The following is a 72089-nucleotide window of genomic DNA, read 5'->3' on the forward strand; positions in this document are numbered from 1 at the left end:
TTGTTTTCACTGTTTTATGAATTATTGAAGTGGATGCATGTGTTGATGCCTTGAATTGGCTTGTATAAATTTGTCTGGGCTTCTTGATTTTCATTGACCTACTTCCTTTTGTCCAATTGAGTTGAAAATTGACATGCTATACATTGAATGTGTCCTGTTTAAGTGTGATTTATTTGAGGATTTTTGGAATTGTTTTGGTATGCTTTTGATTGAAGTCATTCTGTTTGGACTTTTGGTGTTGCACTTGACCTAATTTGACTTGTTTTGGTCATAAAATGATGATGGTGAATGATATGAGCATGGGACCAATTGCATTTGCTTTTTATTTGTTTGAGGATGATTTTGGTTGAGAATCACTTGCTGTTTAGAATTTTTTATCACCTTTGGACCCTAGGCTTGGCCTAGTGGTCTTGTTTCTCACATTTGGTTTGACTTTTCAGGATGAAATGCACAATGCTTAAGGAGATTGCTTCAAGTCAATTAAATTGAGATTGTTTGATGTTGAGAACTAATTTGACTTTGTTTTGTAGGTTGTGAAGCTTGAGCTTGAGCTTATAGCTTGCACTTGTGTGCATTAACTTGTGTTGACTGTACAGTTTGACTAATTAACATTTGCTGTTTACTGTTTGTCTGTCTGAGTACTGATGATGCTTGATTGATTTCAGGTACATTTAGTTGCTTACAGTTCCTTGAGAACTTGCTTGTTGTTGCTTGGTTTTTAAACCAATTGAGGTAGGACTTCTATTCTCCATGTAGTCTGGAAGACCTGGTCTGTTACTTGGCCAGGCACCTGTCTGAAGTCCTCCTTAAGAGGCAATGCTTGTGCTTGTTTATTTTTGTGCCAAGCAGGTAAAGACCTTGATTAAGGCAATTGGCAGAACCCAAGGGATATGCAATCTATCCCCTGCTAATCAGTTGAGTCATCCCTTTGCTCACACAACTGGTGTTGATGCATCGGGATACAAACCCAAGATCTTGTACTTTGTACAGTTGTGTCAGGGTCTTTGAGTGTAGAAGGGTTCCCACTTTCTGGACCCACACTCCTTTGTCTGAAGCTCTCCCTGGCCAGGGATAAGAGCTGTGAGGTCTCATCCTCACTTCACCTTTCATCTGCTTCACCTTAGCCCCTCAATGACAAGGTTAAGAGCAAACACTACCCATGTACAGATGACTTGCTGAGGCAGTCAAACCCATTGTTTGAGCCCACTTGATTGGATATAGTGTGTGCTATGTGAATATTTGTTTGAAATGCTTGTTCTAATTTGTTGATGCTTGTATGCTTGCTTCTTTCCTGGATAGGATTAGCTTGTTGTTGTGCAAGTAGGTAGAAACCTAAACATAGGGCAATGATGCATGATAACACTAGGCTCGAGTACAGCTCCCTGGTAGTGTGTCTTCCCTTTGTCTCTGGCTAGAATTGCAGTCCCTTGAGGGGGAACTACATCGCCCTGATCCTTGTTCCAGACGAGGTATGTAGGCAGGTGGTCGTGCGAGACCACTCCGGGCACCTTTTTCTTTTTTGCGTGTGTTGTTTGACAGTTGCTAGGCTCGAGTTCCTGACTCCTTAGCAACTTGTTGTTTGTTTGTGCTTGTTGTGTGCTTGGAAGCGGATGTAAGTCCATCGAGTGGCATTCGGGTTCCAGTGTGGGTTTGTTTCGGGTTCGGATGCTGACGTAAGTCCAGTAATTGGCGGTCGGGATCCACGTTTGCCCTTTTGTGTGTGTTTTGGTTCGGATGCTGACGTAATTCCATCGAGTGGTAGTCGGGCTCCATGTTTGCCACTTTTTGTGTGTAGGCGTTTTGTGTTGTTTGGCGTGCGTGAGCCGAACTACGGTAGCTCTGATTCTCGTTCCAGACGAGATACGTAGGCATAGGATGTGATGTCCTATCGAGCCCTCTTCCTCTTAACCCCACCTGTGTTGTCTTCGGTGAGTGTGTGTGTGGTGTTTTAGCAACCTTTTCTTTTCTAGAGCGTGGATCCCGTCGAGTACGACGGACGTGAGGGGTGCTAATACCTTCCCCTTGCGTAACCGACTCCCATACCCATTCTCTTTGGTCGCGAGACCATGTTCTTTCCAGGTTTACTTCGAGCGTTTCCTTTCCCTCTTTGGGATAAATAACGCACGGTGGCGGCTCTGCGTTGTTTTTGTTTCAGCGCTCGCCGGTTGTTTTTCGCGGATTCGACAGCTGGCGACTCTGCTGGGGACCCAGATGTTGACCTATGCTGGTCCATCTTCCCTAAGCGAGTCTCTCCTAGCGTTCTAGGATAGTTTAGGTTGCTTGTGTTTTTAGTTATTGCATTTATTATTCTAATCAGTGTATATATTTGCATTAAATATTTGCATGCATCATACTATCATGTTGCCGTCCTCTGTGCAGGTGGTTCCTCTGTTTGGGGTGGGTGTTCTGAGTGGGGCTAAAACCCAGGCCCGAGTGTACACCTAGGATTAGCGTGGTCTCACGTCGCTCACGTGCCGGTTGGGCATATTGTTGCGACATGACATACCACAAGTCGGACGAGGTTCATCTGAGAAGTGCACTTCCTCAGTGGGGTTTTCCACTTTGGTTGGGTTATCTCTTTTGAGCTATTGACTCTGGTGACCGATCATTTCCCGGATCTTTGGGATTAGACGATCTTAAGAGAACTACAATGGCACACCCGAAAGGGCAAACCCATTGAGTATCTCCGCCCGATTGTCGAGACTATTATCCGCCTTAGGATGACCTGATTAGAATTTACCTGTGAGGGGAGGGTGATTCATTCAGATGCATGTTCAGATGGTGACTCAGATGGTGACTATTTGTTCCGTGAATCAAAGTCCTATTTATAAGTCGGATTTATGGTCATTTATTGCTGAGACGCCGGAGTGCTGTCCGTGGATTTTATCAGTGGGGATCCGTTTATTTCAGGATTCCCCCGGCCGAGTTATTTATCAGTGGGGATCCGTTTATTTCAGGATTCCCCAGGCCGATTCAGAGATGGTTATGGGTATCTGCTCAGGGACTGATGATGATGAGGATAATGATGTATCTTCCGTTTATTTCGGAACCCGTGGGTTGGATTGGTGGTTACATTTTCCTCAGATGGTTGTGATCAGTTCAGAGACCAGGTTTCAGTGCAGATGATCAGATGGCTTGGAGGATGGCAACGCATTGCATTCATTCATCAGCATCATTACATCTTGCATTAATTGCATCTAACACATGTTTACCCATAGACAGGGACCCTTTCGATTGAGATCTTGGTTGAGAGACTTTCTGCCCAGATATGAGAAGACCCGGTTTGAAGGATGATGTTGCCTACAGTTTCTTCGACCCTGAGATCAGTGTGCTGAAGGATATGATAGCATTGATTGCACCCGACCATGTGGGGTTGTTTCGTGAGATGTATGGGGGTATTCTGAAGATGGTTTTCAGACTCATTGACAGAGACAGGAGTGTCGTTCATACTCTTCTCCAGTTCTATGATCCCGAGCTGAGGTGTTTTGTTTTCCCAGATTACTTACTCGGGCCTATGATGGAGGACTATGCTGATATTCTGGGTATTCCGATTCGGGATCAGGTTCCTTTCTATGCTATTAAGGAAGAGCCTGATATTGGAAGGATTTCCCGTGCTCTTTATTTGAGTCCGGAGATGGTGAAGGGTAATCTGAAAGAGAAGGGGAAGTTGCCTGGTTTTCATCTGAGTTTCCTGGAGGCTAAGGCTAAGGAGCAGTCGGAGTTGGGTAATTGGGAAGCTGTTTGTGCTTTGATTGTTGCGGGCATTTATGGGATCATTCTGTTTCCTAACCAGAAGAACTTTGTGGATATTAATGCCATCCGCTTGTTTATTCGAAGGAATCCTATCCCTACCTTGATCGGAGATGTCTATTATTCGGTTCACAACCGGAATGAGAAGAGGCGTGGGGGATTAATTCGATGCTGCGCTCAGTTATTATTCAAGTGGTTTATGGGTTACTTGCCTTCCAAGGGTGTTTTTGTTCTTCTGGGCCAGAATGTTACCTGGGCGACCAAACTGATGGGTTTGAGGGCCAAGGACATAGATTGGACTCACAGTAGTGGGGTTGGACAGGATTTCATCTGCAGTTGCAGGGGTTTTTCCAATGTGCCGCTTATAGGGGTTCAGGGTTGCATTAATTATAACTCGACACTTCTTAAGAGGCAGATGGGATTTGCTATGGAGCGTCCGCCGTTCAAAAGTGAGGTTCAGGAATCTGTGTACTTCCCAGTTGAGGGCAATCAGGCCAAGGTGAAGCAGGTATCTGAGGCATGGCGCAACATTCAGAGGAAAGGCAAGGTTTCTTGGGGTAGAGCTAATAACAGATCTTTTCCTCCGTTCGATGACTGGCTCAGTAAGAGAGTGGAGCTTACTTGTCTACCGTTTCCTATGGTTGATCCTTGGTATCCGTTGATTGAGGAGACTCCTTCTACTGTTAGTATGGATGAGTTCTTAGAGATGAAGCGGGAGAGAGATCAGTTGCTTGCAGAGAAGATGGAATTGGAGATGAGTGTTGCTCGGGTTCAGAGAGTTAACCAGGAGATCAGAGTAAAGATGGAAGATCAAGACAAGCGGCATGCCCAGGAAGCGAAGCGCTTTGAGATGGATACTGCTTACTATGGGAAGATCAGCCAAGCCTTAGCATCGTCCAACAGAGAGCACGACATCACCAAAGAGAGATTGTCTAGAGCTTCAAAAGTCATTTAAGATGAGAAGAGGAGGCAAATCCTTGTCAAAGATCAGAGGGACGACAGAGTCCGAGTTCTTATTGCTGAATGGGAGACCAAGCTGAAGGTTAAGGAGTCAGAGAAAGCAAAGATCATCGCCGAGAGAGATCACTACATTGCTGAGAGAGACCACTACTTCCGACAGATGAAGATTCATCAGAAAGAAGTGGGGAGATTGCAGCAGGAGAACACTGAGCTCAGGTTCGCCGCAGAGTTCGTGAGGATGGAAGACGAGATAGGGCCATCTGTGGGACCCTCATCCAGCTAGATCTTTCATTTGTTGTGGATTACCGTCAGGCTTGTTGACGGAATTCATTTGCTTGTATTTCTTTCCCAATTCTGGAGGATTGTATTTGAATTTTGTCTGATTTGATGTATGACTATGGCACTGTTTGTGCACTTTTGGCTATGTGATGGTTGTTTTCATTCAATGATTGATCTTCAAGCTTTATTTGCTTTACCGTATGCACTCACACAAGCACACACGTGGTTGGGGTATCATGCTAAATCACATATCTCTGATCTACACGATGAAATCAAACACTGCATATCAGAATATTGATGCCGGATTATTATTTGTCTCGATGATGCCAGGGTCAAGAGACAAAGTGTCCTTCATATGGATAGACACTGCATCTTTGCATAATCATAATAACTGTGTTTTATTTTGCAGGTCTCTGTTGCTAACGTGCTTGATTGTTTCAGGAATCATTGCTCGTTCTCGCAGAGTCATACCTTTGCACTCAACACGCCCTCACAGATACTTTACCAGGCAGAATACTCCCAGACTCATGGATCTTCCCAACGCAGATATACTCGAGCTGAAGGATAAGATGAGCGAACTGATCAACATTATGCAAGGCTTTGCAGTTGGTCAGAAAGCTCTGGCTGATAAAGTTGAGAAGCTCGAGCGGGCTTCAGCAGCAAACAGTGGCGTGAACCTGGATGGTGTCTCCAACCAGGGTATTGGGGGTTCTCGGGATGGCGGTAAGAGGACGACTATTGGTGTGGTAAATAATGCTGGTGCTGGTGGTGGGCCCGGTCAGGGGCAGAATTTGAAGGATAATTTGTTGCCTCCATTCTATGGGTTTGATGAGGACCGAGAGGAAGACAGGGAAGCCGATCAGTTCTCAATGCATAATGAACCGTTCGTTCCCTACAGTGCTCCGCCTCAGAGCAAGGAGATTCAGCTGCTGGCTGAGAAGATTAAGGTACTGGAGAGTTATGCCACTCCCGGGGTGGTAAACATGTCAAATATGGGGCTTGTTGAGGGGATTGTGATCCCACAGAAGTTTAAAGCGCCCACATTTGACAGATATAATGGGAGTTCCTGCCCTGAGACTCACCTACAAGCCTTCGTCCGCAAAATTTCTGCTTACACAATGGATCAGAAGCTGTGGATGTACTTCTTTCAGGACAGCCTGTCCGGAGGCTCCTTGGAATGGTATACCAAGCTAAAGTCCTCGGACATTAAGAACTGGCAGGATCTTGGGGATGCTTTCTTCAAGCAATATCAGTTCAATGCTGATATGGCTCCGAGTCGTACCCAGCTGCAGGGTATGTCTCAGAAGAATAGCGAAGGATTTAAGGAGTATGCTCAGCGGTGGAGAGAATTGGCTGCAAGAGTGCAACCTCCTCTGGTTGACCGGGAGATGTCAGATCTGTTCATGGGAACCCTGCAGGGGCCATTCGCTGAAAGGATGGTTGGTTGTCCGGTGACCAACTTTTCTGATATCGTAGTGGCCGGAGAGAGGATTGAGAGCTGGTTGAAGCTCGGCAAAATTCAGGGTACTACTTCTTCTTCTTCTTCGGGGTCGAAAAAGCCGTTTGGGAATGGTGGCCAAAGGAAGAAAGAGGGTGACACTAGTGCTGTGTACACTCAACGAGGACTCAGTAGGGACCGTTACTTCCAGCACACTGCTGCAGTAACCATTCCTGCTGAGTCTCAGCCTGCACCGCAACAACAGCAACAGCAACAGCAGAGACAACCCTTCCAGCAGAGGCCTCAGAGGGCCGGATATCAGGTCAGGGGCAGAGCAGTGGACAGACAATTTGATAGACCTCCGGTGACCTATGGTTTTCTGTTCAAGAAGTTGCAAGATTTGGGGCTGATCCAAACCAGAACTCTGGCACCTTTGAGACCTGATCAAAGGCCAGCCAGTTATGATGAAAATGCAAAATGCGAATTCCACTCAGGTGCGCCTGGGTATAACATTGAGAAATGTAAAGCTTTTAAGCACATAGTTCAGGACTTAGTGGATTCGAAGGCAATCAACTTCGCACCATCTCCCAACGTTAACGCTAATCCCATGCCCGCGCATGGACAAAGGGGGGTGAATGCAATCTCTGAGGAAGGCCGAATTGGGTTGTTGTCTGTGGATCGATTGAAGACGCCTCTGGCTGAGGTCAAGAGGTTGTTGTTAAAGAATGGGGTTCATCCGGGCTGTAATGTTGGTTGTGCCGAGTGCACTGTTGCTCCCGAGGGATGCATACTTCTGAGGAAGACTGTCCAGGGTTTGATGGACAATGGGGATATTATTATTGAGAAAAAGGCTGATTCGGGGAAAGAGGAGGTCTCCACCATAACAATATATTTTGATCCGGTGGATTTGTCTGATCTTGCTGAAGCGGCTCCAGTTACCATCACGGTACCTGGGCCAATTCCATACGACAAAGATGATGTCGTGCCGTGGCACTATGGTGGGGAGGTATACTGTAATGGTGAGAAGGTAGTGGAAGAGCAGTCTGCAAGTGAAACCACCGTGTTAAAGGTGGATAATGCCGGTCCTAGTGGTTTCACTCGCAGTGGAAGATTATTTGCTCCAGATGCCCTGAGGGGAGGAGAGGGAGAAAAAGAGATAAGAGAAAAGGCTGAGGCTTTAGCCAGGGCAAAAGGGAAGGCTGTGGTTGATAATGGCACTCCTGTGGTGACACCGGCGCCTGCGGGGTCGGAAGAGAAGCTTGATGATGATGCAGAAGAATTTTTAAGAATCATCAAGAAATCCGAGTACAAGCTGGTTGACCATCTGCAGCAGACTCCGTCCAAAATCTCGATCCTATCATTGCTGTTGAGCTTTGAGGGGCATAGGGAGGCTTTGTTGAAAATCTTGAAGAAAGCCTATGTTCCTCAAGAGATAACGATTAATCAGCTGGAGACGGTCGTGTCCAATGTGCATGCTAGCCACGGGCTGGGCTTTACGAACATGGACCTAACTGTGGATGGAAGGAATCACAACAGGGCATTACACATAGCTATGGAGTGTAAAGGGGCCGTGCTGTCGCATGTGCTGGTTGATACTGGCTCCTCTTTGAATGTGTTTCCAAAGAAGGCTCTGGCGAAGCTTAATTGTGATGGGCTGATTTTGACTCCCACTGACTTGATAGTGCGGGCCTTCGATGGGTCGAAGCGGGCCGTGTTTGGGGAGGTAGAGCTGCCAGTAAAGATTGGGTCGGAGGTGTTCAAGTCAACATTCTATGTCATGGATATCCAGCCAGCATACAGTTGCTTATTGGAAAGGCCATGGATTCATGCTGCTGGGGCAGTTACCTCGACTTTGCACCAAAAGCTGAAATATATCTGGGAGGGTCAAGTCGTCACGGTGTGCGGAGAAGAGGACATATTCGTCAGCCACCTGTCCTCATTCAAATATGTTGAGATGGACGGCGAAATATGGGAGACGCCGAGTCAAGCATTTGAAACCGTTAAGGTGGAGAATGCTTTGTTTGCGAAGGAGGAAGAGAAACCGTCCATAACTTCGTATAAGCAGGCCGCTGAGGTGGTGAAGAGTGGAGAGGCTCCAGGTTGGGGAAGAATGATGGATGTCCCTGCAAAGAAAGACCGATTTGGAGTTGGGTATCAGCCGGGCCGCGGCTCAGGACAAGGCAGAGGACGCCGTACGTCAGTCACCTTCACAAGCGCCGGAATGCTGGATCCGGATCACATCTGCATGATGAGTGAAGATGCTGACAGTGACTGTGACATGGACCGGTGGATAAAGCCGTGCGCACCAGGGATGGAAATCTAGAACTGGAAGGCTGAAGAGATCATCCGGGTCACTCTCCTTGAAGAGTAATATTTTTCTTGTTTTGATTTTATATGCATGACAACCATACGTGTTGCCCGACACGTAATGGTTCATTGTAAGGGCCACCTCATGTTTAATTTGCAAGGTTTTGCATCATTAATAAAGGATGTTTTTCAATTAAAAATGGTGTTCCCTGTTTTTCATTTATTTTTGCAGTTTAAAAATAAAAACAAAATAAAAATGGCAATGTTTTCATTTTTCTTTTTGTTTTGTCACACCGGTTCTAAAGCAATGCATGAATCAAAATTCATGCAGATGCGATTCTTCTCTGGATCTCATTGATAACAATCCTGTTACACCCTTGTATGACTTCGACAATCCAATCTATCTTGCTGAAGAAGAAGACGAAGAAGATTGTGAACTGCCAGGGGAATTGGCCAGGTTGTTGAAACAAGAGGAGAAGGTGATTCAACCGCACGAGGAGCCGATTGAGGTCGTGAATTTGGGTACCGACGAGGTCAAGAGAGAAGTGAAAATCGGGGATGCTTTGGAGGAAAGTGTCAAGAGCAGATTGGTAGCATTGTTGAAAGAGTATGTCGACATCTTTGCCTGGTCTTATCAAGATATGCCAGGGTTGGATACCGATATCGTTGTGCACAAGCTACCGTTGAGAGCAGATTGTCCTCCAGTGAAGCAGAAGTTGCGTAGAACTCGACCTGATATGGCGATGAAAATTAAGGAAGAAGTGCAGAAGCAGTGGGATGCTGGTTTCCTTGCTGTCACTAATTATCCGCCATGGGTTGCAAATATTGTGCCAGTCCCGAAGAAAGATGGGAAAGTGAGAATGTGTGTGGACTATCGAGATCTGAATAGAGCTAGTCCGAAAGATGATTTTCCGTTACCTCACATCGATGTGTTGGTAGATAATACTGCTCAATTCTCGGTGTTTTCCTTCATGGATGGCTTTTCTGGCTATAATCAAATCAAAATGTCGCCAGAGGATATGGAGAAAACAACGTTCATTACACCGTGGGGCACTTTTTGTTACAAGGTGATGCCATTCGGTCTCAAGAATGCCGGTGCTACTTATCAGAGGGCCATGGTGACTTTGTTTCATGATATGATTCATCATGAAATTGAATGCTATGTGGATGACATGATAGCAAAGTCCCAAACAGAAGAGGGGCATCTGGTAGATCTGGCCAAGTTGTTCGACCGGTTGAGACAGTTCATACTGAGGTTGAATCCGAATAAGTGCACGTTCGGAGTGCGGTCCGGTAAATTGCTGGGGTTTATTGTAAGTGAGAAAGGAATCGAGGTTGATCCTGCAAAGGTAAAAGCGATAAGAGAAATGCCTGAACCGAGAACGGAGAAAGAGGTTCGTGGTTTCTTAGGTAGATTGAACTATATTTCACGGTTCATATCTCATCTAACAGCCACGTGTGAACCGATATTCAAGTTGTTAAGAAAAGATCAAACGGTCAGGTGGAATGATGATTGCCAAGCGGCATTTGAAAGAATAAAAGAATATTTGCAGGAGCCTCCGATTCTGATGCCTCCTGTGGAGGGAAGACCGTTAATTCTGTACATGACAGTCCTCGAGGGGTCTATGGGGTGTGTATTGGGGCAGCATGACGAGTCTGGTCGAAAAGAGCATGCCATATACTACCTTAGCAAAAAGTTTACCGACTGTGAAACAAGATATTCACTGCTCGAGAAAACTTGCTGTGCTTTGGCCTGGGCTGCTCGCCGACTGAGACAGTATATGCTGGTTCATACCACTTTATTGATTTCCAAGATGGATCCAATCAAGTACATTTTTGAAAAACCAGCATTGACCGGACGGGTTGCGAGGTGGCAAATGATTTTGACTGAATATGATATACAGTATACATCTCAGAAAGCAATTAAGGGGAGTGTGTTGTCTGATTACCTCGCCCAGCAACCTATTGATGATTATCAACCGATGAAGTTTGAATTCCCTGATGAGGACATCATGTTTCTCAAATCGAAAGATTGCGAGTAACCGATCCCGGAGGAGGGGCCTGACCCTGAATCCGAATGGATTCTGATGTTTGATGGGGTCGTTAACGTGAATGGAAGCGGTGTTGGTGTTATTTTGGTTACGCCGAAAGGATCCCATATTCCTTTTGTTGCCCGGCTAACATTTGAGTGCACCAACAACGTGGCTGAATATGAAGCTTGCATATTGGGGATTGAAGAGGCGATTGATTTGAGGATCAAGAACCTTGTCATATATGGAGATTCAGCTCTGGTTGTAAATCAAGTTAACGGGAAATGGTATACGCATCAGTCTCATTTGGTTCCGTATCGAGATTATACGAGGAGATTATTGACGTTTTTCACCAAGGTGAAGATGCATCATGTGCCTAGAGAGGAGAATCCTTTGGCAGATGCTTTGGCTACTCTGGCTGCCTTGATTAAGGTGCAGAGGTGGAATCAGTTCCCCAGTGTGGAGATTGGACGTCTGGATAGACCGGCTTATGTGTTTGCTGTTGATACAGCGCCTGATGATGAGAAGCCATGGTATTACGATATCAAACGCTATCTTGAGATGCAAGAATATCCTGAGGGAGCGTCTAAAAAGGATAGAAAGACTCTACGGAGGTTGGCTATGGTGTTCTACCTGAATAAGGATGGGGTTTTGTATAAGAGAAATTTTGATTGGGTCTTGCTCAGATGTGTTAATGACCGAGAAGCAAGCCAATTGATGAAAGAGGTTCACGAGGGATCGTTCGGTACCCATGCCAGTGGGAATGCAATGGTAAAGAAGTTGTTAAGGGCAGGATATTATTGGATGACAATGGAGGCCCAGTCTTTTAATTTCATGCGGAAGTGTCATAAATGCCAGATTTATGCTGATAAGGTGCACGTGCCTCCAAATCCGTTGAGCTTAATGTCGTCTCCGTGGCCGTTTGCTATGTGGGGCATTAATATGATTGGAAAGATAGAGCCTACGGCTTCGAATGGGAATCGGTTCATATTAGTGGCTATTGATTACTTCACCAAATGGGTCGAAGCAACCTCTTATACGAATGTGACGAAGCAGGTTGTTGCTCGATTTCTGAAAAGAGACATCATTTGCCGATATGGGATTCCCGAGAGAATCATTACTGATAATGGTTCTAATTTGAACAATAAGAGGATGGCAGAATTGTGCCGGGAATTCAAGATCGAGCATCATAATTCTTCTCCCTATCGTCCGAAGATGAATAGGGCGGTTGAGGCAACCAACAAGAATATAAAGAAGATTGTGCAGAAAATGGTGGTAACCTATAAGGACTGGCATGAGATGTTGCCGTTTGCATTGCATGGTTATCGAACGTCGGTACGTACGTCTACTGGGGCAACTCCTTTCTCATTGGTGTATGGGATGGAAACCGTGTTACCGGTTGAGGTTCAGATTCCCTCTTTGAGAGTCCTGATGGATGTAAAGTTGCAAGAGGCTTAATGGGTAAGGACCCGGTATGAAGAGTTGAGCCTAATAGAGGAAAAGAGGCTGGCAGCCATCTGTCATGGGCAGTTATACCAGCAGAGGATGAAGCGTGCTTTTGACAAGAAGGTACGACCTCGGGTGTATCACGTAGGTGATATGGTGCTGAAGAGGATCCTTCCTCCTCAAAACGATCGAATGGGCAAATGGACACCGAATTATGAAGGTCCGTTCGTGGTCAAGAAGGTTTTCTCTGGCGGAGCCTTGTTGCTAACGACCATGGATGGCGAGGATTTTCCATCCCCTGTGAATGCGGACGCAGTTAAAAAATACTTCGTATAAAAAGACCCGTTGGACGAAAAGAATAAAATAGTCCAGGCAAAAATGGGCATCCCGGCGAACCAAAAACAGAAAGAAAGGTTCGGGCAAAAATTAGGGATAAAAAGAAAAGTGTACATCTGGCAAGTCGAAGACCTGAAAAGGCGACTTGGGCAAAAAGGGGGTATCCCGGTGGGCTGAAAACCCGAAAGGGCGGTCCAGGCAAAAGAGGGATTGAAACGAACAACTGCGTCTAGCATGATCGTTTGCGCTTTGGTTAAAGCATCGTGGAGCATACCCGGTAGGGATCAATCAGAAGCGTCTTGTTCAGAAGGCAGAAAGCATGGAGAGTCTGAGGGCATATGGGGTGTAACCGAGTTGGAACTCGATGAGATCACGGGTTTCACATTGCCATTAGGATAGATTTTTCCTTTTGTGCGCAATTACCTCTTTTCAGGAATTGCTTCCTTTTGTATTGCTCAATTTGAGCCACGCACTTTTCAATCAATAAAATGCATATTCAGTCAAATAATTTTGTTTTTGTTCTTCATTACCGCTTTGATTACAAAAACATCCGATTATTTTGATAAAGAATCTTTGCATTTTAAGGCATACAGGTCCCTTCCAATACATGTTTATAAGATTGAAAGCTTGAAATCTTATTTGGAAGGTTGAGTGACCCAAGTGTTGAAATCTTGACACGCCTGGGGCACGGTTTTATCTAACGATCTGTTTTGCAGGAACTGTTAGATATATTTCACTCACTTGCAGGTTGTGATGTGGAAGCTTTGGAAAACAAATCCCCGGGGAGTCCGATCAGGGACGAATATATGAAGGGGTGACGGAGAGACGTTGAGACGTACGACGATCCTTGATGATAATCAAGAAGACTCTTCAAAGTCGGAAGACTGGGAAGTATGTAATTCCCCGCAGGGTCCGATCAGGGACAGGTGAGTTGGAGAACGGTAGAGAGACGACGGAGGACGTCCGACGACCCTTGGAATTAATCAAGAAGACTCTTCAAAATCGAAAGATTGAAATTTATGTATAAATCCCAGGAGTACGTCTCGTCGAGCGCGGAGCGATTGGGAATACAAGATGATGGAGCAGAAAAGGTCCAGACGAGTCTGGGAATTCTCAAAAGTGGAACGCTGATACGAGATTGGGAGGTGGATACCATGGTTCGACGAGTCGACGGGTGTTACGTACCAAATTTTCTCATTTCCCAGCTATGTCCCCAAGCAAAGTCAAGAGGACCAACTACCCAGCAGATCCAGGGTCTATGGGTTTCCCTAGCCGAGTCAAGATGGTTATCCCCGGCAGGTAAGAAGGCGTTTCCACAGCAGCCAGGTCTGAAGGTTGCTAATCCCCGAGTGGAGCGGGTTTCAATGAAATATATCTCCAGCAGTGCATCCTACCAATGGATTGGACGGGTTTCCGTAGCAGAATGATATCTGCATCCCCAGCGGAGTAGCATTCGTTTCCCTAGCAGGGTCTGAATGGTTATCCCCAGCAGGTGTCAGATCAATGCTTCCCCAGTTGTTAGTCCTGGAGGTTGTTGTTTCCCAGTGGAACTCTCTGTGAGCATTTCCCCAGTGAAGTCAACAGGTATCTGTGAGGGTTCTCCAAGCAGAGGTGGATGTATATTCCCAGCAAGTCAAGGACTGTTGTATCCCCACAGAGTGCATTGGTGGTTCTTATCCCCAGCATTTCCTCGTGCGGATTGGGTGCAAAGGAGGTTTTCCCCAACAAGGGTTGCCTTTTCCCAACAGCAGTATTACTTCCCCAGCAGGGTGGAGTTGGAGCAATGACGAGTTCCTCGGCAGAGTGTCTCGTATTCCCCAGAAGAGTCCCTTGAGGGGGATACTTTTTATGCATTCATCATGTAGAATAAAGCATAGCATATTGCATAGAAAAAATACATAATCGCGTAGCATTTCCATAATTATGGAGCATTACGCAGAAAAATCAATCATGCATCATTGCAAGCATCAGCTAGTCTCAGACCGTGGTTACTGTTTGAGAGGAGGTTTTGCCAGACAGTGAAGGTGTTACTCCGAGGAGTTTAGCCTCATGATTTGATCGAAGATATTTCCACAGTAGTGCGATACTGGAAGAGGTTTCTGTCGTGCGAGACAGAAGTTGAAGATGTTACTCTGAGGAGTTTAGCATCAGGACGTCAGGTCAGCAATGTTTCCCAGTAGTGCGCTATTGGAGAAAATTTTTCCGTTGGACAGAGATGGAAATAAAGTCAAAGGACGTTACGCGATCAGCGCGATTCCGGGGTTCAAATGGAGAAAAGGAAATGTGGATACACTTTCTGGAGATCGGGGTTCAATCGGAGAAAAGAAGTGCTGAGGCATTTTCTGGGGTTCAAATGAAGATTGGAGTTGAAGATTATATCCAGGATGAGGTCCTCAGGATTATCTTCTGTTCATGTGTCACCTTAGACTCGGGCTGAGGCCAATGGAGGTCGTTGTAGGTGTCTTCTGAGGAAGAGATACACATGCTACCTTCCTTTTGTGAAGGTGCACCCTCTGACATGTCGCCCTCAGAGTGGTTTGGTGTTATTTCCGACGTTGCCGGCAGGATTATCACGAGAGATTGGAGAACGGGGTTCAAACGGAGAAACGGAAGTGTTGAGGCGTTTTCTGGAGACGGGGTTCAAATGGAGAAAGGGAGATGTTGCGGCATTTTCTGGAGAACGGGGTTCACAATGGCGATCGTGAGTTATCGTCAGGCGACTGGGGTTCAAAATGGAGAATGGGGTTCATTATTTGGCAAACAGGAGAGCGGGGTTCCAATGCAGTGATTCGAGGATCATTTGCGCAGAAAAACTTCGGGGTTCAAGAAAAGCAAAAAAAAAGAGAGGTAACAATCCCGAGTGGATGTGTGGTGTTCAAACCATGGTTATCCCTGCGTTACCATTTATTTTGGTATCCAGGTCGACGTTTTGTTTTCGGTATTCAGGCTGATTTTTCTTCGTACCAGACGGATTTCTTGGTTTCGAAAGTTTGTTTCTCGCCGATTCTGACAGGCGTTGTTAATTATTTTCTCATCAGGGTGCAAATTGTTCGTCTGTTCTTGGTATTCAATCACTCTTCATCCTGATCATCTGAAAGCCGAGGCTGTTCATATCGACAGGTTCACAGTGGATTGAATAGGGGCAGCTGTAACACCTCAAAATTTGCCCTCCTCTCTTGGGACTAGCTTAACATATTGCATTACATTTTTAGGTCATTAGGCATTGCATATTGCATATCATGTGGTTACATTGTGCAAGTCATCCTCTCAAGTCTTGATCAGAAGATGAAAAGATCATGTGCAAGCTAGGGTTTCATTGGACTGGTCATCAATCATCTGAGGATGTGGAGGTCCAAATTAGGGTTTCATGGTTCTCAAAAGATATTGATCTTCATCTTAATTTGAAATGATTCATCATCATCATCATCATGGTTTGTCATCATCAAGTGTTGAAGCAGATTCCTTGAGATTAGGGTTTTGACCACTGGTCAACCCTAATCAGTTGCATTGGGCCAATCAGGGCATGGTTAGGAGATGGGGTCTATAATGGATATGGGGATCATCATATGATTTTATGAAGATTATTGGGGCTAGGGTTTCATCCTTGAGCCATTTCATCAGAGGATTGGGGCTCAATTGGATCAGTGCATTGCCAAATTCATCTATCAGTTGAAAAAGTCAACTGTGGTCAACTGTGCTTGATTTAATGGATTTGGAGGTGGGAGAGAGTTGGATACACTTCATTCATGTTGAAACAAGTGTTATTTGACATTTCAAAGCTCAAGAATGGAGAAAATCAAGTCAGGACAAAAATTGCCAAAAATAGAAAGTGACTTGTAATGGAAGTTTCCAAAAATGGAAAGTTTTTTACCACAAAATTACATGTCCAAAAAAGCTTCAAATGAAAATTTGTTCAACATGAAAGTTGTAGGTCTTGGTCTCACCTTTCCAAAAAGTCCAAGAACATGAATTTCCCATGTATGGTTGGCAAGTTATGGTCCATTCAATTTCAAAAAAGACCCATAATCAAAGGGGCATAACTTTCACATGGAGTGTCCAAATTGAGTGATATTTTTATGAGCAAACTCCATTTAACATGTACTTTCATGGTGCATAATCAAAATTCATCAAAAATGGTCAATGCAAAAGGTCAATTTTCAAGTGTACAATTAAAATCCAAGGGCAAAATGGTCCAACTTGAGAAATAATGGGAATTTTGGAATGAGAGTTTTTGCAACACATCACACATGCCAAATGTGACTTGTTTCAACTGTCATAAGTTTTCAAGGTGCAATATTTGGCAAGGCTACTTTTGAACTCTCACTTTAAGTACAATTTTGGCATAGCATAGTGAAAATGTGAAATACAAGGCCAATTGATGTGGGACCAAAGCCAACACATTCCAAATGGCAATTAGAAGATGTCTGAGCTGTCATATTGCTGTCATGAGGCCTAATGTGAAAAGTCACTTTTGCCCTTGCATTAAGAAATTGGCATTACACTAATCAAATTCATTTTGTTAATTGGTGATTAAGGAGGTGATTAAAGTGAAGTATAAAGTGTTAATTGTAACTGAATTGCACACATAATCACAATTCACAAGAATTCATAACTAACTTTCCCTCCAAATTGCAAATTCTCTCAAGAACATCATCCACACATTTCAAGATTTCTTCACCAATTCTCAATCATTTTGAGAAATTCCTTTTGCTTCATCTTCCATAGACCATTAGCTTCAACTGTTTTGGTGATTTGGAGCAAGAAAGCATCAGATTCGTGACTGTCCAAAGCATGCTCAATAATGGTGATTTGAGATTTCTTGCAATTGAAGTGGTCCTGAGCTAAAGTGTGAGTTCCAATCATCTTCCTCAACCTTCTTCTTCACCTGTTTTGGGGAATTACATCAAGAAGCATCACGAATCGTCACTGCCATTGCCAAGGTGCATGAATTCGAATTTCACCATTACTTAAATTATCACATGCTTATTGTAGTTCATTCAACGTAGAACAACATGATGCTCTTAGTTTTTGGAATGATTGACTGTAGAGAGAGATATTGTGATTTTTAGTTTTGATGTCATAGTTTTAAATGCTCGATCTGTGAGATACAGTAGGAGTTAGGGCAAATCGTTTACATATTCGTTATCCTTGTGGAAAGACGGTCACGATGATATATGATTTATTAATTTTGGTTGAGATTTGCGTGTTTTCATTTTTCTGGAATTTGGCTCGAAGAACACGGCCAAGAACTTTCGAAATTCTGGAAAACCAGCTGCTGGATCCTGTTTGCTCGCTGCCAATTTTCAAAGCGTGTTTCCCTCCACATTCGTCCAACCGGAAGCTGACAACACATTAAAACGCCATGCTGTCGTTTTGGACCGGAGGCGTTAATTACCATAATGCCACTGCTGTGATTTAAAATCCATTTAATTCATTAAAAACCTAAATAATTATTCAATAAAATTAACAAAACTTAAAAAATCATAAAAAATTCAATTTAAGTCCAAAATTAGTGAGAGTTTTTTTGTTGGATCCCAAATTTTCTCTAGTTTTTTATAGGTATGATACCACAAGTTGTGCTTGGAGAAATTTTGACTTTACCTATTAATCTTTGACTTGTGTACATTTTTTGCATGTTTCACCATTTTTAACATGAAATGCTCATACTTTTAAATAAATGAATGAAAAAATTTGTGCTTATTCTGGACTCATTGATGGTGATTTTCATGTAGAGTTTGTAATTTTTGGATACTTGGTGATGGAGATATGATTTTTTGAATCAAGGTGTGACAATTTGTGTCACACCTAGCTAGGTCAACTTTCTGATTTTATTTGCCATGCCTAGAGATGTTGGATTGAGTTGAAATTTTGCATGAATGATCACTGATATATTGAGATAACATGTGATTTTTGTTGGAATTTTTGATGGAGTTTTCTATTTGATTGATAATTTTCTTCTATGTGTGCTCATTTTGCAACCTTGTGTGACACATGTTTGTATTTCCTTTGTGAAATTCTCATATGGTATTGGATGGATGTGAAATTTGGTATGTTGATTATAGACACATTGTAGGACATCATGGTTTTGGTCCCATTCATTTCTTAATTGTTTTCACTGTTTTATGAATTATTGAAGTGGATGCATGTGTTGATGCCTTGAATTGGCTTGTATAAATTTGTCTGGGCTTCTTGATTTTCATTGACCTACTTCCTTTTGTCCAATTGAGTTGAAAATTGACATGCTATACATTGAATGTGTTCTGTTTAGGTGTGATTTATTTGAGGATTTTTGGAATTGTTTTGGTATGCTTTTGATTGAAGTCATTCTGTTTGGACTTTTGGTGTTGCACTTGACCTAATTTGACTTGTTTTGGTCATAAAATGATGATGGTGAATGATATGAGCATGGGACCAATTGCATTTGCTTTTGATTTGTTTGAGGATGATTTTGGTTGTGAATCACTTGCTGTTTAGAATTTTTTATCACCTTTGGACCCTAGGCTTGGCCTAGTGGTCTTGTTTCTCACATTTGGTTTGACTTTTCAGGATGAAATGCACAATGCTTAAGGAGATTGCTTCAAGTCAATTAAATTGAGATCGTTTGATGTTGAGAACTAATTTGACTTTGTTTTGTAGGTTGTGAAGCTTGAGCTTGAGCTTATAGCTTGCACTTGTGTGCATTAACTTGTGTTGACTGTACAGTTTGACTGATTAACATTTGCTGTTTACTGTTTGTCTGTCTGAGTACTGATGATGCTTGATTGATTTCAGGTACATTTAGTTGCTTACAGTTCCTTGAGAACTTGCTTGCTGTTGCTTGGTTTTTAAACCAATTGAGGTAGGACTTCTATTCTCCATGTAGTCTGGAAGACCTGGTCTGTTACTTGGCCAGGCACCTGTCTGAAGTCCTCCTTAAGAGGCAATGCTTGTGCTTGTTTATTTTTGTGCCAAGCAGGTAAAGACCTTGATTAAGGCAATTGGCAGAACCCAAGGGATATGCAATCTATCCCCTGCTAATCAGTTGAGTCATCCCTTTGCTCACACAACTGGTGTTGATGCATCGGGATACAAACCCAAGATCTTGTACTTTGTACAGTTGTGTCAGGGTCTTTGAGTGTAGAAGGGTTCCCACTTTCTGGACCCACACTCCTTTGTCTGAAGCTCTCCCTGGCCAGGGATAAGAGCTGTGAGGTCTCATCCTCACTTCACCTTTCAGCTGCTTCACCTTAGCCCCTCAATGGCAAGGTTAAGAGCAAACACTACCCATGTACAGATGACTTGCTGAGGCAGTCAAACCCATTGTTTGAGCCCACTTGATTGGATATAGTGTGTGCTATGTGAATATTTGTTTGAAATGCTTGTTCTAATTTGTTGATGCTTGTATGCTTGCTTCTTTCCTGGATAGGATTAGCTTGCTGTTGTGCAAGTAGGTAGAAACCTAAACATAGGGCAATGATGCATGATAACACTAGGCTCGAGTACAGCTCCCTGGTAGTGTGTCTTCCCTTTGTCTCTGGCTAGAATTTCAGTCCCTTGAGGGGGAACTACATCGCCCTGATCCTTGTTCCAGACGAGGTATGTAGGCAGGTGGTCGTGCGAGACCACTCCGGGCACCTTTTTCTTTTTTGCGTGTGTTGTTTGACAGTTGCTAGGCTCGAGTTCCTGACTCCTTAGCAACTTGTTGTTTGTTTGTGCTTGTTGTGTGCTTGGAAGCGGATGTAAGTCCATTGAGTGGCATTCGGGTTCCAGTGTGGGTTTGTTTCGGGTTCGGATGCTGACGTAAGTCCAGTAATTGGCGGTCGGGCTCCACGTTTGCCCTTTTGTGTGTGTTTTGGTTCAGATGCTGACGTAATTCCATCGAGTGGTAGTCGGGCTCCATGTTTGCCACTTTTTGTGTGTAGGCGTTTTGTGTTGTTTGGCGTGCGTGAGCCGAACTACGGTAGCTCTGATTCTTGTTCCAGACGAGATACGTAGGCATAGGATGCGATGTCCTATCGAGCCCTCTTCCTCTTAACCCCACCTGTGTTGTCTTCGGTGAGTGTGTGTGTGGTGTTTTAGCAACCTTTTCTTTTCTAGAGCGTGGATCCCGTCGAGTACGACGGACGTGAGGGGTGCTAATACCTTCCCCTTGCGTAACCGACTCCCGTACCCATTCTCTATGGTCGCGAGACCATGTTCTTTCCAGGTTTACTTCGAGCGTTTCCTTTCCCTCTTTGGGATAAATAACGCACGGTGGCGGCTCTGCGTTGTTTTTGTTTCAGCGCTCGCCGGTTGTTTTTCGCGGATGCGACAATTACAAAATAATTTTTTTTGAGTTTTTCAAACAGTGTTAACCGGTTAATGCTTTTGGTTAATCGGTTAACGCTTTTGGTTAACCGGTTAACGCAAGACGAAAAACAGTTTTCCAAGACATTTTCAAACAGTGTTAACCGGTTAACGCATTTGGTTAACCGATTAACTCGAGGCAGAAAACAAATTTTTGAACAGATTTCAAACAGTGTTAACCGGTTAACTCATATGGTTAACCGATTAACGCAAGGCAAAATTCACCCGTTCGGCTAACTCAGTGCTTTAAAAGTATCAAGTGTTGATGCGAAAAGCGACATTGATTTTAAATGAATTGTTCATTAAAATGTGGTGATCGGTCGTCGAGATTTAATTTGATTTTAATTAATTAAAGGAATTAATAATAATAATAATAAAGTGTTCATTATTGTCTTGTGGTGATCGGTTATGGCCTTAGTCTTCCTTTATTTTGTTTTGGGTTTTAAAATACGACCTGCGTGTCGTGCCTCTCTCTTAATCTCCCAAATGTAACTTCTTTTCTCATCTCACTCCCTCGTATGTAAAACGAGTTTCTTTTATGTAATGTAATGATATGAAGAAAGCAAAGAAGTCAGTGCCAAAGGAGGACAACCTTGAAGATCTTGCTTGGAGAAGCTTAGATCGTTGTTAGGTTAGCTTAGGTTCACTCATTGGCTTGGGAGAACAATTGCGCTAGGGGTCATAATTGTTTCATTATGTATGTATGTATGTTGATGCATGTGAATGTATGTTGATGCATGTGAGAAGCGATTTATATGATAAATAAGTCGGTGAGATCAGAACAATTGCAATTCCCTCAAATTAAAATATTAAGTTTATGCTTTCCAAGGTTTAACACTCATCAAGACTAGTATCGAATAATGTAGGTTTCGCTTACGCGAGGTGCATGTTCTATATTAGTAAGGTGCGATGGGATAATTGTAATATCCAACTGTTAAAACAATGGGTCAAACTTAACTAAATAAATTATAATAAGATTATATACGTTTAGAAGCAAGAGTTGGGAATGATCCATATGATGGATTGAAATAAGGAGTTATTCACCCAACTGAAATTTTCGAGAGTTGTATGAGATACAATTGGAAGGAGCTCCTACCTAAATAACCTAGTTTTGTGTAATCCGCCTACGCGTACTTAGAACAAAGTGAAATATGGATCTCGACCCACTAGAAAATCTTCCAACGGGATTTTCTGAATCAAATGATGAAGGTCATTTGTTTTGAATAAAATAGTGGGAGCATGTTTAATTAAAGGCCTAATTAAATATGTCAATGATACTTATATTTTCATTAATCCTTATGTAGATAACCATGACAACAAACACCTCTAACAACATATTGCGATCAAACCTTGAGAAGGAAAAATTGTCTGGGACAAATTTTCTGGATTGGTACCGAAACATGAGGATTGTCCTTAAACATGATAAAGGGAAAGGCAAGGAAGTTGCCAAACCCAAACCCATTATTGCTGCTATGAAGCCTAGTGGAAGCATAGAAAAAGAAGGCACCTGCTTCCATTGCGGTAAGACCGCACACTAGAAGAGGAACTGCCCAAAGTACCTGGAAGATAGGAAGAATGGAGTAGAGACTCCAACTTCAGGTATTTTTGTTATTGAAATTAATTTATCTACTTCTGCATCATGGGTATTAGATACTGGATGCGGTTCTCACATTTGTACAAATGTGCATGGACTAAAAAAGAGTAGAGATTTGGCAAAAGGTGAAGTCGACCTACGAGTTGGCAATGGAGCAAAGGTTGCTGCCTTAGCTGTAGGAACTTATGAATTGACTTTACCTAGTGGTTTAATAATTCAGTTAGAGAACTGTTATTATGTACCAGCAATTAGCAGGAATATTATTTCCGTTTCTTGTTTGGACAAGTTCGGTTTTTTATTCATAATAAAGAACAATTGTTGTTCAATTTATTTGAATGATATACTTTATGCTACTGCTCAAATGAACAATGGATTATATGTCCTTGATCTTGAAATGCCAGTTTATAACATTAATACTAAAAGGATGAAACCTAATGAGTTAAATCCAACTTACCTTTGGCATTGTCGATTAAGCCACATAAATAAGAAACGCATTTCCAAACTCCATAAAGATGGACTGTTGGACTCTTTTGATTATGAATCATATGAGACATGCAGATCTTGTTTAATTGGAAAAATGACAAAGTCTCCATTCACAGGAAAAGGTGAAAGAGCTAATGATCTTTTGGCCCTCATACATACTGATGTATGTGGACCACTAAACATACCAGCCAAAGGAGGTTTTCAGTACTTCATCACATTCACTGATGATTTCAGTAGATATGGTTTATGTGTATTTAATGAAACACAAATCAGAGTCCTTTGAAAAGTTCAAGGAATTCAAGAATGAAGTACAAAACCAACTAGGTAAGAATATTAAAACTCTTCGATCAGATCGAGGTGGTGAGTATTTAAGCCTAGAGTTTGATGACCATCTGAAAGAGTGTGGGATCCTATCCCAACTTACTCCTCCTGGAACACCCCAATGGAATGGTGTACCTGAGAGAAGAAATCGAACCCTGTTAGACATGGTCCGATCCATGATGAGTCACGCCGATCTTCCAAACTCCTTTTGGGGACATGCGCCGTTGACAGCAGCTTACACACTTAACCGTGTTCCATCCAAAAAGGTTGAGAAGACACCATATGAGATATAGAGTGGTGAGAAACCACATATGTCTTACATGAAGATTTGGGGTTGCGAAGTTTATGTGAAACGACAAATTTCAACTAAGCTTGAGCCCAAATCTGACAGATGCTTATTTGTGGGGTATCCTAAAGAAACAAGAGGGCATTACTTCTACAATCCTTCAGAGGGCAAAGTGTTTGTCGCTCGAACTGGAGTTTTCCTAGAAAAGGATTTTATTTCCAAAGGAACCAGTGGGAGGAAAGTAGAGCTTGAAGAAATTCAAGAATCACAAAGCATCGATACACCTATGGAGGAATTAGAGCAGGAAACACAAGTGGTTGTGGAAGAACAACCTGCTCAAGTAGAACAAGACCAACGTAGGTCAAGCAGGATACGTCACCTACCTGAGAGATATGGATATCTCATAACAGATCAAGGTGATGTATTACTCATGGATCAAGATAAGCCTGTGACCTACCAAGAGGCCATAACTGGTCCCGAGTCTGAGAAGTGGCTAGAAGCCATGAAATCTGAAATGGATTCCATGTACACAAACCAAGTTTGGACCTTGGTAGAGCCTCCTGTAGGAGTTAATCCTATAGGATGCAAGTGGGTCTTCAAAAAGAAGACTGACATGGATGGTAAAGTACATACCTATAAGGCAAGACTGGTTGCAAAAGGATATAAGCAAATTCATGGGGTTGACTATGATGAAACCTTTTCACCAGTTGCAATGCTTAAATCTGTTCGGATTTTACTTGCTATCGCTACATATCATGATTATGAAATATGGCAGATGGATGTCAAAATTGCTTTCCTTAATGGGAATCTTCTTGAGGATGTGTACATGACACAGCCTAAAGGATTTGACATACCAGAAGAAGCCCAAAAGATATATAAGCTACAAAGATCAATCTATGGATTGAAGCAAGCTTCCAGAAGCTGGAATCTTTGTTTTGATGAAACAGTAAAACAATATGGATTCATCAAGAACGAAGATGAGCCTTGTGTCTACAAGAAGGTTAGTGGGAGCATGATCGTTTTCCTGGTATTATATGTAGATGACATATTACTCATTGGAAACGATGTCCCTACCCTGCAACAAGTAAAGACTTGGTTGGGGAAATGCTTTTCTATGAAGGACCTAGGTGAAGCAACCTATATATTAGGAATCAGAATCTATAGAGATAGATCACGAAAACTGCTTGGCCTAAGTCAGAGTACATACATAGACAAAGTGCTGAGACGCTTTAATATGCATGATTCCAAGAAAGGATTCATACATATGCAACATGGCTTGTGTCTATCAAAAACACAATCCCCTTCAACTAAGGTAGAAAGGGAACGCATGAATAAGATTCCATATGCATCTGCCCGTGTTGGCCATTTACTCCTTACAGACCTAAGATATTTTTCTCGCAAAGGATTGTGAAAGCCAACGTGGAGGCTCAATTCACAAAATTTGTAGAAATGATTAAAAGTTCCATGTGAACATGCCTTTCACCGAGGTTTTGTCCTAGATGCCGACTTATGTAAAATTCCTAAAGAATTCCTCTCTAAAAAAAGGAAGTTTGAGGAGTATGAGATAGCAACCATGACGGCCACCACTAGCGCGGTTATCCAAAGTATATCGCCAAAATTGTTTTTTTTTGGAAGTTTTTCCATTCCATGCTAATTGGGAACCATTAGTATTGATAAGGTCCTTTATGATTTAGGGGCTAACGTCAACTTGATGCCTCAGTCCATATGTAAAAAGTTAGGTATATGAGAGATAAAGCCAACTAACGTGTTTCTATAGATGACAGATAAATCGGTTAAGTATCTGATAGGGGTATTAAAGGATGTTCATGTCAAGGTGGGAATATCTATATACCCACTGACTTTACCATCATGGATATTAAGTAGGACCCCCATGTGCCTACCATTGTTGGTAGGCCCTTCTTGTGCACTGTTGGCATTATCATTAATGTTAAAATATGCATATTAAGCATGCAAGTGGGAGATGAGAGGTTGGACTTTATAATGAACATTATGTTTGAAGACATATACACAAAGGTATCATGTTATTTAATTGAGGTAATGAAACCTAGTGATGAACAAAAACCACCTGAGCCAAAAAAGAAAGATAACATGGGTGAGAAAGATAACCCGAGAGAGAAGGATAAACAAGATGGAAAAGACAAGAGGATTGAAAAGGAGCGTGAGGATGAAATGAATAATAAAATGATTGAGAAATACTTACTGTTACACACAATAAAGAAAAAAGGGAGTGGAAGGTATAAAAAATGGCTAGGAAAGTTGGCTTGGAGCCCAAAGAATGAACCACCAAGAGTGTTTGACACTCAGGGACCGTTGAGGTTAAACGATGTTAAACAAATCACTTTGTGGAAGGAAACCCACATTCTTGTTGTCCAATTTATGTTTTATTTTGTTTAATTTTGCAAGAATAAATATATTTAAGGAGAGAAACTCATGAAAAAGAAGCCTAAATTGAGGGAATTTGCAAGAAAAATCAAAGTGAAAACCCGACAAAACAAAAAGGGGGCAAAAAATCAAGAAAAACTGGCCTCTATACAAAAAACCCGGGACCATAGTGGGTTGGTTGTGTCAGCTGACACGGCCCGTGTTGGCCCACATGCCTTTTCCATTAAACAACATGCTCTATAGTAAAAACCGAGACTGAGTGTCAACCCTAAGTCCCCCCCCTCCCCCCCCCCCCCCCAAATTTGCTTCTCTTCCCTATGGGCCCCGCAAACCAATTTTTTAACCATAATCATTATCTTTCTTCTATAAATCTATGTGCTTGTAGGTATGAAGTTAATGATCTTATTGATAACCTTCCTAACGTTTTGATGATGACAACACCAATGACTGTTGAAGTCGGTAAAGTTGGTGGTAATGGTGTTCAAACTCTTTAATGACGGTGACCAAACTTAAGGACATCTCAAGCCTCGTTTAGTAGGAGAACCAAAACTTCATTAAAGTGCTTATATGATCAATATATCTGAAAAAGAATCTTGAAGGCCTCAAAGTTGTGAAATAAAAGAAGTGTGAGAGCTCGCCTAGTTGTGTCTGTTTGAGTGACCAAAGTTTTATAAAAAGAAAGGAAGTAACTCCTAAGATACTTTGGAAACTCTCTCTCTCTCACACACACACACACACACACACACACACACACACACACACTTGAAACCTCTTTTTTATCTATCAAATATATTTAAAATGTTTTCAAACCTGATCCAAGTGATTAAGATACTGACAACTTTCTTTTTCAAGCCTTTTTGAACTAACTAATTGATTGGGACCTTAAAAAAATCGATTGGAACCTTAAAACAGATTGAAAGATAATTTGAAATACCCAGTTGATTAGGACCATCTATTGCAATTTTTTTGAAGTAACCAATTGATTTAAACCTTAAGCCAATTGATTGGAATAAGCCTAAATGAGTGTATAATCGATTATGATAATATCTTAATGACTGACATATGCTATGTATCAAATATTTCCATTTTGGGCCAAGAAAATTGATTTTTTAGGTTAACCAATGGATTGGAACTTTTGTCCAATCGATTATGACATTAAGAATGCCCATGGATCATTTCTTTTTTTAGCTTTTTCCTTCTCCTATATAAAAGAGGGTTGCCTCCTATTCATTTCATACCATTTCCAGAAGTTTTACATTTTCTTTGGAATTTATCTCTCTATTTTCCTCACTCTCTCTAGAAATATTATTATTCACTTAAAGTTGTCTTGGTGCTTTTAAGTGAACATTACTTGTGAGGAGGAAATTGTTTGAGTGAAATGCCATTGTTATTACTTTTAAGAGTGTGATACTCTTGAAAAATAGAGTTTGGTTCTTGAGATTAACTAGTCATAAAATCTCTATTTGCTTCTTGAGATTAGCCTAGAAAATATTTTTTTCACTGTTATTTCACCCATCAGAAGCTTTTAAGGAGACATAATGTTGCTGAATGTTCTCTTAGTTCTTGCTTCTAGACGTGACTCTGATACCAAACTTATGAAGAATGACAAGCTTCTGAAGTTGTGTTATGAAATTGAAGATTATGAAGATCTCAAGACAGACAATTGAAGTTATCAAGGTTTTGACTGAGGATTCTGAAGACTCTGAAGATTCTAAAGATACTGAAGACCTTAAGCCAGACTACTGACGTTGTCAAGGCTATACAGTTTTTGAATTCAACTCTCTACTTATTCACTTCATGCTTTAATCATCTTTCATCAAAATCCAATGAATTTGAAGATAAGATCAAAATGGTAACGTGATCAAATAATACATGGTACAAAACAAACAATCTTTCCACTACCTGATTTCGTGGGCAAGGACAATACTATACATCACACCTATCACTGCTTTTATGAGCGAAAGGAAAATACGCAATATCATTCATTTCCCATCCAACAATGGACAACCGCTTAAGAAGCTTTCCCTATTTTGCCCTCCAACGATCACATGCTTGTGCTATATAAGCATGCATTGGAGACTTGAAGAAAAGGCTGACAATACACACACTTTTGACAAGCTATATTTCTTTGTGAAAACTATCATTCTTTGTATACAGTTTTCTTTAAGTGTTTGATTTTCATTTGTGTAAATCTGCTTGTATAGAAGCATCTTGTAACACATAGAAAATATTCTTCAAACTATTTGTTTGATTCCTTAAGGAGGTTATCATTGAGAAGACAAAGAAAGTTATTCTTTGTGAATCCTTAAGGAGACTAAGGTTTAGTTGGATCTTTGAGAAGACAAATAAGGTTATTATTTGTGTTTATTATAATCTATTGAGTATAGTGGATTAAGTCCTTATGTATAAGACAAATCACCTTGGCGGGTGAACTGGATTAACTTTGAGTTCAAGCAAATCAAGATAAAAATAGTTATATTTTTATCTCTTTGTTATTAACTTGTTAGTGGTGTTTTTGTTTTGGAAAAAGCTTTTGCTTGTAAAACCTAATTCAATCCCCCTATTTTTTATGTTTTTCACACCTTCAGAGAGTTCCAATGCTCAAGCACACAAACAAGAGACTTCTATGCTCAAGCGCACAAGTAAGAGACTTCAAATGCTCAAACACTAAGCAATAAACTTATAACAATCTACCTAGCATATAAAAGATTGTTTGAGGTAACACACTTGATATACAATCAGAGGTGTAGACAAATACAATACAAGAAAACTTTCAAGACTTAGAGATCTCTAGAATATACAAAGATAAGAAATCATAAGTTAAACTTGTGCCTATGTTTTGACAGAGTAACTGCTATTTGAATGTCAATGGTTCAATTTTGTTCTTTAAGTCCCAAACTCCTTCATAGAGAAGGAAAAAAGCAGTTGGAGAGATTGCACAAGAGAGTCTTTGAGAAGCTTGAATAAAGATGTTGGGATGCTTCTTCAAATGGTTAATATTGTTGAAAAGACATTTAACATTCCTTTGCTTCAAAATGAATTATCAGATACATCACATCTATCTATATGAAAAATAGCCCAGGTCTTCACGTGATAAAAAGAAGATAAAATAGCCTCAGTGTCTGATAGTGACCTATTAGAGTCACCCATGTCTTTGCACTTTGACTAACTTCAGATTCAGATCTTCAGAAGTAAACTTCTTCAAAGTCTGGTCTTTAGAGGCTGACTTCTTCGATTTTCAGGCGTTGACATCTTCAGAGTCTAATATTCAGAAATAGACTTCCGATCCTTCTGATTCTGATCCTAAAGCTTCTATTTAGATGTTCACTATTAGAATCAATACTTAGATAATTATTGAAATTTTGGTGTATGGTTCTGCACACGTGAACAAATACTAGTATACCCAATTGTTCTTTAAATATTTTATTATCATCAAAATCTAAGGGATATGATACAAACCAATTTTATTTCAATATATTATATTCTCCCTCATCTTTTTTCTCTTTGTAATTTGCATTAGTTGTACTCTTCCTTTTAGAACTTATTTCGATCAATTCAAGTACTACTTCCCTCTTATAATACTTTGCCCATTATACACATGTTGTTGTTATGCTTGTTCAAAAAAACTGAGAACCGAATTGCCAAATCAAACCGAATTGAAGTTAAAATAATCGAACCGTTATTGGTTAGTAAACCAAATCATATTGCACAAATAGATTTAGAACCAAACCATATATCAAATAAACTGAATTGAAACTGAAACCAACGAACCAAAACTGAAAATGAAATATACTAAAAATAAGTTTTAATCATTTTTTTTTTTTTGGAAAATAATATAACGGTTCGGTTCTTTAACAAATGATTCCATTTGATTCAAGTAATTTTATTTACTACGATTTGATTAAATTCAATTTTCTGATAGACTTATACCATTAACATCATAATTATTTTATCTATGTTTCTGTTTTCCTCTTAGAGATAGATAACAAAATTATTTACTTTTATTAATACCAATGTAAAATTAATTTGATCACTTAAAATTAATTTAAATTTATCACCACTAAGTAATTAAATTAACTCTATTATTTTTTATTATTCATTTATGTTCGAGAAAAAAATATGCATTAATAATGTAAAATATTTTTACATTGAGACGCGGATTTTGATAAGTCACTTTTAATTTTAAAATATTAACATACATAGTTGAAATTACTCCATCAATTTTAAAATAATTATTGTTTTAATAAATAAAATTTATTTTAAAATGATTCTCATTTTTACTTTTCAATGTAAGAATAATTATTCTATTTTTAATTATGTTATCTAATTATTAATTTTTATACTACTTTTAATATTATATTAATAAGATTAATTTAATAAAATTGTAATATTTTATGACATTATCATTATATTTTCTAATCCATATATATATATATATAATTCTATTGAATTTACAAATCATTGTGCTCTACCTTTAGTTTTTTTTTGTGTTAAATTTCTTTTTCATTTTTCTATAGATGACACAATATATTTTATTATTTTTTAGTCTGTAATATGTATTATTCATTTTTCCATTTCATTTCCTCTTCTTCTCTCTCTAGACGATTAAAACCCTAATTTGCCCTACGCTCGGTTTTCCTCGAAGTTCCGTACTCATTTCGATGGCGACGGAAGGAAATGAAAATCCCTACGAAGGCGGAACCGGAGGCAAGTTCCGTAAGCGTCCCCTCCGCAGGACTCAAACGCCGTACGATCGTCCCCCGACAGCCCTCAGAAACCCTAACAGAAACAACAACGGCTGGCTTTCGAAGCTGGTTGATCCCGCCCACAGACTCATCACTCATGGCGCTCACTCTCTCTTTTCGTCTCTTCTCCGAAAGCGTCTTCCCCCTCCCCCTCCCACTCCCACTTCTTCAGGTATCCTCTTTTCCCTTCATTTGTTTGAATTGTTATGCTGTTTTGTTACTTTTTCAAAAGATAAATAATGCTTGGTTGCTTCTAATTGGTTAATTTGTTTTTGAATTATTCCTCCTAGATTTAAATTTTGTATTTGGCTCAGGTAGATTGTCTTTTAATTGTAATTGACATTGTTGTTTTAGGGTTTATGAAAAGGTAATGGTTTTGTTCATCCTACCGTTATTAGCAACTTAGTATTTTATTTATTTATTTATTAATTTATTAATTATTAATTATCAATTATAATTATTCATTAATAAATATTTTGAGAATGGGTAACATGGTAGTTTGATTGTCATCACCGTCATCATCATCACTATGCCTTCTAATGTAATTCAAATTTTGTGTGGGAATTGTTATTTCCGGTGTTAAACTCTCCAATAATAATTGTTCAATTGTCTGACTTTAGGAACATCGTATTATATATAGTAGATGCTGTTATATATCTCGAACAGCCGAGGGACATAGGCCAGCCTAACAAATGCTATGGTGGGATAACCAAGGGTATCGTCAAAAACTCATTAGCCGCATGATCACTATTCTTAAATAGTTTATGCAGTTTATAAGATGCATATTATACATATAAACACAGAGATAAAACTACTCAAAGTTCACGGTGAATACATTTTTATTCATTAAGTCATAGTGTCTCAAATAAGACTTAAATCCCTATAATATCTTAAAAAATCATGAATATTCATAAGGTAGATGTTCTGGTGTGTTTTAAGGCTGAAATCCATGAAGTACCTCGAAATGAAAGCACTAGCGTTTAGTTTGATGGATTCTTTCCGCGTTTCAGAAGCATGGGGCAATGTGATAGCAATGCCTTCTATTTCTGCTGCAAAAACAGTTACTATACCTGCTGATGCGGGGGTGGGTGCTGTATCGGTCACCCTTCGCTCTGCTTTGCTGCTATAGCACGGTATTGATATTAGCTCTCAATTATGTTACATAAGCTGTTACACTGGAAGTGATACAGTACACCGTCAACCGTAATAATAGATTTCCTCAAAGTTTTTGTCAGCAACAAGACTGTTGGTGTGCAAATTTTTGTTTTCTAAGCTGTTTTCTAAGCAACCGTAATAATAGGACAAAGTCTAAATAAAATACAGGGAACAGGGGTTAAAGTTTATTTTTTTCTTCCCTAAACTGTTTCTTCGTTGAACTTTTTCACGGGGGTTTATGGTGGAAGCAGAGACTGAGCTGTCAGATTGCAGTCTTTTGTGTGTCGGTCATAATGAGCATTCCGGTGTACAGGGGCAAGGGCACAAGTGCAACTTGACTACTCTTCTAATCTATATTGATGTAGTGAATGCTCTCTGTGTCTTACCTGTGGATGTAGGCCTATAGTTTACTGTAGGTTTAAGCATGCTAAATACCATGTTTATCTATTATTCTAACCATTATATATTTCCTTGTTTACCTCAAGTTGTTGGTTGTAACTTTTCTATGGTTTACCCATTTCCCCCGCTTTTCATGTCATTTATTGTTGTTCTTCTCTTCTATGACAGTAATCACACGGCTCCACGATTTCTTTGTTATCATACACTTCATTGATATGTTTTTTATTTTTATGATACAGAGATGGAACAAGAAATGAGGCAGGACAGTCTTCAAGAAGAAGCTGTATGTATGCATGCTCTCTATTGTTGTAACACCATTTTCATATCTCGAGGATTGTTTTTTGGGGTGTGCTGTGTGTGCATTTGATTTAATAAGAAATTGTGCTATTTTGTTTTTATATTTCATCATGTATGGTAATTCTCAGATTCATTTACAGCTTCATAATATTGTGTAAAATCATGTCACTATGTTTAAATGAAAAAAAAAGCTTAATTAATGCTTTTACTTATTTTTTACATTTTCTATTCCTATCTGTGTATATGTTTAGTTGTGGTAGGAGTTGATAAGTTTGAGGATCACAATATCATGTTGAGAGTCCTGTATTAACTGTATATATGGTTATGGCTTAAGTAGTGCTCATAAGGCTTCGACAATCCTCACATTCAAAGCCGGTTTTGTGTAGTTGGTATAAGATAAGAGTTACGACCAAAATTTAAGATGGTATTAAAGTCTATTCTAAATCTCAGAATTTGGGTTGGGCCTAACTCAACCCTACAAAACCGGCTTGTAAGGTGAGGATTGCCCCCAACACATCACAAGCCATATCTCTAAGCAATGTGGGATTAAATCCACCCCTTCAAACCCCACACAATGAAGGTGTTGGGGGCTGCAATGAAGGCAAGCCAAAGTGCCACAATTAAGGCGACAAGGGGCAGACTGCAATTAAGGCGGAAATTCAAACACTAAATCCGTTGGGCCAATTGGGTAAAGCTCTAGATGTCAAGTTCTGAGCGTGCAGGGTGTATGTTGAGAGTTCCAAATTGGATGGTGATATGACCCAAATACTGCTTTTAAGTGGTGGGAACCCTATACTCTACAAGTCAGTTTTGTGTGGATTAGGTGGTCAGGTTCGACCTGTGGGTTATGGGCTCACCGTCTATTAGCATATTCATGTTGCATTGCGGGGTAATGGAGTTGGCTTAATTTGGATTCTTGATGGATTAGAGCTCTCTGTAAGGGTTAATTTAGAATTCTTGTTAATATTGGTTAGAGCTTTTATTGCTATTTTTAGCTGAAGCCTTCTATACTTTTTATCCATAGGTGTTGTGTTGGTGTGGTTTTGATTATACTATTAAGTAACCTACATTGCAGATGTAAAAGTTCCCTCAAAATTTTGTTAGTTTCAATTCGTCTATTTGCGTGTTTCATTTACCTGCTTGCAGTGCTTGTGAAATCAATATTTCTATTGGTTACTATATTGGGTATGAAACATTTGGGCTGCAATATTCCCTATTGGTTGGTGTAACAATGTTATTATTGATACCTCACAGTTTATTCTTTTCTTATATCAGAGACAGGTTGCAAATGAATCTCCTGGCAATCAGCAAGGAGCAGTTGGTGAAAGTAATGTTCAAATTAATTGTTCTGACTCAGATCAAGGTGGATTAACTGAACTTGAGAAACTGTTAAAGCAGAAGACTTTCACCAGGCATGTTTTGTATCTTGTGGATAAGGAATCATTGTTGTTGGTTTTTTGTTAACATAATTCTCTTAAGCATTTGCTAATTTTATATACAGAGAAGGCTCAACATAACTTCTTATTCAAAGAATTAATATGCATATAAACTATGAAACATTGTGATTGTGTTTTATAGTAAGGTGTTGGTTATGTCGGTTGTTTTTATAGCATTCTTTGGCATGTTTATGAGCTTTTTCTCATACATTGCTATGTTTTGAGCATCTTTTTATTTTGCATCCTGACATTTACTATTGCTGTTGAGTTTGTTATTGAGATGGAGTTTGATTTGCTTACCATTTGAGTCTCCGATTTTTTCCTTCAAATCTTTTTTATATTTTTAGTTGCTTTCCGTAATTTGTGTTTTCATGTGTAAATTCTTGAAGTTCATTCTGCAATGAGTATGATATTGCCTCTTCCTGATATCTATATCAATTGCATTTCATTCTGAGCTCTTTGATTATGGTATACCTTTTGCAATGTCTTTTTGGTTGATTCTTTATGTGTTTTCGGTCTATCCAACAGGTCTGAGATTGATCATTTGACAGCCCTTATGCAGTCAAGGACTGTAGATGCACCTATTAGGGGAGAAGAGAAGACTCCAGAAGTGATTCCCTCAGAACCTATGTTATCTTCTCGACAAAAGGAAGAACATCCCAAAACACCTACTATAGAAAATGGGATTGGAAACAATCTTGTATTATCTCAACATGTTAGTCAACATGTTACTCTGAGTGTACGTGAACTTGCCTTATTATTTTATGCTTGAATGTATATTTTGCTCGAATATACATTTTGTTTGAATATATATTCTGCTTAGAGTTATAAAAACGTCTCTTCATACATTATCTTGATATTATGTTGGAGGATCTGAGGTTATCTCATATGAATAGTTTTCTTTTTAGGAATAGTTTCTTAGTGTATTTTATATTATCTCTTAAGATTAGTTTCCACATTTCTGTTACTATCATGGTTTTTTTTCTTTATAGTTGGGATTTGGAGCATTGTAAAGGGCTAAGTGCGTATTATTTTTTGTAACAAATCATAACTATCAGACAATATTCATAATTAAAAATCTTTATTCTTTTTCTCTTCTCATTATTTGAAACCCTAATCTATTTGTTTTATAGTAGTTTGTGCATTTGAAAATTACTGATTTCACCACTCTGAGCCATCTCACATGGATTGCTTGTAATGTCCATAGGTTCCTATTGAGGATGTTGCTTCACCTGCAGAGCTTGCAAAAGCTTACATGGGGAGCCGGCATTCCAATGTATCCTCAACAATGCTTGGTATGCGATATCATGCTCGTGGGGAAGAATCAACTCTTCAAAAAAGTGAAAATTTTCCATATAAATCCCCTATTATGTCGATTGTGCCAAGGGCTACTAGACATACTGCAGCTCATGAAAATGGTTTTGTGACCCCAAGACCTCGCGGCAGATCTGCAATATATAGTATGGCACGTACACCGTATGCCAGAATTTATCCAACCTCTACTCTCAAGGTTTGCCTTTTCCTGACTGATTTTGTATCATAATGTTTATTGGGTCAAATTCATGATCTGGTTTATTTAATTCTACAGGGTGGTGGGCATGCTGTTCAAGATGAGCCTTCATCTTCAACTCAGTCTGCAATAGATCATGGCATGCTTTCTGGATCTACAGAAGGGGTATAAGTACTTTTAGTTTTAAGTCATGTCTTCCATTTCCAGTGTATATTACATGTATTTAATTTGATTATGTGGTGTCTTCTGCTTATTTTTGCAGGGGATAAAGCGTAGAAATTTAGCAGTGGATAATAAGATAGGATCTGTTGGTCCTATACGCCGAGTCCGTCATAAGTCTAATCTTCTATATTCTAAAGGCTCCAGCTCACCTCTTTCTGGTAGTGCTCTATCCGTCTATAGGAACGGATTGGGTATTGATGCTGCTCAGCAACCCCCATCTTCCTCACGTAAGCCTGTTATGCTAGATGAAGTTAAGCACAAGTCTGAAGAAAATGTTAACGGAACTAAACCCAGTACAAGCTTTCCCCCTTTTTCCTCAAAATCCAGTGAGATGGCTACAAAAATATTGCAGCAACTTGATAAGTTAGTTTCACCCAAAGAAAAATCATCTGAATCAAGGCTACTAGTTCTACAAGGTAATAAATTGGATGGCACAACTGGAAATTTGTCTCCCAGTTTCCAGAATCAGAAGTCAATTTCACCTAGAGACAAGGGTGAGAATGGTCCATTGAAGCTTGTTGCTCCTTCCAATGAAGTAGTTCATGTTGTAACCACTACAGATACCACAAAGCCAAGGAATCAAGTCTTGTCTAGTGAAAATTCTTTTGTGATGAAATCAATTTCTTCCCCTACTCAAAAGAAAAAGGCATTCCATATGAGTGCACATGAGGTATGAGGTTTTGTATGATATCAATTGAAGTATTTTTTTTTAAATCTTCAGTTTGCAGTTTCATAAGCTGTTCTAAATTATTGTAGTAAGCATAAATGGTAATAAATATTACTAACCATCTACACTTGTTGCTCATGGACATTTGTTTCTTCCTTCCATTTTACTCCTAAATAGTTACGTGTAAAGCAGTTGACTTTTTCTTTCTTAGATCTTTATTTGCTAGTGTATGTGTTTTATCTTATTTGATAGTACGGCTCAACCTCAGATCATAATTGTTCTCTTTTCATTTTGTCTCCTCTATTAAAGAATTCTCTGGACCTGGACGATAATGCTTATGGAGCCATCTCTTTTTCTCCCATGGAGAAAGAAACAAGAAGCTCCACTATGGTAGATAAAATTTCTCCTGGTTCTGATGTCATTGCACATGAAAGTCCCTCAACATTATCTATGGTATTGCCATCCACAAGTTTTACGAAAGTTGGTGAAGGGCCTAAGGCTGATGAGAAGTTTGAGGTGTCACCTATCTCTGGTCCAAACAACAATGCAGCTACAATTGCAACTACAACAGTAACAGCTTTCGGTTCTGACAAGCCTGCTTTACCAAATGGGTCAATTTCTAATCCTTCTTTGTTTAATTTGGAGAATAAGATTATTTCGTCAGCAGAGATATCAACTTCTGTTACTTCATCAAAGGAGACAGCCAAATCAGCTCCGGTATTTGGTTTGGAGAAAGCTGTTCCCTCAAAGGAGGGTGGTCCTGATGCTCCACCCGTGAATTTTGACACCAATCAAAATGTTTTCAAGGTTCCTCCAATCCCATTTACTACTTCATCCATAGTTGGTGGTGAATCTTCTCTGAAGTTTGGTGCTTCTTTTGACTCTCAGTCGGGAGGCTCCATCAGGTTAGTTTATGTTACTTTATTGTGCTTTTGAAAACCTCACTGAACACAATTCTCTTCGCATCTTCATCACTGTTTTTGTGGGGGTTTGTGTCTGTCCTGCCATTTGTTTTTTCCTTTAACGGAGTTTGCTTGGTATTTAGTGAAGATAATTACACCCATTTTACCGAAATGATAGTGGGAATTTTTTGTTACTCCTGGACCTTGTCTATTTAGAAAATGTAATGTACGGGTGATTTTGGGTGGTTTGTATATCTTTCCTTTCATTTAAAACCTTTTACATTTCCATTTAATATGTTTAGCTACCCCTACTTTTTACCTGGTTTGAATTTAGATGACGTTTTTTTACTGGGGGCATATATTCATCAACTTTGGATAGTGTAGACGATTGATATTTAAAAACATATGCAATTTGGCCATATGATTCTTCTGTGCGGTACAATCAAATTTGAACAGAGATATTTAGATTTACTACTGATAAGTGTTGCAATTATTCATGTACTAAATGCTTGCTTCGTCTGCAGCTTCACTACTGTTGCTGGTTCGACTGGTTCTATGCAAAAAGTTCGTGAATCTGATGGTGGTGATGCTGAGACTAACACAAATACTGGCTTTTCTGTTAGGACATCAGAACTAGCGGTTTCATCTGCAGCACCTGCATCATTGTCGACACCACCAAACAGTATATTCAAATTTGGACTTGGTTCAAATCAAAATAATGGGTCCCTTGCTTCAGGCCCTTCATTTTCTTCCTTTCCATCTCTCATATCAAATAACTTTAACAACAGTTCAAATCAAAATAGTGGATCCCTTGCTTCAGGCCCTTCATTCTCTTCTTCCTTTCCATCTCCCGTATCAAATAACTTTAGCAACAGTAGCTCGTCTCTTTCAGCAATCGGTGGCATTAGTGCTACTACTGCTTCCACTGGAGTTAGCATGGCAACTTCCTCCACCCCCGTGATGGCAACTTCCTCCACCCCCGTGATGGCAACTTCTTCAACAACTTCCCTTTTCAAATTTGGTGCCTCTCCTGTCACATCATCAGGTTTATCTGTATCATCTGTCTCAAAACCACTGGAAACTAGGAGCCAGCAAGATGCAGGAATGGGTAATTTTAGCAGCCCTGCATTTGGTAGTTCATCTGCTGCAGGTGGAAGCACAGGGAGTGCCATTTTTGGGTTCAGCTCTTCAGCAATGACAACTGGAACGAGCCAGTCTCAGTCTTCTTTTGGTGCTGGTAGTGGTTCTATGTTTGGTGCCCATGCGTCTCCTGCTGGTGGATTTGCAACTTCTAATCAGACCCAGTCAGTTCAATCACCTGCATCATCCCCATTGTTTGGTTTGACTGGTAAAACAGATTTTTCTTCGGGGAGTTCAATTTTTCCTTCTTCAAGTTCTGCCACAAATATATCTTTTTCTTCTGGGAGTTCGATGTTTCCTTCAAGTTCTACCACAAATATTTTCAATTCGAGTGCAACTCTTGGACTCGGCACATCTGCTTCCTCTTCGGCAGTCAGCACTATTAGCTCTAATAGTGGTACAAACTCTACTTTATTTGGGGCTTCTAGTTGGCAGCCCAGCAAGTCTCCGTTTGGTTCAACATTTAGTTCGTCACCTTCGTCTGGGTTTTCCTTTGGAACGCCCAGTGCTTCTGCTGCTTCCACCACCAGTTCACCCACAATGTTTGCATCAACCACCGCAGCATCAGCTCCTCAGTTCTCATTCACGTCAGCTGCAGCCTCGACCTCCACACAACCTGCTTTTGGAAACCCTAACCCTACCTTCGCTTTTGGTTCAGCTCCAGTTAATAATGATCAGATGAGTATGGTGGACAGTATGGCCGAGGACAGTGTTCAAGCGACTCCACCATCCAGTCCTATGTTTGGTCAACAACCTGCCCCAGTTCAATCAAATTTTGTATTTGGAGCATCCACTCATTCAGGAACCAGTCCTTTCCAGTTTGCTAGTCAACAGAACGTTGCTCCACAGAACCCCTCTCCATTTCAGGCTACCGGCAGTCTGGAATTTAATGCAGGAGGGGGAAGTTTTTCGTTGGGCTCGGGTGGTGGTGATAAGTCTGGTCGAAAAATTATTAAAGTTAAACATAGAAACCGTAAGAAGTAAAAGACCTATGTTTATGACAATGGTGGCTTTCTATCACCTGCTTCAGGCTGCACTACAGTAGCCCAACAAATAAATAAGCTCTGAAATGCGAATGCAGGATAATGCCTGCTCATTCGGGGATATAGACAAGGGGTGCTATTGCTAGTCAGCATATTGAAATTTGTTGGTCATTTTTCACCTTTGATAAGCAAGGCATAAAATTTCCCAATTTTGGTATTGTATGATATGATAGAACATAAGTGCTGTACGTGTAGTGATTTTAGGCCATACAGTTATCGATTTATGATGATACTGAAAGATCTTTGTATTCTCCTCACTTGTAACATTAGCAGAATTAGGGATGAATTTATAGCTTATCTGGCTGTTACTTTCAATTCCAGTGAGTGACCTGTTGAATATTTTCTGCATTCTATCTTGTGTTATGAATTTTTGTTTACAGACCGACAAATTGTTCTTTTTCTTTTAAAGCTAAGGAAGCAAATAACCCACAATCATTGCTTCCGCACAATTTTTTGATAAGGATTTGTATTTGAGATCAGAAGACACACTCTGTATAAAGTACGCTCTCAGTAAAATTATTTTGCTTTGAATTAATTACAATTTGGTAACTCATTTGATAATTGGCTAACTATTTTTTTTAATTAAGAGTTTAGTTTTTAAATTATTTGATTTATCTACTTTTGGTAAAAAAATCAGTTGTACCATGTCCGACCGAAGTCTTTGAACTTTATTATAAATATACTCTTATTTTTTTTAAATATATTTTCTGCGAATAATAATTATATTACAAAGTGAAATAAAACTAACCACTCTCTCTTGAAGGATTAATTTATGTAAATAATATCAATTCTTAATAAATTTTATACTATGATTAATTTTTTGAGAGAGGGATAAGTCAGATATTCATATTTAAGGGTATGTAGACCAAAGGAAAAATCTCCTAAATAACTTCAACATGTTCATAATTTTGTTGAAGTGATGTTTTGAACATCCCAACCGATCTTGAGGAATCTTAGTGAGCCTACTTTGATGTAACATGATTTTATGTGATCACTTTCTAAGTTGGATAACATTAAGAATAAAAAACTTTTAAGTTTAAACCATTAAATTTGTCATCATTGAAATTAATAAGGGATTTTGCCTCTATATTACTAGTGTTTTTTGTTGTAACATTTTTAATCATTTATTATCCTATTTCATTTTACTTATTTCCCTCTGAGCAATAAATATGTAACAGTATTATGATCATAATAATCAATATTATAATTGTAATTTAAAAATAATAAATAGTCACTCTGTCAAAAAAAATTAATATTATTATATATATAAAATTAATTGATTTAAATGTACGTTTGTATTTCTGCTTACGTTTTTTTTTAATCTTTTAGTCTCCATTTAATTTTTTCAATCTTTTAGTCCTCAATTCAACTCTGCTTTTTTTTCCCTCCAAAAGTTGGTGGACGTGACAAGTGAAAAGACTTAGTTGACATACAATAGTTGGCGCCATGTATGAAAATTAAAAAAAAATCTTTGATTTTTTTGAAATAGTATTTTATTAATATATAGTTCAATATAATTTATAAAATCAAAATAAAATATTAAAACCAAATCAGAATCCTTGATTCTTGTTCATCCCCTTTCATTCTTCACCATCGTCCACCCACATTGTCTTTCAGACCAACTTGTTTTGTTCTTCAGCACAATCAAAGGTGTTCATCGCGTTTTGTTGACACTGAGTGTTCAGAAGATAAACAACAAAGTAGAAGTGAAATATTGTTTGAGGTGTGCGAAACGCTCTTTGTTTTCTGGGTTTAGGGTTTCTTGTTCTATATCTGTCTTTTCTGGGTTCAAGTTATGATTGTGCATTGTTTTTCAGGCCATCTCAGAATCGTTCAATTAGGTTAATAATTCATCATAAGGGAAAATTAGTAGAAACACCTGTCAAATGGTACGTTAATGGAATAGTCTCAGAATTGAATTGAAAGTGGGATGTGGATTATATGTTCTATATGCATCTGGAAGGAATGATAAGAATTGAGGGATTAACGAATCTCAAGTGTTTGTGGTACTGGAACCCTCGGTTTTGCTTTAGTCGTGGTCTTAGACCCCTTAATTGTGATGTTGATGTTCTTAAGTTTATTGAGGATGATAATGGGTTTGAATTGGTAGATGTGTACGTAGAGCGTGTCATTGGTAATCTTGAAGTGATAGATGATGCAAAATTAATTAATGATTACGTTGTGGAAGTACACTTTAATTATGAATTTGCTCCAAATTATTATGATGATGAAGAAGTAGAAGCTGGCATGGTTGATGATGATGTTCAAGTTGGGAGAGCAAATGTTGAGGATGAAGTGCAAGTAGGGAGTAAAAATGTTGAGGATGAAGTACAAGTAGGGAATGAAAGTGTTAACTCATATTATGTTGGAAGTGAAGATGATTTGGACAGTGCCACTTACACTGAGTATGAGCATAGTTATGAGATTGATGATATGGATTAGATCACAATGTTACCTTTTGATAAGTTAGTTGATAATGTGAACAATTTTGATGTGGATGATGACTCTGATGTGTTGCATACACCTCCTGCTAGTGATGATGATGAGGATCATTAAAGGTTTCCAACTTATAAAAGTGGATAGATATTCAAGTTTCAACTAGGTATGATGTTCAACAACAAAGAGATGGTTAGGGATGATTTGAAGGAGTATGCAATGGAGATGAAGAAAAATGTTGTTTTGAAGAAAAAGGATGGAAAAAGGATGGTAGTAAAATGCATGGATGGTTGCAAATTCTACATGAGAATTTATAAAAGGGTAGGGAACGAATTTTGGCAAGTTAGAAGTCTAGTTGATGAACACACATGCCATAAAACTGCACATAATAGGCAAGCAAAGACAACATGGCTGGCCAAGAAATTTGCACATATTCTAAGATACAACCCTAACATGAAACCAATGGAATTGATTCCTGAAGCTGTTGATAGTTGGGGAGTGAGGTTGTCCCATGATCAGGCATATAAAGCCAAAAGAAGGGCTATGGATTTGATATGGAACAATTCACCCATTTAAGACTTTATTCACAAGTCAAACCCTAATAGTGATGTAGTAGTGCAATATGCTGATTCTAATAGATGTTTTGTCTTTGAGAGGATTGCTTTGGATGATTGTAAGTCTGAATTTGCAAAATATTGTAGGCTATTGGTTTGGAAGCTTGTTTTTTTGAAAGGAGACCATGGTGGGCAATTGATGACAACTCTGGGGAGGGATATATATAACAAGATATATCCTATTGCTTATGCTGTTGTGGAGGCTGAGACAAAAGACTCTTGGGAGTGGTTCATCAACATTCTAATAGAGGATCTAGAAAGCATAAACCATATGTTAGATGCTTTCATTTCATACCAATAAAAGGTAACCTTTTGATGTAACATCCTTTTGCTTTCATTGTATAAGTTTTCCTGAATATAGTGTAGCATGATATTGCTTATCACTTTATATTGTTGTCAGGGCCTAGTACCAGTAGTGTAGAGTGTGTGTGTGCACACGTGGAGCAACGCCTTTACGTGAAACATCTATATGGGAATTGGAAGAAGAAATATCCTGGGATGGAATTGAAAGAGGTTATATGGCTGCAACAAGGGCTACAACAATTGCAACATGGGGGAGGGCAACGCTAAGGATGAAAGCATTATTTGATTAAGAGGATAACTAGTCAGAAGGATGCATTGAGTAAGTACAATGGTGATATTTGTCATAGAATACAACTATTGCTTGAAAAGAACAAGAAGGTTGCTAAAAATTGGACACGTACATGGCATGTTGATAATGATTTGGCCACATACGGTTTGAGAAATGAAACGAAACATATGTTGTTAATCTAAAACAAGAGACACATGCTTGTAGAAATTGAGATTTAATTAGAATCCCATGTTGTCATGCTATAACTTGCATATGGAAAAACAAGAAACAACCAGAAGAATATGTCTCATAATATTATAGGTTTGTGTATTGATTATTGGTTATTGGTTATTGTCATTATGTGCATAAAATGTGTATTGATTATTGGTTAGTCATTCTTTCTGCAGAAAGAATACTTTTAAGAAGACACACTCACATATCATCTTCCCTACTAATGGCCCACAAATGAGTCCTATTGATGATCCAGTAGCAATCAACCCACCAGTCATGAGATGGGCAATTGGTCACCCCAAAAAGATGTGCGACAAAGTTAATGATGAGCCTGGAAATCCACATGTTCTTCCTAGGAAGCTATCAACTATTACTTGCCATAAGTGTGGAGGAATGGGTCACAATAAGAGAAGTTGTAAAGGAAAATGGGATGTTGACAGTCCCAAAAGGTGGAAATACAAAGAAAGTAAATGGTGGAAATGCATCAGAAGTTGGAAATAACAAGAAGGCAAAGGGTGGAAATAACAAGAAGGCAAATGGTGGAAATAACAAGAAGACAAAGACAAATGGATCCGAAGTTGGAAGCTAGTCACAAGCACCTCAGCCTACACAACCATCTCAACAATAGTTATTTTGCACCTCAACTTGTTATAACAATAATTTGTTTCATGTTATGACATTAGTTATCTTGATGTAATGGTCTGTTATGACAGTAGTTATTTTGATATAATGATAGTAGTTATTTTGATGTAATGACAATATTTATTTTAGGTGTATATTGGCCTGTCAAATTTATATGTGCATATTGTCACGTCAACTATACATACTGCATATTCTTGAGATATTGCACAAGTTGCATATTGTAGAAAATTTGCTTGCATATTGCACAAATTTTATTTGCATGTTGCATATTGCCATTACACAAGTTTACTGTCACAAAATTGAAACAAAATTTTCCCATTCATAATTTCTGGTTACATGGTTTACATCAGGGTTATTTCAAATGAATAAATCAACTCTTTTGATCTTGGAGTCACCTTCTCATCATACCAGACATAAATGATTGCACCTTTTGTATCCATGGAGCTACAAAGAATGCATAAGAAATAAAGTTTCAATGAATTTCAAATGTAACAGATATAAATTTGAATGAGATAAGTTAAATACTTTGTACATTCTACATCCATAGAAACGACGTTCTGAATTAGCATCAGTCCATGATGTCATCAATGGTGCATCGCGACCACATCTACATTCGTCACAGATGAAATACGATTTGCTACAATTGCTTCAATGGGAATATCTGGACATGATTGAAGATTGAGAACAATATGATGTAAACGATGAGGTTCTGTTAGTTTTTAAGAACAATTTAGGAAATGGATGAACTGCTGAAGGAAAGAGGATGAACGGTTGAAGACTGAAGAAGGAAAGGGGATGAATTGGAGATTTAGGGTTTCATCTTTAATTTACTCATTTTAATTTATTTTTATAAATATATTTTTATATTTAATTTATTAAAAAACATTTTTAGAATTACAATAATTAACTTAATTAGTTTTTAATTTTCATTAACGACGTGACCCCAACTATTGTATGTCAATCCAACCTTTTCACTTGCCATATAGACCAAAGACGGGAGGGACGAAAAGAACTCCGTCAAAGTTGAATTGGGGAATCAAAAGACTGAAAAATTAAATGGAGGACTAAAAAATTTATAAAATAAAATAAATAGAAGGACCAAAAATACATTTAAGTCAAACTAATTTAAATTCTAAGCATATGATTAAAATAGAAGGGATATATTATAAATGTCATTCAATAAACTTAATATGACGTTCAAGTTGTCATTTTTTTAATACATGTATCTTTAAACAAACTTGTCTTACTTGTCTATTGTATATATATTAAAATTCTTATATATATATATATATATATATTATATATATAATATATATATATATATATATTATATATATATATATATATATATATATATATATATATATATATATATATATATATATATATATATATATATATATATATATATATATATATATAAAATTTGTATTTTATCTTCTTGCGGTTATATAATAATATTCTTTTATTGTACTATGCTTTGGTTGATATACTACAAATGAGAACATTACTTTTTGCGTAATAGATAAAATAATTAGTGTCATGAATTTGATTTATGTTTCTTGACAAGAAGACATAATTTTGAATTTTGATCATATAAGTTTTCACGTGTAGATAGGGTATAGGCGGGTTGGGATTGATCCCCGTTATCAAACCCGTTCAAGTTTCAATGAGTTAAGTCCGTCGTCCAATCCGCAATTTTATTGTCAAAACCGACATGAATCGACCCGTTCATTAATGGGTTGTGTTGAGTTCGCGAGTTGTGTTTCAATTTTTTTTTATGATTCTTTTTGTCGATTTTAATTTTTTTTAACATAACTCAATACAATCATACTCATTTATAACATTCAAATTCAATGAAATACATCATATAATATCTAATAAAATTCATCGACACGACATAACACTTTATAATAGTATATAATTCAACAAGACACGTTATTTCTATAAAATACATAAGTTGAAAATGATACAAAAGAAAATAATAAACAACATTTAATTTTAGAGTTACGTAAACTCATTGGTCCAATGGAATTATTGCTGAAGAATAATTTTTTTTTTAAAAATTATGATTATTAGCGAGATATAAATTTTATATTTTTATTTAAAATAATAAAAATAATAAGAAATTACTAAAGATACGTCAATGAGTTGGATCAACGGTTGCAAAATTCAAACTTGATATCCGAACCAAAATTATATGGATTGTTACGAGTATACCCGTAAATAAATGAGTTCAGGTAATATATGAATTGAGTTGATATACTACAAATGAGAACATTACTTTTTGCGTAATAGATAAAATAATTAGTGTCATGAATTTGATTTATGTTTCTTGACAAGAAGACATAATTTTGAATTTTGATCATATAAGTTTTCACGTGTAGATAGGGTGTAGGCGGGTTGGGATTGATCCCCGTTATCAAACCCGTTCAAGTTTCAATGAGTTAAGTCCGTCGTCCAATCCGCAATTTTATTGTCAAAACCGACATGAATCGACCCGTTCATTAATGGGTTGTGTTGAGTTCGCGAGTTGTGTTTCAATTTTTTTTTTATGATTCTTTTTGTCGATTTTAATTTTTTTAAACATAACTCAATACAATCATACTCATTTATAACATTCAAATTCAATGAAATACATCATATAATATATAATAAAATTCATCGACACGGCATAACACTTTATAATAGTATATAATTCAACAAGACACGTTATTTCTATAAAATACATAAGTTGAAAATGATACAAAAGAAAATAATAAACAACATTTAATTTTAGAGTTACGTAAACTCATTCGTCCAGTGGAATTATTGGTGAAGAATAATTTTTTTAAAAAAAATTATGATTATTAGCGAGATATAAATTTTATATTTTTATTTAAAATAATAAAAATAATAAGAAATTACTAAAGATACGTCAATGAGTTGGATCAACGGTTGCAAAATTCAAACCTGATATCCGAACCAAAACTATATGGATTGTTATGAGTATATCCGTAAATAAATGAATTCAGGTAATATATGAATTGAGTTGATTTGAATCAACGGATTCGCGGGTCGATCCGCATTCATGAACACCACTACCTAGATAATTTTATGGTCATTGACCTTAAGAAATATTTTAAAACATAAATGAAATGTAGGGATTGATGATTTAAGAATATATAGAAAATTGCAGAGAATGCATAGCTCGCCAATGAGGAAATACAAATTTTATGGTTTGAAAAGGATTATACAACTTGTCTAGTGGTTAGGATGCAAATTTACTGATATGATATATTCACATTTGGAAATATATGGTTTTAAATATTTAAAGATTTTGAGTAAAAATAATGTCAACTCATTTTTGTTTTCTTTTTCTGACTCCTCTCTACTGTGTATTGTTAATAAGTTTTCGGACTCATCCACATTGCTTATTTCTATTAAGTGGTAGTATCATTAAGAGTGAATTCAGTATACTAATTATATTGATATCTGGGTGCTCTCTTCCTTTTTGCTCCCCCTTGTTATCTTCTTAAAACTTTAGATTTAACTGCTTATTCAAAGTGTTGTGAATTGATGTTGTCAAAAACAAATTAAAATATGAGATACATATTGAGTTTTTTTTTAATAAACACAAGAAGTCCTATTAAGTTTTGCAAAAGAGAGAGAAGAGGGAAGAAGAAGAAAATCAGGATTAGTTAAAACTGCTTTATTATTCAATTACTCAATAAGGGTCTAAAGATTACAAGTAAGTAACAACAATTAACCTCTCTCAACAATATGAGAGAACTAGTCTATTTATAGACTACTAAGCTAACTTAAGTAACAAGTTAATTTAAACAATTGGGCTTAAACAAATGCCCAATTCGACATACTAACCTAGAATACAAGTTAACATATTTGATAATATGTTTGAACAGACTTCGACTACAGTATACACAACTTCCGTCGAAATATCAAGTTATCTCCGTCGAGATTTGAGTTTGATCCAAATTCTCACACAAAGAAAATGACAAATTGATGAAGTGCCAGTGAGCTAGAATGTAAAGAAAGATGAACAAATACAAGAAGCCAATGAAGGAAAATATATATAAGTACCTCATGTGCATCAATGTCATTATTCAGTTTTGCTTTGTGATCATTTTCCTATGAAAGAAAAGGTGTAAGAGTCAAAAACTAAAGTAGGGTTATCTGAACCTCTCATTTACAATTCATCAGATTAAAGATGAGTTAAATTGACCATCAATTTTAATCTCAAAGTATTGAGTATAACACTTTTGCCTACTAATTAAAGTTTTTCACCTGGACGACAATTAATTGAATGTCACTAAACAAATCAAACGAATAAGAAATGAAAGGTACATATGTCTACTTGTATTAATCTCTTGCATTGCATATAAATAGATAAAAACAATACAAATAAAAAGTTATAAATTTGAATATCAACAATAAATGAACAATATGAAGGTGAGAAAAATACACAAGAAATTGGGGAGGGGGGTGAATTGTGTATGCCAAAAAACTCGATTTGCTTATGATACTACAAATTCAGATTTTGAACAAAGTTCAGAGTCTGATATCAGAAATAGATATAACAACGGAAATAAAGATGCTCATAAGTAAGTGCTAGCAACACATAAAAATTATCCTGGTTTTTCTCCTCAACCGAGAGTAGTCCAATCCCATTGTCTCAACAAGAATTTTTCACTATAATCAAACAAGTTACAAATTACTCAAACACACTTGCAAGAGACTTCAATGCTCAATCAACCTAGAAAGAGACTTCCTTTCTCAAGCAACCTTGCAAGAGACTTCTGCTCAATCAACCTAGAAAGAGACTTCCTTGATCAACTACACAGACAAGAGATTTCCTTGCTCAAGCACGCATGCAAGATACTTCCTCTATTTTAAACAAATAGTTTAGTAGAAATGGTAACCACCATACTTAGATACACAATCAGAAGTATATTAGTTATGCAACAACCACATAGGCTTTTAACCTCTTAAGATTTCTAAGATATACAAAAATAAGAAAACTTAAGATCTTATGCAATATCAATTCCAAATGAAAGCTCAGAGTTATGCTCAAGATATTGTATTGCATTGATGTACACATTCCTTCAAATCTTCAGCTTCCTTTTATAGAGGTAGAGAAAGATTCGTTTGAGGGTTTGAACATAAGAGAGTAAACGTAGTGAAGAAGCATGTCAGGAGAGACATTGGAGAATGTATCTGGTTTGAAGCATTGTCCACTGAATAATGGCATTGTTCATAACATCTTTTGAAGTACTAGGTATCTACCAAAAGGTAGAACAAATTCAAGAGATCACATCACCATTCCTTGAGCCTCGCAAAATGAAACACTAATTGAATTTATTCAGAAATCGGGGGCTTTGACAAGACTAGTCTGCTTTGGTACAATGTACAAATTAGAGGCTCTTCAAACAATAAGAGTCTGAGCTGTCATAAAATCCAGGAACATATGACCAGACTCTGATCCTTCAAAGGTTGACGAACATGTTCAGAGTCATCAGATTCTGATCAACCAGAATCAGACTTATATTGCTTCTCCACATATGCTTTCAATCAAGATTAATTCTATGCTTGTGATCCTGCACAGTTGATCATATGTTAGTATACCCATTTGTTCTTTAAGTAATTTGTTATCATAAAAACCAAAGGGATATGAACAATCTTGTTTCAACAATCTCCCCCCTTTTTTATGATGACAAACAAATGTATTTGAGAATAATGGTTGGTCAGTTTAACTAACTTGACAATATCAAAGTCTAAGGTTTGTAAGCTCCCCCTGAGTCTAATAGTTTATAGGTTATATTTTGTAAGCTTCTCCTAAGTTCTATCTAAGTTAATTTAAACTTATTTTGATAGATAGATGTTCAGATGAAAGTATTACCAAAATAATTGAATAATTAGGGTTCAGGATAAATTAAAATAAAAAAAACTTTTAATATTCTTAAATATTCCCATAAATTTCTCCCCTTTTATCATCAATAAAAAGTGATAAAGGACATGTCAGTAAAGAAGAAGATAAAAAAATATTTTAGGAATGAAAAATATATGGGAAAATTGAAATCTGATAACACAAGGTAAGGACAACCTTTGCTCTTCTCAATAAAGAGAAACGACTATAATGGTTATAATATTTATGTATTTCTCAAGACGGTCACACATCCTTCAACAATATCAACCATCAAAAGTAATCATTGCAAATATTAAATTATCTGAAGTTTCAATTTCCAAAATGTACAAGTCACTCAACTTCCTTTCTAAAAGCATTTCTTTAGAAACTTACTTCTTATCTTTTCAACAAATATTCTTCTTTTCATAGCAACATGAGTTCTCCATTATAGAAAGCTAAGATCATTCACCCAATAAACTCTCTTCTCACTTCACTCGTCTGAGTCGTAGAAAAACATTCTTCTTGACAGTCTCTTCTTCTTCTTTAGCTTCTTCTTTTTCTTCTTCTTCTTAGGCTTCCTTACTCTTAGGGCATCCATTACTACAATCGACCCAGATGGGGGGGGGGGGGTGACTTGTGTATGCAAAAAAACTCGATTTGCTTATGATACTACAGGTTCAGATTTTGAACAAAATTCAGAGTCTGATATCAGAAATAGATATAACAGCGGAAATAAAGATGCTCATAAGTAAGTGCTAGCAACACATAAAAATTATCCTGGTTTTTCTCCTCAACCGAGAGTAGTCCAATACCATTGTCTCAACAAGAATTTTTCACTATAATCAAACAAGTTACAAATTACTCAAACACACTTGCAATAGACTTCAATGCTCAATCAACCTAGAAAGAGACTTCCTTTCTCAAGCAACCTTGCAAGAGACTTCTGCTCAATCAACCTAGAAAGAGACTTCCTTGATCAACTACACAGACAAGAGATTTCCTTGGTCAAGCACGCATGCAAGATACTTCCTCTATTTTAAACAAATAGTTTAGTAGAAATGGTAACCACCATACTTAGATACACAATCAGATGTATAATAGTTATGCAACAACCACATAGGCTTTGAACCTCTTAAGATTTCTAAGATATACAAAAATAAGAAATCTTAAGATCTTATGCAATATCAATTCCAAATGAAAGCCCAGAGTTATGCTCAAGATATTGTATTGCATTGATGTACACATTCCTTCAAATCTTCAGCTTCCTTTTATAGAGGTAGAGAAAGATTCGTTGGAGGGTTTGAACATAAGAGAATAAACTTAGTGAAGAAGCATGTCAGGAGAGACATTGGAGAATATATCTGGTTTGAAGCATTGTCCACTGAATAATGGCATTGTTCATAACATCTTTTGAAGTACTAGGTATCTACCAAAAGGTAGAACAAATTGAAGAGATTACATCACCATTCCTTGAGCCTCGCAAAATGAAACCCTAATTGAATTTATTCAGAAATCGGGGGCTTTGACAAGACTAGTCTACTTTGGTATAATGTACAGATTAGAGGCTCTTCAAACAATCAGAGTCTGAGCTGTCATCAAATGCAGGAACATATGACCAGACTCCGATCCTTCAAAGGTTGACGAACATGTTCAGAGTCATCAGATTCTAATCAACCAGAATCAGACTTATATTGCTTCTCCACATATGCTTTCAATCAAGATTAATTCTATGCTTGTGATCCTGCACAGTTGATCATATGTTAGTATACCCATTTGTTCTTTAAGTAATTTGTTATCATAAAAACCAAAGGGATATGAACAATCTTGTTTCAACAACCTCCCCCCTTTTTTATGATGACAAACAAATGTATTTGAGAATAATGGTTGGTCAGTTTAACTAACTTGACAATATCAAAGTCTAAGGTTTGTAAGCTTCCCCTGAGTCTAATAGTTTATAAGTTATGTTTTGTAAGCTTTTCCTAAGTTCTATCTAAGTTAATTTAAACTTATTTTGATAGATAGATGTTCAAATGAAAGTATTACCAAAATAATTGAATAATTAGGGTTCAGGATAAATTAAAATAAAAAATACTTTTAATATTCTTAAATATTCCCATAAATTTCTCCCCTTTTATCATCAATAAAAAGTGATAAAGGACATGTCAGCAAAGAAGAAGATAAAAAAATATTTTAGGAATGAAAAATATATGGGTGTAGCACCTCAAATTTGCACCCTACCATTTTGTACATTCATTTCATATTAGGTCATAACATAACAATGTCCACTGCATAACATTGCATTGTCCATTTGCCCAAGTGCAAGCTCAGTTGATGAATTAGGTCAAACTGATCAGAAGAATCAGTCAATCAAGCAAGCCAGTGCCATTTTCATTGAGACAAGGCTCTAGGGTTGATTTATCAAGCTCATATGGTCCAAGGATCATTTTTAAGTGGTTTGGCCAAAGATTGGATGCTCAGAAGTCATCAGTCATTGTACAGTCAACCAGAAACCCTGGAAAGTCAACTGTGGTCAACTGTGCTTGATTTTATGGATTGGAAGGTGTGAGATGGTTTGAAAGGCCTCATTCATGTCCATATAAGTCTCATTTGACATATCAAAGACCAAGGTTGAAGATTTGGAGGTCAGACAGAAAGTTTCCAAAAATAGCAGGTGACCTGTAATTTCAACTGCTCAAAATGGAAACTTTTTCTCCTCAAAATAACTTCATCATACAAGCTTCAAATGGAATTTTGTCCAACATGAAAGTTGAAGATCGTGATCTCACCTTTCCAAAAAGTCCAAGAACTTGAAATTCCCATGTGTGGTTAGCAAGATATGGTCCAGTCATTTTCCAAAAATGCCCGAAATCAAAGTGGCATAACTCTCACATGGAATGGCCAAATTGGATGGTTTTTCTTTGAGCAAATCACATTCAACATGTACTTTCATAATCCATCATCACATTTTGCCAAAAGCCTTCACATAAAAAGACCATTTTTCAAGTGCACTAATTAAAAACCAAGGGCAAAATGGTCCAACTTTCAAATTACTTGGAATTTTGGCATGGGACTTTTTGCAACACCTTCCAAATATCATTTGTGACTTGTTTGAACCAAGCTTGGGCAGAAAAATGAGCTGCATCATGAAGGGCATTTTGGCCACACACTTGAAAAATACACTTAACACTAATCTTTCCATTATGCTTAATCATGATTAATTTTGGATTAATGGATTGATATATAATGCTAATTATAACTGTTTTGCATAATCACTAATCATTTTTCAAGATCCAAACAGAAAAACTCAAGAATTCTCTCACTTTTTCTCCATTGTTCATAAACTTTTTTTCTCAATTTCTCAATATTTCACCATTGTTCTTGCAAATTCTCGTGTGAATCTTCATGTGTAGGTAATTGACAAGAGCTGTTTGCATCAATTGGAGCTCAAAACCATCAAAAACTCCAATTGTCCAAGATCGTTCATCAATGGCAAATCAAGAATTCGAGCACCTGGAGTATTGTTGAGCTACCAAAGTTGTACCAATCATCTTCCTAATCAACATACTTCACCTGTTTTCGTGAATTGAAGCAAAACAAGCACAAATTCATCAACTGCTATCGATCAAGGTTGGAATTCGAATCTAACCGTTTGCCAAATTGTGATAGGGCATTTGTAGATCTTTCATTGTAGAATACCATGCTTCTTGTGGTTTTGATTTTAGTCAATTATTAAGAGAGAAATCTTGGATTAAAGTGTTGGTACCAAAACTTCTTTCGCTCGATTTGTCTTGTATACGAACTTTTGGACAATTTCATGTATATATTCGTAATGTACGCACTCATACGGTTCCAACGGTATATCGCTTGTGCATTTTCATGAAGAAAAATTCGTAACCGAAGCTGGAGATGGAAGAGCGAAGAACACGGCGAAGAACAAGCAGATTCTGGAAAATTCCGCTGTAGATCCTGCACTTTCGCATGGCATTTTTGAATCTTGTTTCCCACCAAATACCGGCGAATCACCACGTGACAGCGAATAAATGCTGCTGTGCGTTTTGGCTTGGCAATGGATTAATTACGTTACTGCCATCAGCGTTGTAATTAATTAATTAATTCACATAATCTTTAAATAATTATTTCAATAAACATTCCAAAACTTATAAAATTCATATAAAATCCATTTTAAGTCCAAATTTAGTGGGACTTTTTTTGTTGGATTCATAATTTCATCTAGTTTTTTATAGGTATGGTAATCCAAGTTGTGCTTGGATGATTTTTGGATTGGCCTATTGATCTTGTTCATGTATGCATTTTTTGTATGTTTTGCCATTTAATTCATAAAATCCTCCTGCCTTATCCAAAATAAATGAAATTTCACATGCTTATTCTTGGCATATTCCTGGAGATTTTGGTATATCATTTGTGATTTTTGGACCTCTGGATTGGCAGATATGATTTAATTAATTTGAGTGTGACAATTTGTGTCACACTATGATATGCTGAGTTCATGAATTAATTTTCCATGCTTTCCTTAGGCCTATGGCCCTGATTTTTTGCATAAGATGACATGTATATGTTAACTTTCAACATGGATTTTTGTGGATTTAATTGATCCATTTTCTAATTGATTTGGATTTTTGATTGCTGTTTAGCATTTTTGGGTTGTTTCTTGTGTAACAAACTTCACATGTGTCATTAAATACTCATCCCTAATCCTATGAATGTGAAATTTGGTGGAGTGTTTCCTAACATATTAAGCTTCACTTTGGCTTTGGTCCCATTAATTTCCCATGTGATATCACTGTTTTACAATTGATTGACGTTGACATGTGATTTGTGATCTAATTTGGTTGTGTTTTTGCATGCCTTAACATGTTGATTTAATTTCCATAGCTCCTTTTGTCCAAATGGTATGAAAATTGATATGTAGCTCATTGAATAGGTTCTGTTTAGACATGAATTTTTGTGAGATTTATTGAGTTGTTTTGGTTTGGGTTTAATTGAAATCATTCTGTTTGTGTATATGTGGTTCTTACTTGCCTAGTGTGACTTAGATTGTACATGAAATTAATTTGGTGTATAGTTTGGATGTGGGACCAATTGGATGCTCTTTGTATGTGATTTCTCTTGATATTGATCATGTTTGGCTTTCTGTTTTGACTTTTTTCCTTCCTTTGGACCCTAGGCTTGTCCTAGTGGTCTTGTATCTCATGTTTGAATGTGATTTTCAGGTTAAGAGGCAAAATACCTTAAGGAGGTGGATTCACTTTTGATTGAGATGTCATTTGACATTTTACACTAACTTGTTTTGTTTTGTAGGATGTTTGGCTTTTGAGTTGCTTGCACTTTGGTGCATTGGATTGTGTTTGTCTGTGTATAGCTAATTGTGAACCATTTGTTGTTTAGTTGTGTGATTGGTATACTGATGATGTTTGATTGATTTCAGGTACATTAGTTGCTAATATTGCTTTGCTTTGCTTGATAAGCAATTTGCACTGAGGTATAACATTCTTGTCTCCATGTAGTCTGGAAGACCTGGCTTGTTACTTGGCCAGGCACCTGTCTGAAGTCCTCCTTAAGAGGCAATGCTTGTGATTGTTTATATTTGTCCCCAAGCAGGTAAAGACCTTTTGATAAGGCAATTGGCAGAATCCAAGGGATATGCAATCTATCCCCTGCTAATCAGTTGAGTCATCCCTCTGCTCACACAACTTGTGTTGATGCATTGGGATACAAACCCAAGATCTTGTACAGTGTACAGTTGTGTCAGTGTCTAAGTGTAGAAGGGTTCCCACTTTCTGGACCCACACTTCTTTGTTTATAGCTCTCCCTGGCCAGGGATAAGAGCTGTGAAGTCTTACCTTCACTCACCTTTCATCTGTTTCACCTTAGCCCCTCAATGGCAAGGTTAAGAGCAAAACCTCACCTGTACAGTTGGCATGCCTTTGCAGCCTTACCCCTTGTTCGAGCCTCACTTGTGTGCATATAGTGTGTGCTGTTTGTGATTGATTGTTTGTTATTTCTTGTGTTGAATAGGATAGGCTGGCTCCCTGTGCCAGTTAGCTAGAAACCTTGACTTAGGGACGATTTTGCATGATAACATCTAGGCTTGAGTCGTAGTCTCCCTAGTTGTGTCTCCCTCTGTTATCTGGTTAGGCTAGTCCTGTATCCCTGCGTAGGGGAACTACGTCGCCCTGATCCTCATACCAGATGAGGTACGTAGGCAGGAGATTGAGCTGATCTCTCTGGGCAACCTTTTGCTTTTCTTGTATGAGTTGTTGTGTGCTTGGAAGCTGATGTAAGTCCATCGAGTGGCATTCGGGTTCCAGTGTGGGTTTGTTTGGTTCGGATGCTGACGTAAGTCCAGTGATTGGCAGTCGGGCTCCACGTTTGCCTCTTTGTGTGTGTTTTGGTTCGGATGCTGATGTAAGTCCAGTTATTGGCAATCGGGCTCCACGTTTGCCCGTGTTTGTTTTGTTTTGTTTAACGTGTGTTAGCCGAGCTACGAATGCTCTGATTCTTCTTCGTCCAAGAAGATACGTATGCATAGGATGCGATATCCTAGCGAGCATGTGTCGTTCCCCAGTCCGAACTACTTCGACTCTGATGTTTATGCCTGATAGACTAAGTAGGCCCAGGATGCGATATCCTGCCGAGTCAGTTTCAGTCTGTTTTCTTGTGTCTCTTGCAGCCAGTGTGTGTGTGTGTGAGCAGTATTTATAGCAACCATTTTCCTTCCTATTGTGCGTGGATCCCGTCGAGTACAACGGATGCGTAGGGGTGCTAATACCTTCCCTTCGCATAACCGACTCCCGATCACATTCTCTTTGGTTGCGAGATCATGTCTTTTCCAGGTTTACTCTGAGCGTTTCCTTTCCCTCTTTCGGGATAAATAACGCACGGTGGCGGCTCTGTTGTTTTCGTTTCCCGCCGGTTTTTCGCGTAATGCGACAATGGGAAAATTGAAATCTGATAACACAAGGTAAGGACAACCTTTGCTCTTCCCAATAAAGAGAAACGACTATAATGGTTATATTATTAATGTATTTCTCAAGACGGTCACACATCCTTCAACAATATCAACCATCAAAAGTAATCATTGCAGATATTAAATTATCTTAAGTTTCAATTTCCAAAATGTACAAGTCACTCAACTTCCTTTCTAAAAGCATTTCTTTAGAAACTTACTTCTTATCTTTTCAACAAATATTCTTCTTTTCATTGCAACATGAGTTCTCCATTATAGAAAGCTAAGATCATTCACCCAATAAACTCTCTTCTCACTTCCCACGTCTGAGTCGTAGAAAAACATTCTTCTTGACAGTCTGTTCTTCTTCTTTAGCTTCTTATTCTTTTTCTTCTTCTTAGGCTTCCTTACTCTTAGGGCATCCCTTACAACAATCAACCCAGATGGGGGGGGGGGGGTTAATTGTGTATGCCAAAAAACTCATTTTGCTTATGATACTACAGGTTCAGATTTTGAACAAAGTTCAGAGTCTGATATCAGAAATAGATATAACAGCGAAAATAAATATGCTCTTAAGTAAGTGCTAGCAACACATAAAAATTATCCCGGTTTTTCTCCTCAACCGAGAGTAGTCCAATCCCATTGTCTCAACAAGAATTTTTCACTATAATCAAACAAGTTACAAATTACTCAAACACACTTGCAAGAGACTTCAATGCTCAATCAACCTAGAAAGAGACTTCCTTTCTCAAGCAACCTTGCAAGAGACTTCTGCTCAATCAACCTAGAAAGAGACTTCCTTGATCAACTACACAGACAAGAGATTTCCTTGCTCAAGCACGCATGCAAGATACTTCCTCTATTTTAAACAAATAGTTTAGTAGAAATGGTAACCACCATACTAAGATACACAATCAAAAGTATAGTAGTTATGTAACAACCACATAGGCTTTTAACCTCTTAAGATTTCTAAGATATACAAAAATAAGAAATCTTAAGATCTTATGCAATATCAATTCCAAATGAAAGCTCAAAGTTATGCTCAAGATATTGTATTGCATTGATGTGCACATTCCTTCAAGTCTTCAGCTTCCTTTAATAGAGGTAGAGAAAGATTCGTTGGAGGGTTTGAACATAAGAGAGTAAACTTAGTGAAGAAGCATGTCAGGAGAGACATTGGAGAATGTATCTGGTTTGAAGCATTGTCCATTGAATAATGGCATTGCTCATAACATCTTTTGAAGTACTAGGTATCTACCAAAAGGTAGAATAAATTCAAGAGATCACATCACCATTCCCTGAGCCTCGTAAAATGAAACCCTAATTGAATTTATTCAGAAATCGGAGGCTTTGACAAGACTAGTCTGCTTTGGTACAATGTACAGATTAGAGGCTCTTCTAACAATCAGAGTCTGAGCTGTCATCAAATGCAGGAACATATGACCAGACTCCGATCCTTCAAAGGTTGACGAACATGTTCAGAGTCATCAGATTCTGATCAACCAGAATCAGACTTATATTGCTTCTCCACATATGCTTTCAATCAAGATTAATTCTATGCTTGTGATCCTGCATAGTTGATCATATGTTAGTATACCCATTTGTTCTTTAAGTAATTTGTTATCATAAAAACCAAAGGGATATGAACAATCTTGTTTCAACAATCTCCCCCCTTTTTTATGATGACAAACAAATGTATTTGAGAATAATGGTTGGTCAGTTTAACTAACTTGACAATATCAAAGTCTAAGGTTTGTAAGCTCCCCTTGAGTCTAATAGTTTATAGGTTATGTTTTGTACGCTTCTCCTAAGCTCTATCTAAGTTAATTTAAACTTATTTTGATAGATAGATGTTCAGATGAAAGTATTACCAAAATAATTGAATAATTAGGGTTCACGATAAATTAAAACAAAAAATACTTTTAATATTCTTAAATATTCCCATAAATTTCTCCCCTTTTATCATCAATAAAAAGTGATAAAGGACATGTCAGCAAAGAAAAAGATAAAAAAAATATTTTAGGAATGAAAAATATATGGGAAAATTGAATTTTGATAACATAAGGTAAGGACAACCTTTGCTCTTCCCAATAAAGAGAAACGACTATAATGGTTAAAATATTTATGTATTTCTCAAGACGGTCACACATCCTTCAGTAATATCAACCATCAAAAGTAATCATTGCAGATATTAAATTATCCGAAGTTTCAATTTTGAAAATGTACAAGTCACTCAACTTCCTTTCTAAAAGCATTTCTTTAGAAACTTACTTCTTATCTTTTCAACAAATATTCTTATTTTCATAGCAACATGAGTTCTCCATTATAGAAAGCTAAGATCATTCACCCAATAAACTCTCTTCTTACTTCCCTCGTATGAGTCGTAGAAAAACATTCTTCTTGACAGTCTGTTCTTCTTTTTTAGCTTCTTATTCTTCTTCTTCTTCTTAGGCTTCCTTACTCTTAGGGCATCCCTTACAACAATCGACCCAGATGGGGGGGGGGGGGGGGGGGAATTTTGTATGCCAAAAAACCCGATTTGCTTATGATACTACAGGTTCAGATTTTGAAAAAAGTTCAGAGTCTGATATCAGAAATAGATATAACAACGGAAATAAAGATGCTCATAAGTAAGTGCTAGCAACACATAAAAATTATTCTGGTTTTTCTCCTCAACCGAGAGTAGTCCAATCCCATTGTCTCAACAAGAATTTTTCACTATAATCAAACAAGTTACAAATTACTCAAACACACTTGCAAGAGACTTCAATGCTCAATCAACCTAAAAAGAGACTTCCTTTCTCAAGCAACCTTGCAAGAGACTTCTGCTCAATCAACCTAGAAAGAGACTTCCTTGATCAACTACGCAGACAAGAGATTTCCTTGCTCAGGCACGCATGCAAGATACTTCCTCTATTTTAAACAAATAGTTTAGTAGAAATGGTAACCACCATACTTAGATACACAATCAGAAGTATAATAGTTATGCAACAACCACATAGGCTTTTAACCTCTTAAGATTTCTAAGATATACAAAAATAAGAAATCTTAAGATCTTATGCAATATCAATTCCAAATGAAAGCTCAGAGTTATGCTCAAGATATTGTATTGCATTGATGTACACATTCCTTTAAATCTTCAGCTTCCTTTTATAGAGGTAGAGAAAGATTCGTTGGAGGGTTTGAACATAAGAGAGTAAACTTAGTGAAGAAGCATGTCAGGAGAGACATTGGAGAATATATCTGGTTTGAAGCATTGTCCACTGAATAATGGCATTGTTCATAACATCTTTTGAAGTACTAGGTATCTACCAAAAGGTAGAACAAATTGAAGAGATTACATCACCATTTCTCGAGCCTCGCAAAATGAAACCCTAATTGAATTTATTCAGAAATCGGGGGCTTTGACAAGACTAGTCTGCTTTGGTATAATGTACAGATTAGAGGCTCTTCAAACAATCAGAGTCTGAGCTGTCATCAAATGCAGGAACATATGACCAGACTCCGATCCTTCAAAGGTTGACGAACATGTTCAGAGTCATCAGATTCTAATCAACCAGAATCAGACTTATATTACTTCTCCACATATGCTTTCAATCAAGATTAATTCTATGCTTGTGATCCTGCACAGTTGATCATATGTTAGTATACCCATTTGTTCTTTAAGTAATTTGTTATCATAAAAGCCAAAGGGATATGAACAATCTTGTTTCAACAACCTCCCCCCTTTTTTATGATGACAAACAAATGTATTTGAGAATAATGGTTGGTCAGTTTAACTAACTTGACAATATCAAAGTCTAAGGTTTGTAAGCTCCCCCTGAGTCTAATAGTTTATAGGTTATGTTTTGTAAGCTTTTCCTAAGTTCTATCTAAGTTAATTTAAACTTATTTTGATAGATAGATGTTCAGATGAAAGTATTACCAAAATAATTGAATAATTAGGGTTCAGGATAAATTAAAATAAAAAATACTTTTAATATTCTTAAATATTCCCATAAGTTTCTCCCCTTTTATCATCAATAAAAAGTGATAAAGGACATGTCAGCAAAGAAGAAGATAAAAAAATATTTTAGGAATGAAAAATATATGGGAAAATTGAAATCTGATAACACAAGGTAAGGACAACCTTTGCTCTTCCCAATAAAGAGAAACGACTATAATGGTTATAATATTTATGTATTTCTCAAGACGGACACACATCCTTCAACAATATAAACCATCAAAAGTAATCATTGCAGATATTAAATTATCTTAAGTTTCAATTTCCAAAATGTACAAGTCACTCAACTTCCTTTCTAAAAGCATTTCTTTAGAAACTTACTTCTTATATTTTCAACAAATATTCTTCTTTTCATAGCAACATGAGTTCTCCATTATAGAAAGCTAAGATCATTCACCCAATAAACTCTCTTCTCACTTCCCTCGTCTGAGTCGTAGAAAAACATTCTTCTTGACAGTCTGTTCTTCTTCTTTAGCTTCTTATTCTTCTTCTTCTTCTTCTTAGGCTTCCTTACTCTTAGGGCATCCCTTACAACAATCGACCCAGATGGGGGGGGGGGGTAATTGTGTATGCCAAAAAACTCGTTTTGCTTATGATACTACAGGTTCAGATTTTGAACAAAGTTCAGAGTCTGATATCAGAAATAGATATAACAGCGAAAATAAAGATGCTCTTAAGTAAGTGCTAGCAACACATCAAAATTATCTCGGTTTTTCTACTCAACCGAGAGTTGTCCAATCCCATTGTCTCAACAAGACTTTTTCACTATAATCAAATAAGTTACAAATTACTCAAACACACTTGCAAGAGACTTCAATGCTCAATCAACCTAAAAAGAGACTTCCTTTCTCAAGCAACCTTGCAAGAGACTTCTGCTCAATCAACCTAGAAAGAGACTTCCTTGATCAACTACACAGACAAGAGATTTCCTTGCTCAAGCACGCATGCAAGATACTTCCTCTATTTTAAACAAATAGTTTAGTAGAAATGGTAACCACCATACTTAGATACACAAATCAGAAGTATAATAGTATTGCAACAACCACATAGGCTTTTAACCTCTTAAGATTTCTAAGATATACAAAAATAAGAAATCTTAAGATCTTATGCAATATCAATTCCAAATGAAAGCTCAGAGTTATGCTTAAGATATTGTATTGCATTGATGTACATATTCCTTCAAATCTTCAGCTTCCTTTTATAGAGGTAGAGAAAGATTCGTTGGAGGGTTTGAACATAAGAGAGTAAACTTAGTGAAGAAGCATGTCAGGAGAAACATTGGAGAATGTATCTGGTTTGAAGCATTGTCCACTGAATAATGGCATTGTTCATAACATCTTTTGAAGTACTAGGTATCTACCAAAAGGTAGAACAAATTCAAGAGATCACATCACCATTCCTTGAGCCTCGCAAAATGAAACCCTAATTAAATTTATTCAGAAATCGGGGGCTTTGACAAGATTAGTCTGCTTTGGTACAATGTACAGATTAGAGGCTCTTCAAACAATCAGAGTATGAGCTGTCATCAAATGCAGGAACATATGACCAGACTCCGATCCTTCAAAGGTTGACGAACATGTTCAGAGTCATCAGATTCTGATCAACCAGAATCAGACTTATATTGCTTCTCCACATATGCTTTCAATCAAGATTAATTCTATACTTGTGATCCTGCACAGTTGATCATATGTTAGTGTCTGGAGCATGTTGCTGATCCTCAAAGTAGGGTTGCACATGTGCCCGAACGAGAGGAGGTGCGAACGTGTGAACCACTTGATGGTTTTCATTGATGGTCGGTAGAGGAGCTGTCTGCTGAGCAGATGGTGCAAAACCAGGGGCGCCTTCAACTGTAGGCGTGAAACCGGGAGGTAAACCATAGGTTGGCCAGGTTGTTGGTACCGCCCTTGCAGGTTGGGGTTCAATCGATGGACCGGCGATTTCTGAAACAGCTGTTGTTTGGGTGTCTAACTTTGCCCTGATGACCTGTAATATCTCCATGACCTGACCCATGTTTCCATGTAGGTCTTCGAGCTCTGAGCTCACTCGCTCCAATTCATGCTCTTGATCTGCCATTCTTTGACGAGCTCTGGCACGAGTATTATACTGGTGTTGAAAATTCAGCGTGAAACTGGAGGAAGAAAGGACAGAATGAGACTCTGTTTTGAAAAATGCATGAATGCATGTATGAATGCATTTTGTTTGCAAAACTCTTGGTTAGTTTCAATCATTCATTTCAAAAACGTCACAACACTTGTTTGCAAATATTCAAAATAATAAGGAAATGAAACACAATAAAATGAATCTCAAAAGCGATTTTTTCATTAATCTCATATCCAAGTTCAAATACAAACAACGTGCTCATGGTTTATGGGATTTCCGAACCGTAGCGAGGTCGGTAGTTAACCCTTCTAACATTGCCTTACAAAACTTAATGAAATTAAAGACTTGATGCAGGGTGTTCTCTGGACATATGCACCAATCAGCTTCTTGCAGCTTCTCAGGTAGCTCACGCATGATGGAACTCGCAAATCCGGACAGCTTCAAAAATTTGCCCTTCCACTCAGTGTAGAGCCCTTGGAGATCTTGGATAATGCGCACGTCTTCAGCCTTGGTCACCTCTATGTCCCTATAGAGGCTTCTCCAATATCTGCATTCACTTAGCAACACCATATAGGCAGCATCATGATCCCCACCTTCAAGTGCCTGGATTCTAGCATTGGCTCGATCCAAATGATGTTTCAACCGTGTGCAAACTCTTTCTGACTCTTCAGTCTTCAGCTTCTCGCGTTCCAGAGTATCCTTGTATTTTTGAATGGTATTCTCCAACTCACGAGTACGAATCTCAGAAATCAGCCGTGCTTCCCTTTTCATTTCAAGGGTCAGCTCCAGAGTCTTGTTGAGTTTTTGAATCCGGAGTAAAGCTCTATCCAACTCTTCTTCCTTTGATTTGAACATAGATTTAGTGCTATAGAGCGCTTGTCCAAACTTTTCTCTCCTTGCTTCAGACTCTCTAGCTCTTTTGTTGGAGACTTCAAGCTCTTTGTCTTTCTTTTGTTGATCGTCTTTCAAGTTCCCATTCTCTATCAAGACTCGGCCAAGCCTGATTCTCAAATCAGCATTTTCCAACTCCAACTCCTTGATACGGGCATTGAGCTTCTCTACATCTTCAGGTAATATGGGTTCTGGCTCAAGAACCAATGGATAGATAGAAGGATCAAAGGGATAAGGGAGTTTAATCATTTGAACCCTCTCTCTAACCCAACAAGTGTAAGGCTCTTGGGCAATGACATTTCTCTTACCCAACTCCTTACCCTTTCTAATGACTGCTTGCCAAGACCTCTTGATCTTTATCACCATGGGATGATCCGCTTCAACACCATGTAAGATGAAAGGCTCTAGAGCTTTAGCTTTCGGAGGGCCATTCATAGGGTATCCATGCTGCCTTAGAGATAACATGGGGTTATAGTTGATGCAACCCTTGGTTCCTATCAACGGCACATTGGGGAAGTCTCCAATACTGACAATCACATTCTCGGTTTCCCAATCCCTGATATACCACTTAACATGACTGGAGGTGAGGGAAGCTAACTTCTGGAAAGGCTTGAGTTCCTTTGAGACAAAAGGACCTTCTTCGGGCATATGGGATCTAAACCAGGCATGCAACAACTGCGCACAACATAAGACGATTCCTCCCTTCTTCTCATGACGATCATGGAGAGTGTAGTAGATATCTGCCAAGAGGAACGGTACAGGGTTACCAGAGAAGAAAATTCTCACCGCCAGATGGTCCACAAAATGGTCAATATTTGGGAAGAGGACTATCCCATATACCAACACGGCTAACACAGCATAAAAGGCTTCCCAATTCCCTTCTTTTTCCATCTTCTTGGCCTGATCTTCCAAGAACTTCCTAGAAAAACTGCTGAAAGGTCCTTTCACATCCCAATTATCCACGACTTCGGAAACTTTCAGACCCAAAGCTAAAGCTATTCTCTTGGGAGGAATATCTTCATCGAGCTTAGGAAATGGGTTATGGTCCTTCAAGTTCCGGCCTATGATCCTCTCAACCTCCTCCAAGGTAGGAGCCAACTGGAAGTCAGAAAATGTGAAACAACGTAGAGGTGGATCATAGAACTGAGCAATAGTCACTGCGGTCATCATGTCTATCTTCTCATTTAGGATGTCCAGAATTCTTCCATAGTTTTGTACGAAGCTGTTGAGTTTGAGGGGTGTTACTTTGGCACTCAACTTCTGTAGGCTGGTAAGGTCCACGTTCTTATATTTGAACTGAAAAGTGCCTCTTCTCTCAGGATTCATCTTGCTAACAAGTCTTGGATTCCTGAAATAATGCGAAACAACTAAGAGTTTTGCTTTTTATGCATATGCAATGAATGGATGGATGCAATGTTTTTTTGTTTTTTTTTCTTTGGATAGGTTCAAAGGTCCGAGGTATGGATAAATTTGATTGCTTTCCAAAACAGGGGTTCTCACCAGGTGTGATCTAGGGCTTTGTTACAAAGGATCCCCAGAGTCATTGATTCACAAGAATGTTTGACGCTTACGGGAAATACTTTCCGGCCGTCAACTCCATCAAGGGAATCTATTCTGGGTGAGGTTCTCGTACCGACTCTTACGAAGTATTCACCTCGGGAGTCTGTACTATGCAACCATCGACTCGGTTCTAGACAGGGTACTCAGAGTCATGGATTCAAAAGACTGTTTGACGCTTATGGAAAATACTTTCCGGTCATCAACTCCATCTAGGGAATCTATTCTGAGCGAGGTTCTCGTATCGATTCTTACGAAGTATTCACCTCGGGAATCCATACTACGCAACCATCATTTCTAGTTGGCCAAAGGTTCAATGTTCTAAAAGGTTCCTAGAGTCATGGACCCCTTTGAAACATCGAAGCTTACGAGGTATACACCTCGGGCGACAATGTTTGCAAAAGGATCTACTCTAAGTGAGGTTCTCGTACCGACCCTTACGAAGTATTCACCTCGGGAGTCCGTACTACTCAACCATCGTCCTATCTTATGTTTTTTCACTCTAGACTCGGGTGTAGAGTCTTTCCCACATGGTTTGCAATCAAATACCCAAACACCAATAATCACAATAGAACCAATATATAACAAATATAACAATAAAGATAATAAAAAGCGATAAATAAGAAAAAGCCACACAATTAAACAAACAAAGGCACACAAACGTCCTAACTAGGCTTGACTCGCTTAGGGATTGGATTGTTTTCCCCAACAGAGTCGCCATCAGTCGCACCTCGAAAAAATGGGGATACGACTACAAAGCGAAGCGCGATCGCACGCTCGCAATGATGGACTGAACAGAGTCGCCACCGAACTTTATTTATTCCTAAAAAGGAAAGGGGAAATATCGATAAAACCCAAGACAAAAAGAAAGGATAAGATATGGTCATCGCAACCAATATCAGGGTTCGGGAGTCGATTACGCGAGGGGAAGGTATTAGCACCCCTCACGTCCGTTGTACTCAACGGGAACCATTAGGTCAGTTGTGTGCGTTAATGTTAGTTTGAAATATTAGGCTTTTCAAATTATTAGGTGGGAAAGAAAGAAAGGATGAGAAGAGAATGTTTTTGGATTTTTTGACGAAGGACTAAACCTAAGTTTTTTATTAGTGGGCCTGACAAGATTTAAAAGTCCTGCTCCTACGTATCTCAAAAGAGAAATCAAGGCTTACATAGTTCTGGGTAGAAAAATCTTTGTTTGTTGGTCGATTTTAGCGAAAGCTACATTGTATTAATCGACGAAAACATTGTTTTACCCAAAACAGATGAGGAGTTGACGCATACCACACATCGAACAGATTTATAAATCTACATTCAGAAAAGCGTCACTTATCTTGACTCAACAATCGTCGCTGAAACATTGTTTTGTATCACTTAAGACAAGATACCTTTCGTTTATGAAAAAGGTTTTTTGATTAATCGCACGGCGGCGAGAAAAGAGTTTGATCGGTTGGATGTATTTTTGAGTGATGGCGAGAACTTGGATGAGCGAGATATACATCTCGAATCCTAGCCTCAGGAGTGCATAGTATACACCATGTTCCATTTCCATCTTTATTGAAAGAGATTAAGATAGTAATTAAGTATTTTGGAATTTGATTGAGAAAGGGTTTGAAGAAACCGCATTGACAATTTTAGACGATGGCGAGAACTTGGATGTGCGAGATATACATCTCGAATCCTAGCCTCAAGAGTGCATGGTATACACCATGTTCCATTTCCACCTTTATTGAAAAAGTGTTAAATAAGAATTAGGTATTTTGAGTTTTGTTGCGAAAATGACTTGACCATAGATCAAGTATTGATGGACATTTAAAAGAAATTTGAATGAGTGTTTGAGAGAAAACAAAGTGGATGAATTTGGATGATGGCGAGAGCTAGAATTGGCGAGATATACATCTCGAATCCTAGTCTCAGGAGTGCACGGTATACACCATGTTCCATTTCCACCTTTATTGAAAAGGTCTTAACTATGAATTAATATTTTTTGAGTTTTTATTAGGAAAAATGGCTTGACGTTGAATCAAGCGTTTGATGAAAGTTTGAAAGAAGTGGAAAAGAAAAGGAGGGAGAAATGAATTGATTTGTTTATTGAGAAAATACTCGACGTTGGATCGAGTCATATTTTTGTATTTTTTTGGAAATGGTTGATTTTATTCTTGTGTTAGTATCTAACTAAACAATCAAACAAATAAAGAAATAAAACAGTACAAAATTATTACACATCGGGGAAGTGGGGTACATTTTGTCAAATGGGGATTCAAAATCATGAAATAATTAAATCGGGCCCAAACAATAAATAATGCCAAGTATGAGTGTAAGTGCAAGAGAACTGGCTCATTGTAAGAAAGCCCAAGAGTAAGCTATGTGAGGTTGATGGCGATGCTTAAAAGCAATCGACTTACAAGGGTATAAAAATGGGCTCGACATTGAATCGAGAAAAAAATGTGATTTTAATAATTTAAAATGGTTTTGAATGAATGATGCAATTAAAAGAAAACAAATCTATGTTATGATAATGAAACTATGAATATAATAAAGCATAAACATAAAAAATGTTAAAAGGAAAAAAATACTACACATGGGTATTGAACTCACTCCACTAAAGATCATACAAACCACCCTTCTCCACCAAACCACCTATGACTAGTTATTATTTTAATACTAATTTAGATATATAAAGCAAGATAAATTAAAAAAGAGTTAAAATAAAAAAACTAATAAAAAAGAAAATTTGTTGGACTACCCTAATTAAACCCAACCGCTTGGCTGTTGGGTTTTTCAATGGGAATATGAATTGAAAAGGAGGAAACATTTATTAACTATTTAGGAAGTTTAAACAATTTTTTTAATGGTTTCAAAAACTTATTCTGCTTAAAACAAATTAAAGAAAAAAATTTGGAATAGTAACAGAATCGTTCTCTCCCAATCTCACTTTTCTCTCACACTCACTCTCAGCAAAAACTCACAGTCGCGTCTCTCTCATCGCTCCCTCAAACCTCAAGATTTTTCTCTCTCACTCTCAAACGCTATCCCTCGACCTCATGAATCTCTCTCAAACGCTATCCCTCAACCTCATGAATCTCTCTCACTCACTCTCAGCAAAACTCACAGTTTTAAAGAAATCTGAAGTTTACCTCCGGTGGCGATTTGGTAGTGACGATGACGATGAAGCCTAAACTTCACTCTTTCCTCTCTAATCCAGGTATGTTTCGATTTTGGGGTTAGGGTTCTTGGTCGAATTTGGTCCGCCTCCCTTTTTTTCTCAAATTTTTCGTCCTCTTCACTAATTCGCCTCTCCCTATTTATGTTCACATCTTAGGGTTTCGAATTGGTCCCTTGGGTTCCAAAAGAGTATCTCTGCGAAGTCCCTTCAGTGCTCAGAAATTGGATTGGCCTCTTTGATGTTAAAACCGAAAACGGTATTCTGAACTTAGCTTTCTCTTTGAATTTTGTCCTGATGCCAATTTGGGAATTTTTTGAATCTTTACTGCCTTGGCTAATTAGTTTGTGTTTTTTGTTACTTTCTCATTCAGAACCGATGAAGCAACCAAATCATCTTTGGTGAAGTTCAAACCAGCATTAAACTTAGTTAATTCGCCCGTTTTTGTGTCGTAAGAAAGATCGTGACCGAGAGCAATTACATTAGTTCCAATGACACCAGAGAGGTCGACAATTGGGTTTGCTGTTGGTTTCAGTCCAAGAACCGAATAAATCAAACCTTCCAATATGAGGTAAGTTTCTACTGGTTTGTAATTTCTTAAGTTCTTACTGGTTTGTAATCCTTCCTAAGTTTCTACTGGTTTGGTAGGCTCAAGATAAGAACACAACATCTTTTCTGAAGTCAACGGTTCAGAATTTGTTTGCCGAGAGTCAAAAACCCCTTCTTCGTGAACATGGGCATCATCACGCATGACAGGCTTTCTATTATCTGCAGTTTGAAACTCAACAATTTCGGGAAGCTGGTTGGATGGCATGCCTTCGATCCCTTTCATGGAAGAACTATTTACATCTGACGTAAAGGAGTTTCCAGTAGATTGAGAACCTGAAAAGTGAGCTTGCAGTTCCACATTCTCGTCTCCATCCCTTCTGAATGAGCTATTACTGTCTGATGTTGAGGAGGTTCCAGTTGAGTGAGAATCTGATAACCGAGTTTTCACTTCAATATCTTCCTCAGTTGTCTCTTGTTTGAATGAGCTAATGTCATCAGATACTGAAGAGCCTCCAAATGATTGGGAATTTGAAAATCGAGCTTGTAGTTGACGTTTTTTATTATTGGTATTTGTTGCCTTTTTAAGATTCAAGAAGCTTTTCTTAGGTTTATACTCATCGTCTGTTTCCAATTCTGACTCCATGGTAGTTAAAGCATCCATGCAGTTGTCAACCTTACTGGTCACATCATCAGAATTGTACCTAACTAAGCTGCCTTCTATTTTCTTTTGTTCATTGATTCTGTATTCCTACCTGCATAAGATTACTCCGTTAGATTGACAGGATTAACCTTCATTTCTTTCTGCTGCAGGTTTGAGGTCTGTTTAGATACCGGCTATCAATGGGTGAAAGTCCTTCATCTAAAGAGATGCAAGTAACAGTAACATGCTGAATTATCCACGACTTATCTTTTGGAAATGGAAAGGTAGTTCAAGCAGAATGGAAGAGGTGATTTGAGGAAGACTATTTTTTCGAAGTTGACATGAAGAAGTTGAAACTTGTGATGTTAATGTGTTATCTTCAATGGAAATTGCAGAATTGACCGAACTATAGGTGTTGTCATCAGGTTTTTCTTCACTTGCTGCCACTGATTCACATAGCTTCTCAGCTATTTCTTCAGCCACATTCTCGGTCATGAGTCTATCCTTCAGAGCTTCCGAAGCTGGTTTTGTTATCATGGATGGTTCAAAAAAAATGCAGGTGTTTATAGTTATGCTTGTAGTAGCTGTGTGGGTGCTGTTTATTGAGTAATACCATGTGCTCGTTGTGTGTAGCACATTCTACATTGCATGTGCAAGTGATAAATATACTGTAATGTGCAACATAACAACATTTATTTGCTATATAACTTGCTCATATAATCTATTATGTATATTAAAAATGTATTGAGTGTATGTGAGGTTACTGTCATGGTTGTCTTGGTGATGCAACATGTTGGATGCCTTGGAGTATTTTATGCAATTCCTGCAGGTCTTTTGCATCAACTTTTCAGCAACTCATTTTTCTGAATTTGATTCAGTATTGTCTTGTATCTTGTATGTGTAATATGTATGAACAATGGGAACATCATTTTCTATCTTATGCTCAGAATTTGGCACTTACATCAACTAGGATATGAACTGTCTAGCATCCATTTTGTATGAAGATATTTTGATCATCAACCTTGTTGATTTTGGTATTAATCTTCAAATAGTGGATGCTATTTGGACTTAAATCATTTGCATAGACTTAAGCATCCTCCCTTTTTGTACGGCAAGAGTGGCAAAAGGACCTATACCAGCAAACATGTCACAAATGATATCTCCAGCTTGGAACATTGAAAATAACCTCTTGTATTTACGTCCCCATCTGTAATTCTAATAAACCAGACTGTAACAAGCCTAAAAGTGGTGCCCTATTGCTTCACTTCTATAATCATATCATGCTCTCCTGCTAGAATTTCAAAGCCTTGCAAAATTGGCAGGGTATTCGAAGGGCCCACAGTTTCAAGTGCACATCGAACATGCTCTCGTCCACCAATATCACCACACAAAAGGTGAAGAAATCATCAATTGAACTTGCAACGATTCCGGCAGATCCGCACACCTAGGTGCAGCAAAACATGTGCTAGATATGGCTTCCTTCAAGTTTAGGGGACATTCTCTTCGAGATTCAATAATTGGAAGGCGGATAGAAACAAGTTCACAAAAAAGTTCTAGGATCTCTCTTTGCATCTTAGAAACTCCATGTATTCATGTGGTGATGTTTTAAGGTCATGCATGTAAATGAATGAATGACGTAATTGAAATATGAATGATTATGTAGAATTCCTTCAATATTAATGGATTTCCTTTTTTTTTTAATGTGAATGAAGCAAATATGAATGTAAATTTGGAACGTGAAAAATGTAAATAAATAATAAATAAAAATAAATATGAAATAATAAATATGATCATGAATGAAGGATATGAAAGTGAGTGAAGAAAGAATGCAAACGAGTGATTGGTGGGAAGAAAATTTCAGGGCCAAAATCGGGGTATGACAGTTAGTATACCCATTTGTTCTTTAAGTAATTTGTTATCATAAAAACCAAAGGGATATGAACAATCTTGTTTCAACAATCTCCCCCCCTTTTTTATGATGACAAACAAATGTATTTGAGAATAATGGTTGGTCAGTTTAACTAACTTGACAATATCAAAGTCTAAGGTTTGTAAGCTCCCCCTGAGTCTAATAGTTTATAGGTTATGTTTTGTAAGCTTTTCCTAAGTTCTATCTAAGTTAATTTAAACTTATTTTGATAGATAGATGTTCAGATGAAAGTATTACCAAAATAATTGAATAATTAGGGTTCAGGATAAATTAAAATAAAAAATACTTTTAATATTCTTAAATATTCCCATAAATTTCTCCCCTTTTATCATCAATAAAAAGTGATAAAGGACATGTCAGCAAAGAAGAAGATATAAAAAAAAATATTTTAGGAATGAAAAATATATGGGAAAATTGAAATT

The 72089-nt window shown here is 37.9% G+C and overlaps 1 protein-coding gene across 1 annotated transcript; it reads left to right on the forward strand.

Annotated features, from left to right (window-relative positions):
• Window positions 1-30503: 30503 nt before the first annotated feature.
• On the forward strand, window positions 30504-39825 carry LOC127098373 (nuclear pore complex protein NUP1). The gene is made up of 9 exons (XM_051036957.1): window positions 30504-30875; window positions 32497-32540; window positions 33830-33966; window positions 34519-34729; window positions 35198-35500; window positions 35579-35665; window positions 35763-36392; window positions 36699-37294; window positions 37816-39825. The coding sequence occupies exons 1-9, from the start codon at window positions 30620-30622 to the stop codon at window positions 39413-39415; spliced, it is 3864 nt and encodes a 1287-aa protein (XP_050892914.1). The 5' UTR covers window positions 30504-30619; the 3' UTR covers window positions 39416-39825.
• The last annotated feature ends 32264 nt before the right edge of the window (window positions 39826-72089 follow it).

Source organism: Lathyrus oleraceus, chromosome 6 (assembly GCF_024323335.1).
Source record: "Lathyrus oleraceus cultivar Zhongwan6 chromosome 6, CAAS_Psat_ZW6_1.0, whole genome shotgun sequence".
In the NCBI taxonomy this organism is placed as follows: domain Eukaryota; kingdom Viridiplantae; phylum Streptophyta; class Magnoliopsida; order Fabales; family Fabaceae; genus Lathyrus; species Lathyrus oleraceus.

What these genes read in the sequence shown, in the direction of transcription:
- LOC127098373 (XM_051036957.1), top strand. Translation starts at nt 30,620, where the DNA reads ATGGCGACGGAAGGAAATGAAAATCCCTACGAAGGCGGAACCGGAGGC. An exon ending in ACAGTCTTCAAGAAGAAGCT is followed by an intron (nt 32,541 to 33,829) that starts GTATGTATGCAT and finishes TTCTTATATCAG; the next exon opens with AGACAGGTTGCAAATGAATC. An exon ending in TCCATATGAGTGCACATGAG is followed by an intron (nt 36,393 to 36,698) that starts GTATGAGGTTTT and finishes CCTCTATTAAAG; the next exon opens with AATTCTCTGGACCTGGACGA.